Source organism: Aulonocara stuartgranti (assembly GCF_965226115.1).
Source record: "Aulonocara stuartgranti genome assembly, chromosome: 7".
In the NCBI taxonomy this organism is placed as follows: domain Eukaryota; kingdom Metazoa; phylum Chordata; class Actinopteri; order Cichliformes; family Cichlidae; genus Aulonocara; species Aulonocara stuartgranti.
In genome coordinates, this window is record NC_138945.1 from 12767501 (window position 1) to 12821721 (window position 54221).

The following is a 54221-nucleotide window of genomic DNA, read 5'->3' on the forward strand; positions in this document are numbered from 1 at the left end:
TCACCTGATCTGAACCCCATTGAGAACCTGTGGTCCATCATCAAATGTGAGATTTACAAGGAGGGAAAACAGAGTTGCCCCTGGTGAGAGGCGGCGGGCTGGGGTGGGTATCCTAATATCCCCTCGGCTTGCTGCTGGTACGTTGGGGTTTTTCCCGGTGGACGAGAGGGTTTGTTCCCTGCGCCTTAGGGTCGGGGAACGGGTCCTGACTGTCATCTGCGCTTATGCGCCGAGTGGCAGTTCAGAGTACCCAGCCTTCTTAGAGTCCCTGGGGGGGGTGCTGGAGGGTGCTCCACCTGGAGACTCTGTTGTCCTGCTGGGAGACTTCAATGCTCACGTGGGTAACGACAGCGAGACCTGGAGGGGCGTGATTGGGAGGAACGGCCTCCCTGATCTGAACCCGAGCGGTGCTCTGTTATTGGACTTCTGTGCTAACCACAGTTTGGCTATAACGAACACCCTGTTCGAACATAAGAGTGTCCATAAGTGCACGTGGCACCAGGACGCTCTAGGCCGTAGGTCGATGATCGATTTTGTAATCGTATCAGCAGACCTGCGACCATATGTTCTGGACACTCGGGTAAAGAGAGGGGCTGAGCTGTCAACTGATCACCACCTGGTGGTGAGTTGGATCAGGTGGCGGGGGAGGACGCTGGACAGACCTACGGGCAATACCTACAACCACGATTACCGACACTAACAAGCTGATCTACAATACGGCAGCAGTGATCAGTGAGATGCTTGGCTACAAGTTGAACAGCCACAAGGGGCAGTACCCTCCATGGAGAAGGAGGCTAGAGGGCAAGATCAAAGTAGCACGGAGGGAGGTTAGCCAACTAACGGAGTTGCAGAAAGGTGCGACAAATAAGGTGCCTAAGAAATACAGCAAGCTGTCCATACCTGAGGCCTTGGAAACTGCCAAGCAAAGACTCACAGCCTTGGCCAGCCGCTTGAGGAGGTACACCAGAGAGATAGAAGGCAGGAGAATAAACCAGCTGTTCTCCACAGAACCAGCAAAGGTGTACTCTCAGTGGCAAGGGAACAATAAGAGAACAGCACCACCAAGGCTGGAGACGGAGCAATACTGGAAGAGCATATGGGAGAAGGATGCAACCCATAACGGCAATGCTCAGTGGCTAGAGGATCTGAGGGCAGACCACAGCGACCTCCCTGAACAGGGTCCAGTAACCATCACAGTGGCAGATATCCAAGAAAGGGTCTCCAGTATGAAGAGTTGGACAGCACCAGGGCCCGACATGGTTCACGCCTACTGGCTGAAGAAGCTGACTGCACTCCACGAGCGTCTGGCAGCACAAATGAACCAGCTGCTAGTTAACGAGAGACACCCGGAATGGCTAACTGAAGGCCGGACGGTCCTGATCCCCAAGGACCCCAAGAAGGGACCGGTCCCCTCCAACTACCGACCAATAACCTGCCTCAGTACTACATGGAAGCTCCTGTCAGGCATCATATCAGCTAAGATGAACAGGCACATGGGTCAATACATGAGCGGGACACAGAAAGGAATTGGCAAGAATACCAGAGGTGCAAAACACCAGCTACTGGTAGACAGAACAATCAGCCGAGACTGCAAGACCAGACTGACCAACCTGTGCACTGCCTGGATTGATTACAAGAAGGCCTATGACTCAATGCCCCACAGCTGGATACTGGAATGCCTAGAATTGTACAAGATCAATGGGACCCTAAGAGCCTTCATCAGGAACTCAATGGGGATGTGGCGTACAACACTAGAGGCCAACTCCAAGCCCATAGCACAAGTTACCATCAAGTGCGGGATCTACCAAGGAGATGCTCTGTCCCCACTGCTGTTCTGCATAGGCCTGAACCCCCTCAGTGAGATCATTAACAAGACTGGCTACGGATACCGACTACGGAACGGAGCAGTTGTCAGCCACCTCCTGTACATGGATGACATCAAGCTGTATGCCAAGAGTGAACGAGACATCGATTCACTGATCCACACTACCAGGCTATACAGCAATGACATTGGAATGTCGTTTGGACTGGAGAAGTGTAGTCGGATGGTAACAAAGAGAGGGAAGGTAGTCAGAACTGAGGGGATTGAACTACCAGAAGGCAACATTGCAGACATAGAAGACAGTTACAAGTACTTGGGGATCCCGCAGGCAAATGGGAACCATGAAGAGGCCGCTAGAAAGGCTGCAACCACCAAGTACCTGCAGAGGGTCAGGCAAGTCCTGAGGAGTCAGCTGAATGGTAAGAACAAGATCCGGGCCATCAACACATACGCCCTGCCCGTGATCAGGTACCCTGCTGGGGTAATAAGCTGGCCAAAGGAGGAGATAGAAGCCACTGACATAAAGACAAGAAAGCTCCTTACCATGCATGGAGGGTTTCACCCCAAGTCCAGCACCCTGAGGCTGTACGCTAAGCGGAAGGAAGGGGGCCGGGGACTGGTGAGTGTCAGCACCACAGTCCAGGATGAGACAAGGAACATCCAAGAATACATTGGGAAGATGGCCCCAACTGACCGAGTGCTCAGTGAATACCTCAGGCAGCAGAAACCCAAGAAAGAGGATGGAGACGAGGAACCATCATGGAAGGACAGGCCCCTGCACGGTATGTACCACCGGCAGATAGAGGAGGTGGCTGATATCCAGAAATCCTACCAGTGGCTGGACAAAGCTGGACTGAAAGACAGCACAGAGGCACTAATCATGGCAGCACAAGAACAAGCTCTGAGCACAAGATCCATAGAGGCTGGGGTCTATCACACCAGGCAAGACCCCAGGTGCAGGCTGTGTAAAGATGCCCCAGAGACAATCCAGCACATAACAGCAGGGTGCAAGATGCTAGCAGGCAAGGCATACATGGAACGCCATAACCAAGTGGCCGGCATAGTGTACAGGAACATCTGTGCTGAGTACAACCTGGAAGTCCCGAGGTCAAAATGGGAGATGCCCCCAAGGGTGGTGGAGAATGACCGAGCTAAGATCCTGTGGGACTTCCAGATACAGACGGACAAAATGGTGGTGGCTAACCATAGTGGTGGTAGACAAACAGAAGAAGACGGCCGTAGTGATCGATGTAGCGGTTCCGAATGACAGCAATATCAGGAAGAAGGAACACGAGAAGCTGGAGAAATACCAAGGGCTCAGAGAAGAGCTCGAGAGGATGTGGAGGGTGAAGGTAACGGTGGTCCCCGTGGTAATCGGAGCACTAGGTGCGGTGACTCCCAAGCTAGGCGAGTGGCTCCAGCAGATCCCGGGAATAACATCGGAGATCTCTGTCCAGAAGAGCGCAGTCCTGGGAACAGCTAAGATACTGCGCAGGACCCTCAAGCTCCCAGGCCTCTGGTAGAGGACCCGAGCTTGAAGGATAAACCGCCCGCAGGGGCGTGCTGGGTGTTTTTTATATATATATATATATATATGCTAAATATATAAAAATTGGATAAGTATTAACAATAATAAGTAATAATAATATTTTACATTTTTCAGCCAGAAAGGAGTGTGATGATCAGAGGTCTTTGACCCAGCATTTTGAGGTTTTGTGCTCTCATGTCTTGCTTACTGAATAATATGTTTAATTCTTAGTTTTCTTTGTGTTTATCTTTTCAACTTAATATATTTCCTTTCACGAATTATGTTTCAGTTTAGTTTGTTCCCTCAGTTTCTTGGCCCTTTCTCATCTGTCAATTCCCCTTAAATTCTTGTCTCATTTCCTGTTTAGCTATTGCTTCTCGCTTCCTATTTTATTTTAGTAGATACCTGTCTCCAGTATCTTGCCTTCAGTTTTACTTGCCTCAATGTCTTTGATTCTTATCACCTGCATGCATCTCATTACACAGCTCCCTCCCTCCATTCGTCTTCTGCTTATCCAATTCTGCTTCCTTTAGCTGCCCTAACATATACTGGTGTCTGCATATATTTCTGACAGATTGATACACTTGTCTCTTGCTAAAATTCCGCTCATTACAACACAGATGCTGCCATCTTCTGTTTAACTACAGTAAAACACTGAGCTCTGGCCAAGATTCAGGTAGAGTACGGGATTCATCCAGAGAACACCGTCAGGCATGTTTAGGCTGGTGTTGACAACACCACACTAGAAACTGAAAATGTTGGGGGAATGTTGTGTTCAGGTTCCAAGTTGTTGTTTCAAGCAAACTGCTTTATTTGATCTTTATTCGCACTATGTCAGTATAAAAACCTCATGTCAGCGATCTCACGTCATGTCATATGCTGCGTATGAAAAGAAAAAGCAATCATAATTAACATGTTCAGAACAGGATTGACTTTATTTCTTAAGAAATTATTGAAAGTGTTAAATTCAATGGAGTCCCAATATACCCAATACTGGCAGCATTCCAGAAAAAACAAACCATCAAAAATAACTTTAGAAGTTCTATACAAATGTAACAGAGTGAGTGAGCGAGCGAGAGAGAGCGAGAACTATTTAATTCTCAATAACTCGTCTGGTAACAGTATTGTACCTGGAAACTAAGACTGATTACCTATAAAATATTTCCTAGATTTATACTCCAAGTAGTCATTTAGTAATACATCATTCTTAACATCAGCAAACTGCCCAAGTCGCACAAAATCAGGATTATCTTTTTACATTCAATCTTTTGATAGAAATCAACTTTTTTAGAACAAAAAATGAGCAAACTGCTGAAAAAAATATTTACTCACAATCCCATTATCAGGGAATCTGGGATTCTGCTGGAATATGGCAATACACTTGAATAATAACGCATACATGTGCACAGACTGAATCTAACATACATGGATCTGAAACACAAAGAAACACACTGTGTCACAGCTGACAGCGCCGACTCCTAAGCAACCCTGCACACCAATGTGGGAAATACACTAGGTTGATTATGTAATGATTAACATGGTGTGTTTCCTATTGAAATGGCTTAATGGGCCATGAATTCTCAGGTTAAGTTGGCACCCGTGCATCTGAAAAATTGAAAGGAGACATTTAAAATGAGTTAAATGTCTGTAATTTAAAACAGTTTCTAAAAATCGGTTATAGTCATCAACACAATGTAAAGAAACAACTTTGCTGACTTCTTGTGCAACTTCTCACACTGCCACCTCTACAATGGAGTTGACAAGGTAAAGTTAGCATGAGCCATTGAGCCAAATTACTGGGATGTAAGCTAGGTTGAAATTAACTAGAATTATCCTTTAAGGGTTAGATTTAGATTTTAAAATCTACCTTATACAATATAGCAGCCATTCCCAAACTAAAGATTGCTGGGCCTTTTTGGAACTCTTTCATCTCAACTGTGATTGTCATATAAACATAAGATGAACCTGTACCCGTTTGTGCTTTCACTGATTCATTTTGATTTTCTGACAATTCACCTCATAAGTTTGGCCATTGCCAATTCACTTTCCATCACCTCACAAAACTGTATTTGCTCCCTTTGAGTTAATTTCCTCTATGAATGAGATAATAGGTCCTACAATGAAGAATAAGATGTTGTTTTATATCCCACTGCTTTGTTTCATCTAGTTCCATTTATTTAATTATGCAGTGAAAGCTTTCCATTATAAGACTGACTCTTCCTGTCCTTCCTTGTTATCATTAATATTTTATCATCAACACAGGGATTATTTAGAAGCCACTTCTGACCTTTCTCACATGTTTACACACATGCAACAATGACTGACAGACATTTCAAATGTATTTTAGACTGTCAGCATACTGGATAATGAATACTACAGTGCAGACTGGATGTTTTTCATGGTCTACAGGTGACATACTGCGTTGAACTCATACGGACACACACACACACACACACACACACACACACACACACACACACACACACACACACACACACACACACACACAGGAATGCCATCATAATTCAAAGAGGTGGGAAATAAGGTTCTTAAAGGTGCTTCTGAAGCACAAACAAATGCTTGGGATTTGTTCAATCTAATCTTGTTTAACTACAGGGCAACTGCAGTTAAACAATATTAGAAACAACATTTCACCACATTCACCCTTTCAGTGCCAATCTGATTTCCAGTTGCAAGGATTAGACGACACACTGGGAACAGTGCAGGGAGCAGACCCTCTACTTAACCACAGTGCTCTGTGCTGTGCTGCTTACTGTATGCTCTTAAGTTTAAGTAGGTCTGCTTTTCATAAGTCTTAAGTTTACATGACTTATGAAAAGCAGACCTACTCGTAGAAGCATCACAGCATGTATATTAGAACTTACTTAAGGAACACTAGGAACAGCAACAATAGAAACATGTCCCATTTCTGTGTCACAGATCTGATTGCACAACTTTATATTAAATCTTGCTTTTCCTGATGACTTTATGGTCTCCTTTTATGGTTTCAAGTCCTATAAAAAGAAATTACGGTCTCCATTAGAGTCAAAATGTTAGAGTGATTGACAAGGTAGTAATGTGATCTGTCTCAATTCCATATCATCTATACGGTCTATTGTTCCAACTGGTGTTTCCACAGGTCCTTTTAGACATGATGGATGTTTTTGTTTATCTAAAGGCATTGTATGGTCACATAAGTTACACCAATCTTTAAAAAGAATTCAACAAAAATCTCTAGCTCTTTCAGTACTCAATGTTTCTGAATTAAGCCTGCAGAGATGCAAAAGATAACAACATAGTCTCACCTCCTTGGCCTGGTAATAGCAGCTAAGTAGGTGAGACTTAAAAAGCTGCAACCTAAAGTTTGGAGCAGAAGTACAAAGTATCAAAAGTCAAAGTACAAGTACAAACCACGAGTCTGGAGTTTTGTTTAGAGACTGAGTGGGGAAAAAATAACAACCTAAAAAAAACCCCTCAAAATTGTCTATATTTGGATATATATAATTTGTTCATATAAATGTCTATGCATCTCATTAGTATTTTTTTTTAGCTTTGATACTTTCTGGATTTCTTCCCCTTTATGGTAAAGTCTGTAGTGGCAGTCTTTCTGTAAAAGCCAATTCTTCGACCAATCAGAATTTGTCGGGAAAAAAGAACCCCTGTTAGGTGTGCTGTTGGCCTTTTGCTAGACGTCATGCAAGGACCTCTATATTGGTTGAATTTCTATAGTCCTTTTCTCTGAATTTATCACACATACTCAATCACACATGCCTGAAGGCATAATAACCAATCACAGCAGAAAGGCTATAGAAATCAGTGCACTCTAATCTTGATGTCGACAAAGGTCTCAAACATTATTAACACTAACAGGTGTTTAGTCTTGTGTTAAGGTCCCTTTAAACAGTAACACTGTGAGATGTCTAACTGTGGGGTGCCAAATAAAATTCCCTCTCTTAGACTATCAAATCTCCATTCCATCATGTCAGAGTCTTTATGGTGAATGTGTGATGTGAAGTAATAAAAGATATGTCAAATAACAGTTTATCAGCTTGTGACGTCAATTTGGAAATCCTTTTGCATCTTTTCATCCTCAGTTTCATATTGAATTATAGTTCTGTCCTTATATTCTTTTTTTTTTTTTGGAGAAACCACACTGTATTTTGTCTCACAGTAAGGCATGTTTCAATTTGACTTGCCAGTTTGGGGGGGAAAAAAAGAGAACAACGGGATAAACTAGCAGAAAGGTCAGTCACTTCTATGTATATAGTAACAATCAACAGCACCTGAGCTCTACAGGTCTACACTGTTAACCCCTATACTGAACAAAATGTTTCTAGAATTCTTTCAAAAGGCCGGTGCTGTTTTAGCCATGTTTTCTACCCTGACAAAACATTATATCCAGAATTTGTGAAAAATCAGTCAAGCTTCAAGAAATCTTTGCTACAGATCCAAGGTCTATGGTAGTAGAACCAGACCCTAGAAAACCATCCATGAGCGACTGAAAGATCAAAGACGCACGCACGTACGCGCACACACACACACACACACACACACACACACACACACAGTATGGCATCAATGTTAAATGAATTGAAAAAATTCGGACGTACCTCGCATCTCACCAAATAGTTTAACATCTTCCACAGTGCACAAATGTAAGGTGCAAATCTGCTTAGAACCCACTATCGAGTGTTTTTAATGTCTCAAAGGGACGCACGCACGCACGCACGCACACACACAAGTAAGGAATGGCAAAACAAGTTTAGTACAGAAGGCTCAATCTGGAAGTAAGGCACCACCAGATTAAAATGTATACTCAAGGGCAAGAAACAGCAATGGAACCCTTTGGAGATATTTGCATTTTGTATCAGCCCAGTTTTTAAAATAACAACAACAAAAAAAATGCAGGGAAAGAGTTTTCCATAATTCAGTGCAAGTTTGACCTGCAGCTACAGGAAGCTCTTCTTTCAGACACACAGTTTTGTATTGCTGATTGAAGCACATTGCGCTTCTGGCAAAGAAGATGATCAGATGACACTTTATAATGAATCCCAATAGAAACAAGGTCATTCCAAAGGATCCATATACTTTTTCCTGCTATACCACATTTTTATTTGTATATACATAAACATGCACACACATAGTCCAAAGTTATTAAAAATTGCATAAAATAATAATTCCAATAGTAAGCACATAAAGGAATGTGGGTGGAAATGAACAGTGTGAACAGTAGATGTACATAAAAGACAAAAAGCACTTCCACTCCAGTCTTGTCCAATAACTAGGTTCCAGCCATAGATGATTTATCAATAATTACAAACAATGATATAAAAAAACAAAACCAATCTCTACTTGGTTGGAGGAGGGCTTCCCCCCCAAACAACAGGCTGACAGAAACTGCACTACCCGTGAGCCTCATCTTCTGGGGAGCTCTTCTGGGCTCTGGTGCCACCTGTGGAATCTGACCAATGACAGGAGAGCTAGGATGAGTAAGGGGTCACATCATCACACTTATGTAAACCCACTCAGGGGGTTTAAGGTGGGGGTGGGTGGGGTGTTACAGTAATATGAAGAGGGGATTAAAAGATGATGGCAGGGGAATAAAAATAGGAAACAATAGTCTGCCTCAAGACATGAAAGATAGCACGATTGATGAAGAAAAGCCAGTGATTAGGAAAGAGTTGTTCTTTGTCTATAAATACACTCACGCTTTCCCTCTGTATTATATTTTACATAAAATAACTAACAATAGTTTGTATGCTGTATTCATTTTGGAGATATATCATGGGCCAAAATGATGACATTCAACTCAAAAATATTTTCAAGTACAGCTTTTCTCAGGAGCACAGACTTTGTCATCACTTTAGTGCCATCTTTTGTCTTTTTTAGTACACTTATGGTGATGTAACAAGTCCTCCAATAGGCATATGACGGGTCTCCGTTAAGTTTGAAATTAATTTTTGCTAATAATAGACTAACACATTTTCTCCCGTTGTTATGTTTTGCCTCCTTTCTAATAAAAACTTTAAATGACTGTGGTCACGGTTTCACGGATGACTCAGTCACACTGGAGCAAAAACAGGATGGAAACCAAAAACAAATGAAGCAATAAGCAAATCAGTGGTTACCAGGTAACTGCATTAAATGGCTGTCCTGCAGCAGCTGCATCCCTATTTGTGCAGAAGTTTTTGAACTTCAGTTTAAGATCTATGAGATTGTGACCAGTCTATAAATGTAATGAGTTAATTCTGTGTATGTATGATGGTAAAAGATTTGAAATTGTTGTCCAACAATCTGTTATCAAGTTTACAAGGTCGAGTTGTCGAGTCTCTGTTGTTGCTTTATCACCATTTTGGGGCACCAAAGTCGCTCTGAAGATGGTAACTGACTGCGAGTGGCTACACACCTGGTCCCCATTGTTAAAGCAACCATTTCAAAAGCAATGAAATTTCTAGTTAATTACACAAGGCTGCAAAAATAATTTTGGTCATGCTGTAGTCTCCAGCGACTGTGCGTTAGATACCAATTTTACAATAGCAATACCAATGATCAATAGCTGCTAATGATATTTGGGTTTTTTTCCCCAGGTGATTATTTTTCCATCCTTGTGCCAGGGGTACACAGACTTCTTAAGCCATCACAAAACTGATGTGATAATACATTAAATATATCAGCCAACGACATCAGTAATGCCAATCAACGTGGGCATGTCACCTCAGTTTCATTTACTGCCCATGTGTTTTGTTTTTACATGGCTGGCTCACAGAGAAGTCAGAACCATGACTGTTTAAAAGAAAAACACAGTACTCTGCAAAAGTTTTAGCCAGGTGTGAAAAAAAATGCTGTAAAGAATGCTTTCAGAAATATGAATAATGATTGTATTTTGTAAATTGATAAAAATAAACAAAGTGAGAGAACAAAATAAAAATCTAAATCAAATCAATATTTGGTATTACCACCTTTTGCCTTCAAACCATCAGCAATTATTATATGGAACAGCCAATCTCTGCTACCAAGGTGAGGTTGTGAAAGACCGTTTCATGTCATGGCAATATTGAGCAGAACCACAAGACCTTGCACCAGCAAGGTTTCTCCCAGACAAAGATTTCAAAGCAAACTGGGGTTTCAAGATGTGCTGTTCAAGCTCTTTTGAAGAAGCACAAAGAAACGGGCAACGTTGAGGATTGTAGACTCAGTAGTTGGCCAAGGAAACAGTGCAGCAGATAAAAGACACATCAAGCTTATTACTCTTCGAAATTGGAAGATGTTCAGCAGTGCCTTCAGCTCAGAACTGACATAAACCAGTGGGACCCAGGTACACCCACCCAGGTCCGGCCAGAAGTGGTCTTCATGGAAGAGTTGTTTCCAAGTTGGAGGTATGGCTTTTTGGCTGCAAGGCCAAGCGACTCAATTATGCACGGAAACATAGGAAATGGGGTGCAGAAAAATGGCAGCACATGCTCTAGACTTTTGACCTATGAGTCAAAATTTTAAATATTTGGCTGTAGCAGAAGGCAGCTTGTTCGTCAAAGGGCTGGAGAGTGGTACAATAATTATTGTCTGCACGCAACAGTGAAGCATAATGGATGTTGGTTGAAGGTTTAGGGCTGCATTTCTGCAAATGGAGTTAGAGATTTGGTAAGGATTAATGGTGTTCTTAGTGCTGAAAAACACAGTCAGATACTTATCCATCATGCAATACCATCAGGTAGGCATATAATTGGCCCCAAATTTATTCTGCAGCAGGACAACGACCCCAAACATACAGACAAAGTCATTAAGAACCATCTTCAGCATCTCAACATCATCAAGCGTGTTAGGATTACATGAAGAGACAGAAGGATCTGAGGAAACAGACATCCAGAGAAGATATGTGGTTAGTTCTCCAAGATGTTTGGAACAACCTACTAGCAGAGTTCCTTCAAAAACTGTGTGCAAGTGTACCTAGTGTACCTGCTGTTTTGAAGGTGCATTGAATTGCTATCCTGAAGCAGCTGCATCCCTATTTGTGTAGAATTTTCTAAATTCTCTGTTTACAGCATTTTTTCACACCTGCCTGAAATATTTGCACAGTACTGTTTCTGGACAGATCTACAAGTTCCTCTCATGTTGGACAGAGATCATATTGGAGGCTCCACAGAGTTTTTATTCCACACCAAGACACAAAGGAAACATCCAAATGCTAGCTGGCTAACATGCTCAATTAGGAGAGATATCTCTGAAACACAATATGGGATTGACATGAGGTTAGAGCTGTTAATTTATCACATAATATTGATCTTTTTAGTTCTTTTCTTTTTATTTTATTTTATGCAGTTTCAAATTTACAGTCTAACATATATTGTACCTTTTAACCTTTTTTTTGAAAATATAAGCCTTTTTGGGGGGAGGGGTTTAATATTATTCTCAAAGAATAATTTTGCTTTATTTAACTCTGATATATTCCCCATTTCTAGAGCTGTGATTTGAAACAGCAATCTGCAGCTGCAGGGTGCTTTTGATGTCAGTATAATCCGTTCTGAGCGATTCTTCTTTTTCTGGAATCTGTACAATGAAGATGGTTCACTGTGGCAGTCTGAGTTATATTTATCTCATCCAATTTGTTCATGTAAACAAGGTGTGTTCCTTCCACACATTAACCAGTCGTGGAGTTCCACATGGTACTGTGCTAGAACTCATGCCTTTCATGTTTAGCCAAATTAGAAAGCTCCACTTTAACACCTAGGCAGGATTGCTAACTGAGCAGTTGAATCAAGAAATCGCTTACATAGAACCTAACTGACCTGGAGAACCTGGTTCTCACATGTCTTTTCCTATTAAAAAGGATACTGTTCCTCCCCACCATGACTGAGTGCTTTGCTTATAGTGGACTGCTGAATTACTGAAGCTCTCTAACATCACAGTCATTACCTGACAGTACTCACGTACATCAGACGTTGTGAACTGAAAGTATAAAATAAAATTGAATTGAAGTTAATTGAACTGAGAGGACACAGTGGGCATTATCCATAAAGGCACATTATTGGGAAATATATCAGGTTAAAACAAACAGTTTTCACCTAAGTTCTCTATTGTAAAGTGTAGACCTACATTTTGGATGCCAGAGGACACAATTCATCACCATTTGTCGCCTATGTTTTTATATACACCCAGATTCCTGTCATTAGCTTTGTGAAGGGCATCAATTCAGTAGAACAGCCATGCAGATTCAAAGAGACTCAGCTAACTACAGTAAAACTGGGAGAAGTGAGATGGTTCCAGAAACCAGAAATGGACACAGTCAGTGACAGGCTGCATTTCATTTACCTCATGCAACAAAACAAAAGTGTTAACAGTAGTTCTCAATGGTATCAAAGAATGAAAAGTTTACAGGGAACTCTGGACAGGCCAGAGCAGAGAGGACACATGGAGGCGCGCAAGGAGGGAAAAGAAAGAGAAAGAGAAAAAATTAATTTAGTTCAGCTGAAGGCAAAAAGGAATGCACATTCCTATAAACGTTTACAAAAGGCGTCTGGAAAACAAAGCTTTGTAGTCGATGGGGCAGCACACCCGGCAAGTCAGACATCATTTTGAACAAAGCTACCTTGCGTGGTGTTTCTGTCATTGAGCAGCTTGGTCTGACTGTTCGGCAAAATCTTGATCTCAGGTGGATCTGGACTCTGGCCAGCGCGTGACGCCATGAGAGCGTTGAGATACTGTAGACGTGTCACCTGCAAAACACACGTACACACAAGTTAGTAATGTCGCTGCAGGGTTTTGGATAAAATGAAAGGTTTTTAGGGAGTTTTTAGGACAACCTCATAATCATGAATTACAGTAGTCAAGCATCAGTGATGGGAATAACGGCATTACAAGTAACCGATAATGGGATAATAGTAACCGAGTTACTAACGGCGTTACTTTTTTCCAGTAGCGAGTAATCTAACTAATTACCATTTCTATCGTTACAACGCGGTTACCGTTACTAACAAGAAAATGCGGTGCGGTCGCCTTACTATTTTTCAACAAACAGATGCTGTCTTCAGCTTACCACATCTTTTATCAGTTGCACGGAAGTAACTGTAAGTAATCTGGGCGCTACAGCTTTTAGCAGCTGCGCGGACGGCAATCACTTTCTGCCCAACGATCACTTTTTGGCACAACACCTGTAGCTAAGGGGGCAAAACAATCGCTTGAGTGCTGCTGTTTGACTGAGGAAGAATAAAGTAGTCGTGGTAAGCCAATCACATGACCACTTCAAGATGACAAACCAACAAGGTGATATATACCAGTTTTTAAATTGTGTTGATAGACCACGTAAAACCAGAGTCATGATAAACAATAAATTCGTGGCGTTTTTTCCTCAATAGTTTTGTCACGTTTAATGTCTAAGGACAGCGCTAGCAAGCACTCTCAGAAAAAGAGAGAGAGAGCGAGTTTTGAGATGTGAGAGATTTGTGACGTTCAGCATATTTGGAGTCTGTAGTTAATGTGTTGTCTTGTGTAGTTAGGTGTTGTGGATAGTATTGTGTTGTGTGTCAGAACAATGAGGTGACTGCTGTCTCCAGGTTCTACCTGGAGACAGTAGTCACCTTAGAAATAATTTTTTTGGAGTGGCACAAATAATTTGTGTGGCATCTTATTGAATGCAGAACAGCTGATTGTTCTGTAAATAGTTTGAAATGGTTATTTAAAAAAAGGGGGTAAAAGGTAAACGGCTGCAAATAACTTTGTTGTTTGCAAAACTTTTGCATATGATTTTAAAATTGACAATTTATAATTGCATTTAAAGTTATGAAATATGATTCAATAAACATGTTTGTGGTTGTTACAGTAAAACATAACTTTTTCTACTCGGATTTTATGTTTTGTCTGATTTTAGATCAATTGTGTTAATACAGTATATCAAAATAAAAACATAACTGTAAATTCAGACATGTGAGGTTGTGCTAAAAAGGATGATACTAAACAAGGCAAGTAAATAGTTTTTAGGTGAACTGTAGAGGGGAAATCAAAAGTAGTTAAAAATGGCCAATTATACCCTGGACCCCAGTGGGTTAAACTTTTTTTTTTAAAGTAACGCAATAGTTACTTTGCAAGTAATTAATTACTTTTATAATCTTGTAACTCAATTACTAACTCGGTTACTTTTTTGAAGTAGTAACTAGTAACTATAATTAATTACTTTTTCAAAGTAACTTGCCCAACGCTGTCGAGCATAGAAGTAATGAATGCATGATTTAGTTAGGGCTGGATTCCCACTGTCACCAAAAGCTTGCTCATCGGGATTATCTGATTGTTGGGGTTTTCTCTGTATTATTGTAGGCTCTGTCAAACTGTTATATTCTTTATATTTCTGTAACTGTATTATCAGTTTGTTGTCTATGATACGCTTTACTAACCAATACAGATTAAATTAAAACTTTTTAATGCTTACGAATAGTCTTTGTTATGGATGAATACTTTCCAAGAGAAAAGACACATATACAAACTCGTATGAGCTGGAGGTCCGTGAGAGCTCGGACGGTGTAGTCGGGGCAATAGCTGGACGGGCTTGTGGCTTCTGCTGACTCAAAAGGATCCCTGGGAGAGTGACGCTGAGTTGACACCGGAGACTGGTGCACTGAAATTGCACAATCATACATACAGCCTGCACATTATCTGGAGCATTGCAAATTTGAGCTCTTTTGTCTTCTTATTGTCACCAACTCATTGTTATGAAAACACACTGAAACACAGCATTATGATTTAGTAGAAATCATTACTTTTAGCTTATTGTATGCTTAACTGGTTTGAAGATAAAATTTTGAGGTGTGACTGAAGCGACTGACAAACCCTTGGAACAAGTATTATAATTATTATGAAGAATGTGTAAAAAATCAATTAACTAATATGTAAGTTTATATGATAAAGTTTAAATCTAATTTCTTCAAACCTTGCTATGGAGAGAATTATTAAGAGAAAACTGCTAACTTGAAACAGTAGCTTATGATTGGAAATTTACGTGGTTTAGTGACCATTAAATAATGTAATTTTAATGTACTTAAATCACAGTTAAGGTTTTAATCTTGGTATAAATAAAATGAGAGGTAAATAATAAAAAGGTAACAAAATTTGGTCCCACTTACAGCCAACTAGTTTAGCTTTAAACTGTAATTCACATAATTTTTGTTAGGTGCCTTTAAATTGCTATTTCTAATGTCTACAACTAGGATTTAACTAACATGCTACAGATACTGTAAATGTTACATATTGGCTCCATTAATGTTTTGAGTCACTCCTGCTCAAAATCTCTTCCCATATTTGGAAGGTCCTGATTCAACTGAAAGAACAATGTCACTGAGCATACAAGTCTATGGCTTAGTCAAGGACTAAGAATTTATCAGCCTTTATTTAAAATTAGGCAATTATTTTATTCATTTATCAAACAAAAATATAAATCATTTAAAATGAGCAATAAGGTCATTTACTAGATTAAAACAGAAACATTGTTATAATTATAATACTATGTGGTCAAACCTAAAGGGAATACCTAAAATGACCATTATATGCATGAAGTCTTTTATAACCTAGCTGATATGAAAATGAATGCTATGGGGTTAAATTCCAGGCATAAATATAAACTCCAAGAACTTCTTTAAAACTTCCATGCATGTAAAACAGGACATGTTGGCTGATTTTAATTTATCCTGCTCAATTTGTTTTCTTATTTTTTATGACTTAGCATATAAACCTAGCCCTAACGTGATTTATTAATATCTGTTGTCTACTATGTATGCAAAAACAACATTTAACTGCTCCAGCAGCTCAGTGTGATTTTATTTGCAGTATTTTCTGTAGGTTGTAAAATGTTTTAGGGGTCAGACAAAAATGTGACATGAAAGATGTCACTTCAGGCTTTTAAAATTGTGGAGATGATTTGTGGATTTTATTTACCAAGAAAAATAATGAAAATAATAAGACATATTCTTACTTACAGCTGGAAGTCTAGTGGTGAAATGAAACTCTTGAATACAATATCTCTAAATAATTATCAGGATTCTCAGTGCTTAATACACAATTTTCCAGGCCATTCGGAGTGACACGCGCGCTTTGAAATGCATTAATATAATGTAAAGTACATTACTGTATATGTAATAGTTTTAGTATTCTACAGGAATGCTGTGAAATTGCCCTGTTTATCTTACTTAAAACAATTTAATAAAATTTGTAAATAGTTTTATTTTTGAGTGTTAAAACTACACTGTAATCTTAACTTTTTAAATATGGCTTTTAATTTTAATTCATGAAGTATACACAATCTTAACAAACATGATGATGCATTTAAATGCCCAGAAATCTGTATGATCAGTCTTCGGGTGAATTGTCCCTGCATTGTGAAGCAATTCTGTGTTTTGTAAACTCACCTGAAGATGGCAGCGTCAAAGCAGACACGCCATAGTATGTAAATGCTCCATTTTCAAATTTCAGCCCCTCTTTGCCAATCTCCACTTCAACGCGGCCCTGACAAGGAGCAAACAAGAAACATGCACACAATGAATGTGTGTGTGAATGGGTGAATGACTGAATGTAGTGTGAAGCGCTTTGGGGTCCTTAGGGACTAGAAAAGCGCTATACAAATGCAGGCCATTTACCATTTACCATTGTTTTTGGAAACAAGAGAAAACATATACAATAAACTCACAAGAATGTCCTTAAAATTATTCACACATGGACTTCCGGTGTCATGGTGGCGAGAGTAGCAGCATAAACAGGAGCTCCTGCATCGATAGCTAAAATAATCCGCAATTCAAGAATATAATTCATTAAAAGCGATTTTCCCTTTAAGAATAATGAGCGGAAATAAAAATAAGAAGGGACGAGCCCCAGGCCGAAGCTTAGAAACGCGACTTGAGAGTAAGACATATGAAACACGCTCCGAGCAAGAGGGCGAGAAGATGGTGGCGGAGGCCGCAACATCAGCGCTAGGCCCTCTCAGACAAGTGGTGGGTGAAGTAGTGGCGGAGGGCATGCAAGACCTTAAGGCAGAGATGAAGAAGGAGCTATCGCTCGTGAGAACAAGTTTGAAAGAGGACATGAAAGCCCAAATACATCCAGCACCATCATTTTAAACACGGGGGCCCCGCAGGGATGTGTGCTGAGCCCCCTCCTCTTCACTCTGCTGACCCATGACTGCACTCCATCATATAGCTCCAACCTCTTCATCAAGTTTGCGGATGACACAACGGTGGTGGGTCTCATTAGCAACAGGGATGAGACCGACTACAGAAGTGAGGTGAGACGCCTGGCCACGTGGTGTGCTGACAACAATCTCTCTCTGAATGTGGAGAAGACGAAGGAGATTGTTGTGGACTTCAGGAGAATGCACACCCAACATGCTCCTCTGACCATTGACGGAGCGTCTGTGGAGAGAGTGAGCAGCACCAAGTTCTTGGGTGTGCACATCACAGAGGATCTCTCCTGGACGTACAACACCACAGCACTGGCCAAGAAATCACAGCAGCGTCTCTTCTTTCTCCGCAAACTAAGAAGAGCAGGAGCACCAGCCCCCATCATGTACACTTTCTACAGAGGCACCATCGAGAGCATCCTGTCGAGCTGCATCACTGTGTGGTTTGGAGCCTGCAATGCGTCCTGTCATAGAACCCTCCAACGCATAGTGAGAGCTGCAGAGAGGATCATTGGTGTCTCTCTCCCCTCCCTCCAGGACATTTACAGCACCCGTCTCACTAAAAAAGCCCTTTGCATAGCGGCTGATCCCACACACCCAATGCAAAGCTTCTTCAAGCTGCTGCCGTCGGGGAGGAGACTGCGGAGTCTCCAGGCCAGGACCAGCAGGCTGAAGGACAGCTTCATCCATCAGGCTGTCAGGAAGCTTAACTCCCTCCCGATTCTGCCCCCTCTCCCCTCTCTCCTCCACGGTCTCACTGAACTCTGTCACACACACACAAACACACACACTCTCTGACTCACTCACTGGCCTGCACCAGTTACCAGTCACTTTGTGGAGCATTGGACTGCCATTACCTCATAAGACTTTGTTGTTACACTTTCTCTTACCGTACACTACTAAATCTCCATTTGCACTATTTGCCTATTTGCACTACTCTGCCTGGTTTACACTCAATGTCACTTACCCATTATATTGTATATTATATAGCTTTCTTGTTATATGTAAAATTGTATTTATTTAAATTTTTACTTTTTAATTATTTTACTTGCATTTTTAATCACTTTTATATTTAAATATATTTAAATGTTCATTTGCTATTTATCTAGGGATTGAGAGTAACGCAATTTCTATTCTCCGTATGTCCTGTACATGTGGCAGAATCGACAAATAAAGTTGACTTTGACTTTGACTTTGAAAATGAGCGAGTTAACACACGAGATAAATCAACAGGTTACCGCCGCCACAAGCAGGATCGAGGAGGTGGGGAAACATCTGGAAGAAATGGAAAGAAACATGGTAGGGAAGGAGAAATGGGACATTGGAGTGAGGGATGCCATTGTTCAGCTGCTGCCAGAGGCAGCTCCAAGAGAAGGTTACGGATTTGGAGGGGCGCTCACGCCGTAATAACATACGGATATATGGCATCCCTGAGAACATAGAAGGCACCTCCATGCTAAGGTATGTGGAAAGCATGATGATATCGGAGTTGGGGGACGGTGTGGACTTGGGCAGCGAGAAGAACCTAGGGATAGAGAGAGCTCACCGGGCGCTGGGAGTGCGGCCGCCGCCGGGGGCGCCCCCTCGATCAACGGTGGTGCGCTTCTTAAAGTTCAATATTAAAGAACAAATCCTACGCGCTGCATGGAAGAAGCCTGTATATATAAAGGAGAAACGGATTTTCTTTGATCACGACTATGCCGAAAACATACAAATGAAGAGAAAAGAGTATGGCCCGGTTAAAAAAGTACTTAAAGAAAACGCCATCCGGTTCCAGACCCCGCTTGCTAAAATGCGGGTTCATTTTGACTCGGGAATGGTCCTATACAATAACGCGGAGGAAGCTGCGGCGGATCTAAGAAGACGCGGATACACGGTGGGACCGGTGGCCACAAGAAAGCCCAAAGGCATTACGGCGGAGATGATCAGCAGTATCCTACCGACGAGCGTGGTTGGGCCGCGACGCACCGGGAATACAGCTGATCTACGCGGGAGCGCACGGGAAAAGCTGAAGGTACGGAGGAGTAACACCTGCGCCCCGCCCGCCCCGTTTCGCTGTTAAGATGAACATAAGACCAACGGAAAAACAGGTGCGCCGGGCTGCTGATCAATACAGGGGGATATATGGTTGGATGGCCTCCTCCCCTGGCCGTGATGGAATATGGCACGTCGATACCCCTTTGATCATAGAGTGGTGAGGGTCCGATGCAGGTGACTCACATGTTTTTTTTGTTTTTGTTTTTTAGTTTCCCTTTTTCTTTTAAAATAGGAAACGAGAGGGGCCCCACACTGTGGCATTTCCCCCAGACTGAGAGGAGAGAAAAAACCTCTCTTATGGAAGACCTGGTTTATTTGGTTAAGACAAGTTCTGTCTTTGTTCATGTGTGTTTATTATGTGTTCTGAGGGCTGGGAGTATTGTTATGTTGGTGCAGGAAAATAAGTTGGAAATATATAGAACATATGCGGTATTATAAGGTATTGTCTTTGAATGTAAATGGTATAAAGAATCCCATTAAGAGGAGTAAGATAGTTTCAAAGCTAAAAAGGGAAAAAATTGATATTGCATTTCTACAAGAAACGCATCTCTCAAAGGAAGAACATGAGAAGTGGAAGAGAATGGGATTCAAAAATATCTATTATGCCTCACATAGATCTGGCAAAAAAAGAGGAGTGGCCATTCTGATACCGAACAAGGTTGGTTTTGAGTTTACTGGAGAACATAAAGATAAAGAGGGAAGATTTGTGTTGGTGAAAGGGAAAATGGAACAGGAAGACGTCACGCTGTGTAATATATATGCACCCCCTGGTAGTAGTACAGGGTTCTTTAAGGAGATATTCAGTCTTATTGCCGCAGAAAGTGTTGGTACATGTATATGTGCAGGAGATTTTAATTTACTTCTCCATCCAAAATGGGATACAACTAGCCGAGACCGGAGGGGAACTAAATTAGAGAAACAAGTAAAAACAATGTTGTCTGAGTTGGGGCTTATAGATATATGGAGATATTTACACAAACATGAACGCAAATTTACATTTTATTCAGCGAGACATGATATGTACTCGAGGATTGATTATTTCTTTACTTTTAGTAAAGATCTCCACAGAGTGAAGGATTGTATAATAGGACAAAGAGATTTATCTGATCATTCGGGACTAACTATGAAGATTGGGTTTAAAGCTAGCCCCAAAAACACCTTATGGAGGCTTAACACAGGTCTGTTAAATAATGACTTGTTTAAAAGAGAAATGGGACAGGAGTTAAAAACATATTTAGAACTCAATGACAATGGAACAGTTAATCCTACGATTTTATGGGATGCGGCTAAGGCATACCTTAGGGGTAAAATTATTGCAAAATGTGCAGTCCTAAAGAAGGTCAGAGCAAAAAAGCTGTCAGATTTGCAGGAAAATTTGGGAAAATTGGAACAATTGCACACCGTTACAAGGTGCCCCCAGGTATTGGAGCAGATGAGGCTGGTTAAACAGGAGATCCACAAAATTTTAAGTGAGGAAATTGAAAAAAAAATTAAAATATAATAGACAACGGTGGTCTGAGGCAGGACCCAAAGCTGCTAGGCTATTATCATGGAGACTCAGGAGGCAACAACAGGAGAACACTATTCATAAAGTTCGAAATTTAAAAACAAATAAGATAACTAATAAACTTGAAGAAATTCAGAGAGCATTTGAAGAATATTACACTGAGCTATACACACAACCGGACAAAGCAGATGAGCATAAGATTCAGAATTTCTTATCCAGCCTAGATCTACCATTTATAGGTAAGCAGCAGAATGAAAAACTCGTCAGAGAAATATCAGCAGAAGAGATTAACATTGGGATCTCAAAACTCAAGACTTTTAAAGCCCCAGGATGTGATGGATTTCCACCAGAGAGGTATAGGCAGATGAGGGAACCCTTAATCCCGCTACTAAAGGCCTCTTTTAATTACTCTCTGAGTGGGGGGGCGCTCCCACCATCGTGGCAGGAGGCGTATATCTCTGTCATACCAAAAGCAGGGAAGGATAAAACTGACCCCAGAGGTTATAGACCTATTAGCGTGTTAAATATAGACTATAAACTATTTGCCGCGATTTTGGCTAGGAGGTTGAGTACATTGATGCCCACGCTGATAGAGGAGGATCAAACAGGCTTCATTGGTAACAGACAAACACACGATAATATCAGAAGGGCCATTCATACTATTGACCGGATACTTAAAGGGAAAACTGGAACAGTTCTCATTGGGCTTGATGCGGAAAAGGCATACGATACAGTCGGGTGGGAATTTCTGTTTCATGTGTTGAAGAGATTTGGGCTATGTGACAGGTTTATTCAGTGTATAAGAATGATTTATATGTCTCCAACAGCGAGGATCAAAGTTAATGGAAGCCTCTCAAATCGGATAACGCTACAACGTGGCTGCAGGCAGGGCTGCCCGTTGAGCCCACTGCTCTTCAACCTTTTCATTGAGCCATTGGCTCAATGTATCAGGGAAGATACTCGATTGGAGGGGGTTACAACGGGGAATGTGGAAAATAAAATTTGCTTGTATGCAGACGATGTGCTGGTAGCGCTAGGAAACCCGGAAGAGGGAATTCCTCTGCTTATGGAAATACTGGAAGAATATGGCAGACTGTCTGGTTATAGACTGAACATTCAAAAAACTCAAATCTTGACATTCTTCTTTAACCCCTCAAGACAATTGGTAGCAAGATATAGATTCGGATGGCATCAATCTCAAATGGAGTATTTGGGGATCCTGCTGACAAAAGACCCTGCATTGTTATATGAAGTTAATTATAATCGGGTGAACAAGAAGATATATGAAGATCTGGAGAGGTGGAGTCTGCTCCCCCTCGATCTGGGCAGCAGAGTTAGAGCGATAAAGATAAATATCCTCCCAAAGCTGCTATATTTGTTTGCAGCACTTCCAGTTGAGGTCCCAGCAAAACAATTTAGGGAGTGGGATATGCATTGCTCAAGATTCATATGGGGAAATAAAAGGCCGAGAGTGAAATATGCAACAATGCAGCTGCCTGGTGAGTGGGGGGGCATGGCTCTACCGTGCTTTGAGGATTACTATCTGGCAGCCCAGATCAGACCTCTAGTGTGCTGGTGTAACTCTAAGTTTGAGGCAAAATGGAAGGACATTGAGCTTTCTTTGATGGATTTCCCAATACAGTCTGTTCTGGGGTCTCTTGAGAGTTTGCCACAGGCATATCAGATGCAAAATTTATGTGTAAGTTTTTCCCTGAAAAAATGGGCAGATGTGATTAAAATTTTTGGTCTTAATAGGGAAATAGGGTTGCTGGGATGGCCAGCGCATCTCCCACGCTTTCTTCCAGCATTGTTAGACCATAAATTCAGGGAGTGGTCCAGGCATGGAATCACTGCGATCTGTAAGATAGTTAAGCATGGGGAGCTGATCAAATTTGAGGACGTGTCAGATTTACGAGATCGGCAGGGAAGATTTTTATCGTTACCTGCAGGTTCGGAGCTTCTTCCGGAAGGAAATTAGAATGCTTGACGCAGATGCTAGTGGGGTGATCCAAATATTTATGGATGCTTATGGTGAGAACATTATAAGAGGTACTATAGGCAAAATATACAGAAGTTTTACAGCCATGAAAAAGACCTCAACAAGATATGTCAGTCATCGATGGGAAAAAGAAGCAGGTATAACTATCTCAGAGGAAGATTGGTTGCGGATGTGGAAGAATGTGTTGTCTACCACAAATTCTTTAACATGGCGAGATTTTGGATGGAAGAATTTAATTAGATTCTTCATCACACCAAAGCAGAAATCCAAAATAAGTGGTTCAGGCGCTTCATGCTGGAGGGAGTGCGGGGAGGTCACTGCAGGTTGCTTCCATGTCTTCTGGTCATGCCCTAAACTGAAGACCTTTTGGGAGGAGATTAAACAAATGGTGATGGATGTGCTGGAAGTAATACTGGACTTCTCCTTTAGTACCATGTACCTTGGGAATATCCCTGAGGATATAAATAACAGAGACTCATACTTACTGAAAATAATTATGGTTGCATGCAAAAAGGCAATTACTAAGTGTTGGTTACAGACAAGCCCCCCCACACGGAAGCTGGTCATAGACATTATTAACACAATTCATCATATGGAACTGATTACCCTCTCACTGCGGCTACAGAAGGAGAAAGGAGAGAGACTTTGGGAACGATGGGATCGTTATATGTCAAGAGACTAGAAACTGATACCTCTGTGATGCAGAGGGACAGCTGCGAATTTGTTTGAATGGGACATGCACCTGTGTAATATGTAATATGTGTAAGTAAAACAAGGCGTTGTGTATTTTGGAATATGCGAACATATGTGACTGTGTTGGTTTCCCTTGCCCTCTTTAGTTCTGTATGTAAAATAAGATGAAAATCAATAAAGAGAAAGTATTAAAAAAAATTATTCACACATGCAACTTCTACTGCTTTGCTTGTGTTACTTATATCCTTATTTCTGGATAATGTTTTCCACTGTCAGTGATTTTCAGGTTACGTCAGGCTAAAAGGCTGTATTTTACAGTCTTAAATTTGTACTTTTACTAATAAGTGCGGTTTTTTTTGTAATTGAAGTCTTTATTTGTTTTTAACATTTAACAACATGAAAACAAACAAAGTAACAAACGAAACAACAAGAGAAAAGAAACAATAAAGAAAAGAAAAGAGCTTCCAATCCCATGGTTAATTCACCTTTATATTTTGGGTCTATTTTCAATACCTACTAACTATCGGTACACCCGTAAAAAAAAAAAAAAAAAGGACAATAAAATCTAATTCTTAAGTCGTTCCATTACTGAGTGCCTACACAAACATACAATGCAGCAAGCATAAAATTTAACTAAAGATAATTGCCCTGACCAAATAAATTCCAGCCATCTCAGCCAAAAACATGTCCCCATGATTTGTCAAAACCCTCCCTATTATCATTAATCCTAGCAAAGAATTTTTCATACGACACCATTTTCAGCATATTTTCTTTCCACCTATTATATTCTGGAGGAGATGGTTCCTTCCATACACTGAGAATAACTCGAGCCGCTGCGATCACCCCCACCTTTATAACCACAAAGTCATATTTTGAAACCCCAGGTAACACCGACTGATCCCCTAATAAGCACAGTCTTGGTGACAGGGGTATCATCAAACCAATCCACCTTCCTATTTTATCCAATACTTTTTGCCAAAAGGGATAAACTTTCCCACATTCCCAAATAGCATGCATAAAGGTCCCTGGATCTGAACTACATTTCCAGCATACATTACTGGGACTGATTCCCATTCTATAAAGTTTGGACGGAGTGAAGTACCATCTGTGTATTAATTTATACTGAGTAAATTTACCCCTGACCTCTCTTATATATTTATCAGAGAATGACAAAATTCTGCGCCAGTCTTCTTTAGAAATTGCACAACCCAGATCTCTCTGCCATATAATCCTTAAGTTTTCACACATCTCTTTTTTTGGATTGTTAAACAGTTTGTAGAAAACAGCTGCCCTATGTGCCGTACTGGACAATTCTAAAAACTCCACCACCATATTTGAGCTTTGAGTAAATTTCCCTTTGGTAATACAATCCCTTATTTGTAAATATTTCCAAAAATTATTTTCTCTTATCAAACCATATTTTTGGGTTATTTCAACGAATGACATAAACACTCCCCCTGAGTAAAGATCACTTATCCTGTGTTTGCCTTTGACAAGCCATTCCTTCCAAAGCACAGTTTTTCGCCCAATCTGTACAGCAGTGTTGTTCCATAGCGAGGTATAAGGTTGTCTTAAATGAGATGCTCCACACATCTTGTGCACCTCTACCCAGACAGCTTTGGAATACCCGAGCACTGGGTTATTATGAAAGTCTTGTCCATTAGTTGCCGAGCCCTGTGAGAGAACATCCAAGGGTGTAAAAGGGCTCACTAGTTCCTGTTCGATCTTCATCCAGCTCAGCTCAGAGTCCGATCCTGTCCAGTGTTTGGCCAGTCTTGACATTTCAAAAGCTAAATTATACAACTTCACATTTGGGAGGGCCATTCCCCCAATGTCTTTAGAGGCCCACATTTTCTTTATATTCACTCTCGGCTTCTTGTTATTCCACAAAAAATCTTTAATTAACTTCTCAAATTGACTAAATATGTGTAAAGGAATTCGTACAGGTAACATCATGGAAACATAATTGAACTGTGGGGCCACCATCATTTTAATCACATAAATTTTACCCCATAGTGTAAGATTCAATTTACCCCATTTATCCAGATTTGTTTTTATCTTTAGGAGGAGAGGTTCCATATTTGAAAGCATAATATCCTCCAGTTTGGGTTTTAATACTATTCCTAAATACTTCATACCTGAAGGTAAGTACTTAGAATTGAATGGAGTAACGCATCTAGAATGACATGATGCTGATAATGGCATGCCTTCCGATTTGTCCCAGTTTATCTTATAACCTGACAACCCTGAAAATGACTCAACACATGTGAGTAGCGCTGGTAGAGACTGCATGGGATCCGTTAATACTGCTAAGATGTCATCAGCATATAGAAATAACTTGTGCTCCATACCCCCTGCATGAACACCTCTGACATCCCTGTTAGCTCGAATAGCCAAGGCCAGCGGTTCCAGAAATATTGTAAAAAGCAGCGGGGACAAAGAGCACCCCTGCCGGGTCCCGGACCTATTTTTAATAAAGCCAACCTGATCACCATTGATGATATCTGGTAATATTTGATCCAGGCGGGAGGCCAAAACCTTTGTCAAAATTTTGCAATCGACGCCCAAAAGGCTTACTGGCCGGTAATTTGCTGGGTCCGATAGATCCCTATCCTTTTTAGGAATAAGGGAGATCAGTGCTTCATTAAACGTACTTGGCAAGGAACCTATTACTAATGCCTCAAGGTAAACTTTATGTAGGACTGGAGCTAAAATATCAATATATTTCTTATAATACTCAATCGGGAAGCCATCCAAGCCTGGCGATTTCCCATTCTTCATTGATGAGATCGCAGCTCTGACCTCTTCTTCAGTTATAGGCTCATCCAGTCTTTTTTTCTGTTCCCCAGAAAGAGTAGGTAATTGTAGACCTGAAAAAAATGTCTTCACCTCCCCCTCATTAAGTGCACCAGCAGACGTATACAAATCTTGATAAAATGATTGGAAAATTGAATTTATTTCTTTCGATGAGGTTACCACTTGGCCGTCTTTCTTAATCATAGATATATTATTTAAATTATCTTGCTGCTTCAGTTGCCTTGCCAATAGTCTTCCATTCCTTTCGCCACCTTCATAAAATTTTGTTTTAAGCCTAAATAAGGCATATTATGCCTTTTTGTTATAAATGTCATTCAGCTGGTATTTTAATTTACATATAGTCTGGTATTTATAATTTGAGTATTGTCTCGCTAAATCCTTCTACAATTCTCGTATTTCTTTATCTAAGGTTTTTTCCCCGTTCTAGATCACTTTTCCTAACTTTTGTTGCGTATGCAATTATCTTTCCTCTTATATATGCTTTAGATGCTTCCAAACTGTGGCTACTTTATCTGTGGAACCCATATTGATTTCGAAGAAAATTTTAAGATCCTTTGTTAACTCCTCACTAAAACATTTGTTCTGCAACAACATCATGTTAAGCCTCCAGCGACCCCTCTTCGTTCTATCTGTGTTTAAATCAATTTGCAACTCTACTGTGGCATGATCACTAATGACAATGGCACCAATCTCACAGTCGACGACTGAATCGACCAGAGACTTTGATATTAAGGCGAAATCTATCCTCGAATATGTTTTATGACAATTGGAGTAAAATGTATATTCCCTTGAACTGGGATTAACTAACCTCCAAATGTCCACTAGGCAAAGATCCTCTGTCAGTAAATGAACAGCCTCTCTGTCCCTGGGTGTAGACGTACCCCTGGGTTTGCTCTTATCAATTATCCCATCCATCACCTGGTTGAAATCCCCAGCCAATATTACCTGCCCCTCATGATCCCCTATTATCTTGTTAATTTAGTGAAAAAAAAAAAAAAAAAAAAAAAATCTGGCTCTGCTTTATTAGGTGCATAAATATTACACAAAACTGTTCAAACCCCATTAATTAAGGCCTCCAAGCAGATAATGCGCCCTTCTTTATCATTATATTTCTTCAGCAACACGAAGCTTAATTTTTTATTAATAAGGATCAAAACACCATTTCGTTTACTCGAATATGAACTATGAAAAACGGAGCCCACCCAGTCTCGTTTAAACTTTTTTGCCTCTTCTTCCCCAGCAATGTGGGATTCCTGAATAAACGCTATATCTGTATTTTTAGATTTTAAGTATGCTAGAACCTTCTTCCTCTTAATTGGGTCCCCACATCCGTTTATGTTCCACGATATTATTTTAGTATACCTGTTCATCGCTTTCTAATAGAAATGGGTTAAGGCACACCTTGTGCGCTTTACAACACAACACAAATATATAGGCATAGGCACTCAATATTACAAAACCCAAACAAACCAAAACAACGTTGCTAAGCGCCCCCTCCCTCCCCTCCTACCCAAGCCTAACTAACTTTAGCTTGAGACACCAAACTGTCCGTGGTCCGTGAGACACGCTAATCGTCCGATAGCAGCACCGCCGCCGCGGCCCCGTTGTGCCCATTTTTTTATTTGTTACCTTATTTTAAAATTCACATACACTTCTCCGATCTGTTACATCATGTCCCGCACTCCTCTAAGTCGACTCCTGCAGAAATTTCTCGGCCTCCTTTCAGTCTTTGAATGCTTTCTTTTGTCCGTTCCACGTAAAAATGAGTGTTGCAGGATACATCAGCCTATGCTTCACTTGTAGCTCTCGGAGACGCTTCTTGACCGGGTTGAATGCCTTCCTCTTCTCCGCCAGCTCCCTTGTAACATCTTCAAAGAAGGAAAGCTTGGCGCCTTGCCAATCGACTCCACGCTTCTCTCTGGCCACCCGTAGTACTTTCTCCCCAGCAGATGAACGTAGAAAGCGGACATGTATCACCCTGGGAGGCTCGTTAGATTCCGGCATTGGTACAGGGGAACAATGGGCACGTTCAATTTCAAATTCACTTCCAGAAAGCTTAAGTGCTTTGGCCAGAATCTCCGTCACATATTTGTCCACGTTCCCGGGTGTCTCCACACCTTCTTTAAGTCCAATAATCCGTACATTGTTCCTCCTGCTACGGTTTTCAAGGTCCTCCACTTTTGTCCACTTTTGCCTCGGTAAGCACGCTGGCATCTTTCATGTCTGAGGTACGTTGTTCCGCCTCTCCTAACCTCACTTTTATATCTTCCACCGAATCTTTCAGTTCTTTAGTGGCTTCTTTAATAGTGGTGACATCTTTTGCTACGACCTGAAGAGTAGCGTTCATTTTCTTAATTTCCTCAAAAACATCCTTTTTGCTCTCGCTCCCTATACCTTCCTCAACTACTGCTGGAGAGGCGGCCTCAGATGCAGGTGTATTTTCGGGCGGTTCCGGAGCGAGGCTAATGCTAGCTTGCTTCTTCCTCGTGGTAGCTCCCTTAAAAAAAAAGTTTGCTTTGTTATTACCTGCCATTTTCCAAAGACGGTAATTCTTGAAAAACTTCAAAGTCAACAAAGGGTGTCCAATTTATGACTACAGCTGGAGTGTATGTTTCCAGGTTCAGAACATTAATCAACAGGCTTTAGGAGCGCCTCTAGTGTGCGGCCATCTTCCTACTTTTTTTAGTGCAATGCCTGGCACAGTCAATATAAGTTGTACCTGTAATACATAATAGAAACTATACATAGTCACATATACACACACACGTGTGCGTATGCGTGTGTGTATATGGGGGTGATCGTGGCTCAAGAGTTGGGAAGGTTGCCGGTTCGAGAGATTGATTCTCTCTCTCTCACACACACACACACACACACACACACGGGGTGCAACAATACACAAAATTCACGGTTCGATATTTTTTCGATACAAAAAAAAAATGTTCATGCCTTTTTCATTTGTCATTTATTAAAATTATAAATATATATTTTAACTCAAAAGTACAGTTTTTAAATGTAATGTTGCTGAAACAAAGGGATAAAATAATAAATCTATCTGATCGAGAAATCACTCATCTTTGGAAAAGAGTTTATTACAGAGAAATGGCTCTTTCCAAAATAAAAGCTATACTATATGCTTCTTCTGGGCTATATTCTCAGCAGCATATTAAACATATCAGGTCCCCATAAGGAGAATCATGTGCTAACGGCTGTCTAAATGACTCGGGTAAAGTTTGTAGCATGCGTGCTTGTTGTTTTTGTCTACTTCCACTTGTCTTTGCACTAGGATGCTGTCGGAGTAAATGTGCAGTCATATTCGTTGTGTTCCCACTAGTGCTGTCAGCGTTAATCTCGTTGAAATGACGTTAACGCCACAACACGGCAAATCTCCGTTAACGAGCTACCGCTGATCGCCCCATGCGTGGGGCTGGACGGCGTCAACACATTAACGAGCTAACTGCGTTAACACACTAGTTCCCACCCATGTAATTGAGCATTGCGTGGCACATCCAACATACTGTTTTACATTAGTCCATGACGCGCTTACCTTCAGGGTCATACGTCACATGAAAACCAAAATAGTTCCAAACGCCACATCTGAATGAGGGTGGGGGAGGTTCAATTTGCCATGTTGCAACCAGAGCTTAACTTCTGTCTCGCTAGCTTGCCCTGCACTCAGTGAATCTGCGTTCGACTACTCCGCCTAGGCTGCACCTTCGAGCGCAGATCCACTGAGCGCTCAACACAGACAGCATCGTCAGAAGGAAAGTTGATAAAATAAATTAAAAATTTTGTATTGTTCGATACATATGCGTACCGAACCGAAAGCACTGTATCGAACGGTTCAAGAGCTCGAGAACATGTGGAGGGTGAAGGTCATGGTGGTCCCAGTGGTAATCGGAGCACTAGGTGCAGTGACTCCCAAGCTAGGTGAGTGGCTCCAGCAGATCCCGGGAACAATAGCGGAGATCTCTGTCCAGAAGAGCGCAGTCCTAGGAACAGCTAAGATACTGCACAGGACCCTCAAGCTCCCAGGCCTCTGGTAGAGGACCCGAGCTTGAAGGATTGACTATATCTATATATATCTATACATACATATATATCTATACACACACACACACACACACACACACACACATAAATAAATAAATGACAAACATGGTCTAAAATGTTCTAAAAGGTAATAATAATTATATCCAAAGGAAACAAGAAAAATATGCATGATATTATAAGAAGTATTTTGGTAAAATGTGGAAACGATCTCTTGGTTCCCCAGTTTTAAACTGTTATACTGAATCCTCACATTTAGTACAGGGCAATAGATGTACATGTGTAAAACTGGTGTCAATCTTCTCTCTACTTCAAGCAAGAAAGCAAAAAAATAAAGATATTAAGCTATTCTTTGAATTCACTTTACAGACTGACTTAAGCTACCAGTTTAACTTTGAAGTTGAATCTTCTGTGGTATAAACGTTCAAGCATATATTTGTTCCTGTCAGACAAAATTTGGTTTTGCTAAAAGTTTTTAAAAGTGTGGGTATATGAGCAAATACCTGCAGCAGAAGGATGAAATAGTCCACTGGGTGGTTGCGGGTGTAAAGATAGTGTGCTGGGCTCAGACGGTTGTTAGGGTCAAAGTGCACTTCCTGGTTGACACTGGGGTGACGGAGCAGGTGGAACAGGACCTTCTCAGATACACGTGCTGGGCTGAAGTGTTCCACTTCTACAGAGGCCAAAGGTCAAATAGGACAAGTGAACTCATTGTCTGGACAATAAATGCATTTACACAAGTTTAAGGCACTTGACGATTTCCGTTTTCCTTCTACCTTTACCATTTTGCAGTTTACAGTTTTTTCTGTTTTACCAAATCAAGCAGTACATTAGCTCAAGCATGCCACAAAGTCAAGCTAGGACAAATCACTTGATTTTAAAGTCATGCCTCACCATCTATGGATTTAGATGGTAAACCTAATGACAGGTATTGCTTTAAAGTTATCCTGCAGCTTTAGGCAGGCTATCTGCAAACTTTGCAACCCATATCCACCTCAGCTCCTCTCTGTCATACTGGACTGACTCAAAATGTGTCATATTTGTTGTTGATTATGAATCGGTCCTATGATGAGGCAGCATTTACGAGGAAGTGTGTGATTTCTTCCTTGTGCCTTCCACGTAATGTTTATTAATAGATGGAAATATCGTTTTAACCATGTCATATTTTGGGTTAACAATAGATTCTATTCTTTCACATCATGGGACCTACAGTGACTGCAACCGCACCTCCCATAGAAAGTCAATGGATAATTTGAAATGACCTGTCAGGTGGACACTTACCTAAAGGGGCCCCAGAGCTTTTACCCCAAGTACTTTTTTCTGTATGGTGTTTGTACTTTTACTTAAGTATAGGATCTGAACACTTTTCTCTACCACTGGACGCAATGAAATTTGTTGAATATTGGCTGTAAATGGACTGGTTCTTATATAGCGCTTTTCTACTCTGAGCACTCAAAGTGCTTTACACAACAATAAAGTGGTGTTACTAGCTGTGACCAGTCGAGGCTCAATTCTTTGAATGCTTCAGTAGCTTTTGCCAAAGACATCAATACTGGACCTTAGGTCCAGAGTTGAGTCATGATATACAAGCCTGTTTTCAGACAGAGGAAAGATAAAGGTGAGAACTAATTAATCTACTATTAGTTGTTAGGGTCACTCTAATCATTTTTGCTGTGCTTACCAAGGCAATAATAATATGAGGAAGGGTTATGACTTAAACGTAGTCATGACTCATATGCAGCGTAGCTTCATGTTTAAAGGGAGTTCTTCCTTCCCATCAACTCAAGGAGCCGCTTACAGGGAATAGTCTATGATTGTTGGTGTTTGCTCAATAATACTGTAGTCTTGACCTTACAATCTAAAGTGGTTTGAAATGACTGGTTGTGAACTGACACTATTTGAATAACTGAAATAAGTAGTCTGGAAGGTTTCCTCTAGCATCTTTAAGTACACTGGCTGAACATTTTATTAGGTACACCTGTTCAGCTACTTAAACACAAATGTCTAGTCAGCTTTTTACATTACACCAACTCAACACATTTAAGCATGTTCACATGATCAAGATGACTTGTACAGTAAAAACAGAGCATCCGAATCGAGAAGAAAACTAAATTAAGTGACTTTGAATAGTTGTTGGTGCCAAATAGGCTGGGCTGGATATTTCAGAAACTGCAGCTATACTGTGTTTTTCCTCTCACAATCACCTCTAAGGTTCACAGAGAATTGTTCGAAAACAAGAGATGTCCAGATGGAAGCGTTATTTTGGGTGATAAGACCATGTTGATGACAGAGCAAAATGGTCAGACTACCTCAAGTTAATAATAAAACAACAGTAACTCAAATAAGCACTCACTGGAACAAAGGTATGCAGAAGAGCATGTCTGAATGCACAACACATCAAACTTTCAAGCAGACGGGCTGCACCAGGAAAAGAGCACAGCGGGTGCCATGACGATAAGTTGGCCATACTCAAATAGCTGCCACAATTACCAGATCTTTTGAGGATCACAGATGTGCAGTGGACAAATCAAATGGTAACATGTCAACATTAATCAAAACCTCTTAAAAAAATGTTTACAAACCTTGGTGAATCTGCCATGAAGACTGAGGATTTGAAGCTGTTATAGCTGCAAAGGCTGAGCCCACATCATTTTAAACCCTCTGGCTTAGAATGGGATGTCACTAGGGCTGCCACGATTAGTCGACTAGTCACGATTATGTCGACTATTAAAATCGTCGACGACTAATTTAATAGTCGACGCATCGTTTGAAGCTTTGTAAGATCACAAAGGACGCAGGAATGAGTAGTAGGATTTAAGAGTGTAATAACGGACTGAAACAGAAGATGGCAGCACTGCATGTACAAGGATGCCAGCTGCCGTTAAACCCCGAAGAAGAAGAAGCTGTGTCCCAGAATTCATAGCGCAGCCCAGCGCAGTTGTCAACAATGGCGGCAGCTAGTTAGTTTTAACTTTACTCTTATTATTCTTTCTGGGTCACAAAATAAACGTTTAACATATTTTCAGGCGAGAATGTAGCTGTGTAAACCTCAAATATCTGCTCAGTTTATCAAGACACCACATATTTTCAAAAGCTCTCCGACGTTTTCGGAGACGTCTGTTACCCACTAGCTCGTTAGCTAGGCGGGGGCAAGGCTAACTAGAGCCGTGAGAACACCGGACTCCCGGCAAATCGTTTTCAAACCCACCGCCGTCTTTTGCTAGTCAGGTTAAACATATATATAAGTCACTTAGATAACTTAAAAATGTTATTGTTTGGCTTTCTTTAGTATTTTATTTGTTCCTGAGTAAATCGGTTTGGCTGAGATTAAAGTTATAGTTTTTGCACAGCTAAAACTGTCAAGCATACAGCTGATTATCAGAAGTGTGAGACGCTGGAGAATATACTCCGGTGTCCTGTTATATTTTAGAAAGCAAGGAGTTTATTAAACTTCACCGAAACAATCTGCAAATTTCATTAAAAATTAATAAACTACCATCTTGTCTTTATTTTTAGTTAGCACAAACACTTCAAGCTGTAAGCTAATGATAGTTATACAAGACCAGATGCTGCTGGTGCAATAAGCTGTACGTCCAATGGATGATGATCTGATTAGTCGACTAATCACAAAAATAATCGGTGACTAGTCGACTATCAAAATAATCGTTTGTGGCAGCCCTAGATGTCACACAGTTGATAATGGTGTGAAGGCAGACGAGTGAATGCTTTTGTCAATACAGTGTATATTGGTGGGGTCACTGCATTAAACTTTCTAAAATTAGTTAGACATTACTTGACTATGCACCACTTTCTAGACAGCTGTGATACTGCACGTATTGCTAAATAATAGAGTCGGAGCCCCAAAGCTTCTTAAAGTTGTTGTTTTTTGTAATGTCAAAAAGCTAGTGTAGTGTAACTATGGTGTAACCTAACCTCTGCGTTAATACAATCTGAGAAGCAAAATCCTTTAAAGGGTGAACATGTTTTGGGAAAATGGGAAAAATGGGCAACCCCCATCATCAACTGATACCTACAAGTATTTGGGTAAATAAAGAGCAGAGGCCCATTTAAAATTTAAATATGAATAAGTGGCAATGTGAACCATGGTTTTTGTCTTACAAAATTGAGAAAACAGTCAAATGTAAAACTATTACATTTTATTCTCCATAGTACAGTATGAGAGAAATATGGCAACAAGCAAATTAGCTTCATTGAGTCAATAAGCATGATAAATGATCCAGGGTTAACTCTCTGGAAAAAGGAAACTAGTTTGCAGAAAGCGAAATCTGGGTCAACAAATTTGGACAAAGACACATTAAACCTGCTGTTGAGAACATACACTTTGTGCCTTTTACAGACAAAAAGATATTTCAGATTTATACAGTGGAATATTTCGTAATAGGACAGCCTATCCAAATGAATCCTACACTCCACTCACGCTATGCGGTTTATCTGGACATCACGCACATTTATCCACACACAGACTCCAGCAATTCCTAACACAAGATTTTACACAACCTACACAATGTGGTCATTTGGTTATTAGATCATACTCCAACCTTATGGTACAATGCTGGTTATTATTAAAATGAACTGCTGTAGCCAAGTCAGTAAGGATATCATTAGCAAGCCTTTCACTGTCATGTGCATATTTTTGTAATTGCGGAATTTGTCCCTGTTAGTAAATCTGGTGTTGTTGATGTTGATTCATGCTGAAGACATTGTGCAGAAAATTATTGTTGCTGTTTTCCTTTTCTTTGAGATGTTTGACCTAAAACTTTACTTTGTTGTTCTGACATTTAAATACAAACACATCTTTACACATTATACATTTACACATTTCCTGTAAGGGAAAATGTCAAAGTCAGAGACTGGTCTCAACTCCCCTTTAACCAGTTACTGCTTGGTTGACCAGGTCCGTGGCATAATCATTACATGTGCTGTGTTAAACTGTGACTATTTTATTCATGTGCTAGCTTCGGTCAGTAGAGATTTACAGATAAACACACATAATCACATACCTCTGGACAGGAAGCGGTGTGTGGCTAGCAGGAGTTGTGGTGAAGTTCGGATCTTGGGTTCTCCTTCAGGAGGCTTGAAAAGAGAAAACTCCTCATGGGTGCTGCGAGGCTCCAGAGGAATCTCCAGTGGAGTGAGGGGACGCTTTACTTTCCTGTCTACTGCAAGGGGAGTCAATAATAACAATAAATAACAATAAAAGAAGCAAAGAAGCCAATATTCCAAAAGACACTCACAGTAGCCATCAGATTCATCCAGGATCTCTGACTTGATGATCTCCTCTATGACATCTTCTAAAGTGACCAAACCCAGCACCTCATAGAAAGGATCTCCCTCTCCCTCATTGTTCACCTTCTGGACGATGGCCATGTGAGAGTTGCCTGATTAAAGGATAAAGGTTAATGGCAAATTATAGTGAGGAAAAAGGTACTTGGAGTAAAAAGAGTAACTCTGAATTATAAAGGAGACATAACAGGAAGGAGGGCTACAAAGTCATAACTCACACAAGTGATTTTCTTTAGATTCAGTGTGATAAACTTACTGTTTAAGTCGTTTCCAGTACAAACTTCTTAGAAATCACAGAAATAAGCATCTATTAAATTCACAACATGCCAGTGATATTCTGTGTGGACTACATTAGTCAGGACAGGCCTGCACTAATTTAGAGTTGGCAGTATAGCAGTTCTGGCACCTCTTTACCTTCTATAGAAAAATCAAATTAAAGTTCAGGGCAGGCGTCAATGATGATAAATATTTAATTAATGAAGTCAGATACAGTACAAAAAGCAGGATCTTGGGTTGAGATGGGTTGTAAGGCAGTTTACAGATGCATAACAGACACACTGAAGCCACTCAAATAGTGCCCTATATGAGATTTACTAATAAAATGTGTAAAACGGAATCAGTTGAATCATCATCATCATCATCATCAGCTAATCTGAAGTGGGATTAGCTGGCATTCTCTGCTATTCTCAAGATTGTCTGTACAAGCATATTCTTTTGCAATAAGAGCTACCAACAGCTAATTAATTGTACTTTAGTATACATTTGTTAAAGGTCAATAAAAATATAAAATATATAGGCTACTCTGGCTTTATTTATATACTTTATTTATATCACTTCTCAAAAGGATGACATTATATACTTATCTATCCAGGCTTATTAGCTTCAGGATCACAGCAGTCAGCCTGGTTCTGCCTCTGTCTCTTGTTGTTGAAAGGGGGCCAACTCATAAGGGACTGTCTAACTGTTTCGAGTTTCTCTCTCTAATACTTTAAAGATTTGATCAAAGCATGTATCAGGCGTCATGAGACTTGAGACTTTTAATAATTCAGGATATGAGCAAAATGAAAGCTCCAAAATAAAAATAAATGTAAATAAAAAAGGTGAAAAGCTTGCAGCATGGCAACTCTATAATTTTCTATGATTCCAACCATTCCCACAAATCAAACAGCAGCCAACCTTTTTTGAATTCCTCCAACATGGCATCTAGTTTGGTATCATTGAACACAAAGTGCAGAGGGTGATTGTAGAACTTGGTGATAGTCGTCATTGGGGTGCAGTCTTCTGGATCAACCAGAGCCAAGTCTTTCACATAAAGGATTTCCACAATGTTAGACCTGAAGGAAATCAAACAAAGGCTTATGATTGGTATGAATATGTGAATAACTCCCAAAGACCTTTCCATTGCACTCTTATGGCTACCATTATATTCATTCTTTGGTAAAAATGTTGAAGTTATAAAAGGCCTGGACACACATACTCTGGTTATTATTAAGAATATTTTGCATGTGCTAGATTATAAGAAAATATACACTTGTGCTGTTGTCTTTTTTGTCATGGTGGTTTCAAGGAATAGACATTTTTAAATGAGTGAATCCAAGGATTTACATTTATTCAACGTTATACCAAGAAGCCTAATTCAAAGCTGCCAATTCTACAGATACTCTGTTCAGATGAGGCGAATGCTGCCATGTCAAGTTTTTAAGCCATGTTTTTGTTAAGCTATTAAGTGAGTGTTGTGTTGCTGATCCCACCTCTCTTCCTCATAAATGGGCACACGGGTGTAACCACTCTGCATGATCTCAGACATAGTGGAGAAGTCTAGGACAGCCGAGCTAGGCAGCATGAAGCAGTCTTTCAGAGGTGTCAAGATGTCCTCCACGGTCTTAATGCGCAATGTCCCACGACTGAACTCCTCCTTTACAAACTCACTACAAACATAATGAAGAAAACTGAGTCAACAATCAAGTCAATTATCAAATCTTCTAGGCCAATCTTTAAGAACCAACTTCAAGTCAGGTCTCAAATCCTACAAATTTAATGCAGATTAGTCCTAAAAAGTCTATTGAACCAAGTTCAAGTCGAGTCTTAAATCTTTTGAAAATGAGTCTGAGTCCAGTCTCAATACTTAATCTGTCTAAGGTGTTAATACAGTTAGACCAATACACACATGGTAAACTGAGTCTTGAGACTTAATCTGGTTCAAGCATCAAATTTTTACAGTGTTAGGCCAGGTCATGTTTCAAATCATTACAAGGCTACTATGGGGTCAAATGTGAAGTCTGTTTAAAAAAAAACAAAAAAAAAACAAATCTAAATTTCAAAATACTCTCAAGACTTTCAGATCACGTGTGAGTCAAGTTTCAGGTCTTTCATGGGCAAGTGTTAAGAAGAATATAACAATTGTGAAGTCTTTAAAAAGAAGTCCACCCTCAGAATAATCTCAAATTTTTTTGGACTAATCCAACTAGAATATCAAGTGTTTGGAGATCTAAACAAAGACAACTCCTAAAAGTCAAGTCTTTCGGGTTCAAGTTACATTTCAAGTTTCTACGAATGATGTTCCTGTTAGTCATTGGTTATGCAAACAGTACAAGAAAGCACTGGCCAAAATCACACCAAATGCTTCTGTTAAAGTAAACTGGGATGTCTGGCATTAATCATGAATCAAAGCATCTTAATGTGTCAGACATTTTAATCAAATATTAAACTCAAACTTAGCAAAGAGTCTGTGTCTGGAACACTAAATTGTTCCTGTATGTCAGTGAATCTAACATAATGTACCATAAGAATTATGCACTGTAGAGTATGACAGAACACACTTTTTGTTGGTTATGTCCTATAGTATCTTTTTTTCTAGTTCTGTTTACTCTGTATGTTCAGAAGCATCATGTGTTTTTTTCTTTCTTAAAAAACAAACAAACAAACAAACAAACAAACAAACAAACAGATCAGGGTTTTTTTTTTAAACCAAGTGTCAATACTCATCGCACCTCTATGTCAGATCTCTGTGATACTCTCCCAAGTCCACTATATTTACCTGTAAGGATCATTCACGTTTGCCCGTACCATCTCCATGGCCCTCTCCCTTATCCCACAGGTACTGATGTCTCTCCTCAGCCCCAGATCCAGAATCAGGCCCAGAGGGCAAGACAGGGGGCAGGTAAGCACCATGCAAACCTGGGCCAGCCAGGTCAGACCAGGCGCCAGCTGGAAGCCGTAACCTGAGCACAAGATGTGAGGAGCCAGCTCAGCTAGGAAGAAGATAAGGAAGCCGCTGTTGAACACAGCAGAGACGATGGAGCCCAGTGCCCGGTACAGGAGCACACCGAGGACAGAATGCCCCAGAGCACACAGGAACAACAAAGAACATGCCTGCGGTGGAAAAGACATGCGTTTAGAAAACACTACTTCATTTGCACCTTTCTTTCCCTGTGGCTTCCCCACGTGCTTTTAGAAACTCACCATGAAGTTCCCCCTTCTCCTGATCGGCTCCAGCCGTTTGGCGGCTCGTTTCTCCTCCTCGGATCCACAGCTGTGTAGGACATAAAGCTCGACTGGGTCCAGCCACAAAAGGCTCAAGTTCACCGTCCTCAGCAATCCGCAGATCATAAGCACAAGCACTATCAGTACGGCCAGACCCCACGGCGGGATGTAGTCTGCTGGCAGATCCGTGTCAGTGTTTATTCGCAGTCTGTCCAGGCCCGCAGATGTCCATGTCTCTCCACTCCGCACACACAGGTGGTAGTAGGTCTGCTCGTTGCCAGCTTCCCCCTCAGAGGTGCTAACCTCCACAGTTAGAAGCACGCTGTGCGCATCGTCGAGTTCTAAATTGGTCACCTTTAACTTGGAGTCCTGGCGGTTGAACTGCTCCTCGCAAGGGTCCGGTGTATCACCGACAGCCCCAGCCGCTCCGCCAGCTGCTCCTGCGAACGCGACCCATGGCAAGCTTCCATTCAGATTAAACCCGAAGACACGGAGCTTAAACGTGGCTCCTTTTGGTGCTGAAATGATACGACCCTTCATGCACAGCGGATCCACTGGTTCTTCCAGCCGCAGCCCCAAAACCTGCGGAGCTTTCTGGCTGCAGGCGCCGTACCTGATTCCGCAGAACAACACTACCATCAACAGGAACCGTAGACCTGCTAGGCTGGCCACCATATTGGAATTGGTCAGTTTGGCTTTGCCTAGATCACGTGACTTTAGCCCCGCAGCGGCCCCGCCCCCCGGAGGGTTGAGCCAATGAAGCAAAACAAACAGCGCAACTGAGCTGCACGGCGGCCATTACGGTTCCACACGCGCGCGCACAGGCCTCATCCGCGAGTGTGGATCTGTCGTACATGTTGCGGTTTTTTATTGCGTCACATCCCTTTCAAGAAGAGCCGAGTGCATCCGGTAGTGAATTTAAAACCGCGACAGACTCTGGCTCCCATTTTCTGTCACAATTCAAAACGTATCACTTTAGGCCTCTTTACTTGCTGTTAAACTAATACAGCTGTCAGTACTGGGAGAAAATGTCACAGGCTGTTTGGACTTTTTTTTAGGCGGGCGGACGACCATGATGAGACCAAATTGAAGCAAAACTGAAAACATTAACATAGGACCAGTGTTGGTCAAGTTACTTGAAAAAAGTAATCAGTAACTAATTACCGATTACTTCCCCCAAAAAAGTAATCCCGTTACTTTACTGATTACTTATTTCCAAAAGTAATTAGTTGCTTAGTTACTTTTAAAAAACACGATTTACAACCTGAACAGGTGATAAAGCAATAGATCTTTCAGCCCAATTCTACTTTTTCTGCATAATCCATCATACAAAATGTAATCAAATGGAAAAGTCTCTTTTTAAAACTTGTTTTATTAGTTTTAACCTTTTAACTTTATGCATCAAGCAAAAACATAATTATATGCAACATTCTCCGACTGGAAGAAATTTGTTTAACATTTAAACTTATTTTCTGCACATTCCAGCACATAAAATATATATATATTTTTTTGTGTTTACACTCACTCTTTCAAATATGCAAAATTATTTGAAAGAGTTATTATTTATTTTCTGCTGTGCAAAACACAGCAGAAAATAAATAAAATCAAAGACTAGCAGTCCTTTTGCTCTATTTTCACCTGTAAAGCAGGAGTGGCGTAGGCGGAGGTTTGCCCTGGTGCAGGTGTGCCGCAGCGGTCAGTTGAAGAATCTGCGAGTTTCTCTGTGAGTTTCCCATTACGTGGTAGCGCACTCCTGGTGCTTGCTTGGAAGTTTAGGGGGTTTTTTCGCTGTAAAAAGTTTTCTTCCGATGCACAATGAACGCTAATGTTTTTGTCACTTTTTATGTAATCAAACTCAGTAAGTAAGGCCAGTACTTCCACGCTTTAGACGCTGCACGCTCATACTCTCTCCCGCACTCGATCCATTGTTGATCTGCACACAGCTGTTGTCAAGAATGTCGCACTCGCTTATGTCACTGTCATGAGACATTCTCGCAAAAAAATCATGGTTTTAGTAACGCAGTAACTCAGCATTCCTACGGGAAAGTAACAGTAATATAATTACCGTTTTTGCAATAGTAATCCCTTACTTTACTCGTTACCTGAAAAAAGTAATCAGATTACAGTAATGCGTTACAAGTAACGCAGTAACGTTACTGGGCAGTAACGTTACTGGGCAGTAACGCGCATAGGACAAGAACTACCAAAGTAAATCAGGAAACATGAGACAGTTCTCAAAGACGCAGACTAGGGAGGGAACACGAAGCACAAAAACAAATGTAACTGGACGTGGAACATAGTTTTTGTCCTTATGTCATCAAATGACACCTGGAGAAGAGAGACACGTATGTGAGAATGCTGTTTGTAGATTACAGCTCAGCATTCAATACCATCGTTCCCTCGAAGCTGGACAGGAAACTGCAGGATCTAGGACTGAGCAGCTCCTTCTGCAGCTGGATCCTTAGCTTCCTGTCTGACAGACGCCAAGTGGTCAGACTGGGCAGCATCACCTCATCCCCCATCACACTGAACACTGGTGCTCCACAGGGGTGTGTACTGAGCCCTCTCCTATACTCACTCTACACCTACAACTGCACAGCCACTAACAACTCCAACATCATTGTGAAGTTTGCGGACGACACTACAGTGGTGGGTCTTATCACCAATGGTGATGAGACGGCTTACAGGGAGGAGGTCAGCGCCCTGACCCACTGGTGTCAAGTCAACCATCTCACCCTCAACGTCGCAAGACAAAGGAGTTGATAGTGGACTTCCGGAGGTGCAGAGAAGTACACACCCCCATCACCATCAACGGCGCTGCTGTGGAGAGAGTGAGCAGCTTCCGGTTCCTTGGTGTACATCTGACTGAGGATCTTACGTGGTCAGTACACACAAACAAAACAGTGAAGAAGGCGCAGCAGCGCCTCTTCTTTCTCAGGAGACTGAAAAGATTTGGCATGAGCCCCCGCATCCTCAGGACCTTCTATCACTGTGCCATTGAGAGCATCCTCACTGGATGCATCACCACCTGGTATGGCAACAGCACCGCCTACAACTGCAAAGCTCTCCAGCGAGTAGTGCGGTGCTCTGAACGGATAATTGGAGGTGAGCTTCCCTCCCTCCAAGACATCTACAGGAAGCGCTGCCTGAGGAAAGCGGGGTGGATCATCAAGGACTCCAGTCACCCCAGCCATAAACTGTTCAGACTACTTCCATCAGGAAGGAGGTTCTGCAGCATCCGGTCCCGTACCAGCAAACTGAGAGACAGCTTTTTCCATCAGGCCATCAGACTGCTGAACACCTCATAGACACCTCAGCTTCACTACTGGAACTTCAACATTATGCACTCCATACTGTACAGTAATGCCACTGTTTTGCACATGTCTCAACTCTGTATATTTTTATATATTTTATTTATTGTTTACTCTATTTAACTTGTAAAATATGTGTGTACACACACACACACACACACACACACACACGTAGAAAAATATTTAGTATACACATCCAGGAATGCATATACTATTATATATTGTACATATATTTATTAGTTTCAGATGTAGCCATTCTTGTATTTTGCTTGTTTATGTTATTGTATTTGCACAACTCTGTTGCTTGTGAAGCTCGCACACAAGAATTTCACTCACATGTACTGTACCAATGTACCTGCACATGTGATGTGACAATAAAAGTGATTTGATTTGATTTGATTAGAGATTACCAGGTATAAAATCACCACTTACTAACCAATCAGGTCTCCAGAAAGTGGTGTGACCACTGGAAGATTCCTTGGACTTCTCCCGGAAAAGCAAAGCGATCAGTAGTGTCTGAAGTCTTTGTATTTCCTCGATGGTACTATGCAGAGAGCATCAGGTGCAGCTTTACTGCTTGATTTTTTTCTGTAGAAAGCAGTTTTTCAACAGTATTGTTATTCTATAGACGCCAATATATTCTAACATAGGACAGAATCCTTGCTGAACTTATAAAATCAAACAAATCAAAATCATACATAGATTAAGCTTATGTTATTAAATGTAATCGTCTTTTTAATTCAACAGCATTAACTCCGCAACTGGAAGAATAAAAATAAAACGTTTGGGACTACATTATGTTATGTCTGGAAGTGCCATGTTTTACTGATCGTAGCAACTAGCAACGTGCTAGTGCTTTATAGAATATTAGTACATACAGTGCTACACACAGCCCATTGGTTTATTTTCATTACCGACACTGGATTGCCCAATCAAATCTCTCAGGGCAACTGGTCTCTCCCGTACCTTCGCTGTGCCCTTACGCATCTTGTAAAACTGAGTTTAGTGTGGAAGAAGTGGCGAAAATGTGGAGCTAAAACGCTGAAAGAGAAATAGAAACTAAAAATAAATGCAGGAAAACGTGTCAAATTAACCGACATGTAGAATATCTGCTGCATCGTGAACTATATTACCAGTAACAACTAGAAACCAGGCCTCACAGAGCGACAGAGGAAGGTGTAATCAACGTGGTAACCAAATTGATAGAGGGACTCAAGGATTCAGGTAAAATGCATGGATGCTTTGATCATGAGCCACACCTAATAGTTAAAGTGTAGCTTTTTAGTGTCATATGCTGCAGGGCAGTGAAACTAAGAGCCAACCAACAACTGGACCAATTACAAAGAAAGTCTCTCAATATCAATGAATTATGTACATAATCAACATAGATTTATTTTTGATGCATTTTTGTGAGTGATCATGATTGGTCGCCTGGACCAAAAATGCCAGGCCCGATTTATTTGTGCCAGACCAGTCCTGCGCTGAGGAGATAGATTTTATGTGTGTAGGTTTGCCGTACCTGAAACCACTGAAGTGCAAACTCTGCATTGCAGTGCTACGGTAATGTCTGCATTTTAATTTGATCATTTAGAAAATGTCATTATGCTCGATTCCAATCTCCTGCTGCTGGGACTGTATCTACTAGAATACAGGATTCCCACCAAGAATACCTATTAAATCAATCAAATTAATTCCACTTTGATCTACAACAAACTAAAGCTATTTCCATGTCTCCTTTATTAGACAATAAGTTCAGGGTTGCAAGCATAGCTGGACTGGCCATCAGGCATACTTGCCTGGTGGGCCGATGGTGATTTTTCGTTTTTATGGGCCTATGATTTTTTTTTGTTGTAACGGCATAAACAATGAAAGGTGGTGGATTGGCCAGATGCTGGCCGATGTGTAAAAATAACTCAGTTGTTTGGTGGTGGCTATGGCGGAGCTTCCACAGATTCAGTAACATTAGCAAGTGGTGGAGGCCAGCAGGTGGATGATGGAAAGGTGAGGCAGGAGGAGGAGAGACCCGAGGCGGTCCGAGTGTCAGGTGAACTGAACTTCAGGTAAGAAGTTATGACCTGCAGTGTATCTGAGTCAGATATAAACCAAGTTTAGGTGTAATTTATTTCCGTTATGCTGACTTTTTACCATCAGTTACAATAACTCGTACTGCGTGCTAGCTAGCATGACGGAGTTTCTATACAGCTGGGTGGGTGCACTCAGAAAAATAAAGGTGCCAACTGGAACCAAAAGTGGTTCTTTAAACTGATGCCATAGAAGAACCTTTTTGGTGCCACAAAGAACCTTTCAAACAATGGTTCTTTGAAGAACCATCAAGAAATGGTTCTTTGGAGCACCTTTAATGGTTTTTCTGGCATGGCTGGCGGAGTGAGCCGTGTGGTGTGGAGGAAAAGGAGGACCCAAAATGCAGGCAGCCGACTGATGATATGAGTAAGAGTTTATTTACAGGTGACAGTGGCAGGAACAGACAACGAATCATGAGACATACTAACGGAAACCTAAACTGGGAAAACTAAAGAGCAACTAGAAATCCTCAGGGCACGGGGTGAAAGGCAGAGAGACGCAGACTGACGGAGGATACCAAAAACGCAGAGATACACAGATAAACGCAGACGAGCCGACAATGAACACAGACGGACACCCACTAAATATACACACACAAGGTAATCGGGTAATCACACACAGGAGGGAAGAACAGCTGAACCCAATACACATGAGGACCGGAGGAGACAAGCTGAACACAATGACAACAGACACAGACTTTCAGAACAAAACAGGAAATCTAGAACCCAAACCGGACACAAGGGGGGAGGACACAGAATAACTAGAACAGAGGGACATAATCATAAAACACAAAACGCTGGGCCAGCACCATGACATTTTCAAAGAATCTTTTTAAAAATGGTTCTTTAAAAATGATTAAAAATGTTTTTTTAAAGAACCTTTTTGAAATGGTTCTTTAATGAACCATTTTAAACCATTTTAAATCTTTCAAAATAAAATCTAACATAAATTGAATTTGAGCAGGGTAAAATAAATACGAGCACAGCATAGACATATATTAATGGTTTATTGCCATTTCGTAGTATACCAAAAGACAAAAAGGCATTTTAACCCTCAGCACAACATCACAACTAATACATGTCACATATTAGTCATTTAAACAGTAATAATCTATAGATAACACAACAATACATGTATTGTTTAATTAATAAAACATCAGAAAGTGATACAAAACACATTAGAAATAGCAATAGCTTCATAACAGACCAATAAAATCAACACATTTTCATCAGCAGATGTTTGCATGTTCAGTAAAAATATTTCAACAACAAGTTTTTGATTAAAATGATCAATGAACTTCAGCGTTATGTAAGGCAAGTTTCATGTTGGACTCATGGTCCTTTGTTAGTCCAGTTTAGGACAATGTCTCTGATATATGTATCATATCAAATATATGTTATATCAAAACAACCCCACACCTGCAGTTGTTTCAGTTTTTCACAGGTGTTTCCTGTCAGTGGTCAACCTCACTCAGGGGGACATCCATATCAGCTAACCAAATGACAAGCTCCTCCCTTTGTGCTTCGAATCCCTCCCACTCTGAGACAAGGAGCTGAGAGAGAGAAAACAAGGGTCAATTATAAAGAAGAGAGAAAACTGAAACCCTCCTCAGAAGGTCTGACTCGCATACCTACAGTCGACCTGTGATGGACTCCTGTTTGGCGGTCACGTCATCCCAGCGGCGGCCGCACTCCCTCGCGAAGGCCAGCAGCTGAGTCTGCAGGGTGCCCTGGAAGAGCTGAGTTAATGTTCGACTCCTCCTGGTCAGGCTCTCCAGCTGGATGAGCCGAGGTCTCCCCTTTCGCCGCCGCCTCTAAACACACAATCAGAAATTGCATGTAAAGCAGGAGGTGCAGATTTTTTTTGCTATTCTTTTCTAAATCCAGGCTTAATCACGTGGAGGTATTTGGAAAACTTTTTTGGCCAGCGGACAACTGCTGTCTCGCAGGAAGTCAAATCAAATGTATGCGATACACAATCAATTCACAAGAACACATTAAAAAAGAAAGTCCCGTTCTTGCTTGATTTCAACTGAATTCTGCATCAAAACAGGGTGACAGAATTAAACGAATGTTTGCAGCAAATGTGAGCACAAGGCCTCACTTTTTACAAGCCTACTATTAAAGTTCTCTTCTATGCAGACAGCGTTCCTGTTTTCAAGGCACAACTTGGATCTGCTGTACAAATCTTATAGATACACACTAAATGAAACAATAGTGTGCACGACTCCAGATTCTGATCCCTCATCCTAATATGGTCCCAAAAGGCTCACAAAAACCAACATAGCAATAAAGCAAATGTTGAGGCTTCAAAATACAAAGTCCATAAACCAATGGCTGACATGGGTTTTATCATAAGGGTGATAAATATACAACATATGTTCTTAAGACTAAAAGTATAATACAGATTTTAGCCTGAGAAATTTGATGTTCATTTACCTGCAGATTAGAGCAGGGCGATATGACCAGAAATATTTATCACGATATACATTTGAAAATTTGCGATAACGATATAACTGACGATATAAATGACACTAGACAAAATACTTTACAACTCCACAACTTTATTAGTGCAAAAAACCCCATCAATGTATTTTCACTTAAACAAGCAGCTGTTTTTTATGTGCATTAGAGTTATATAAAAATGTAACAGTGCAAATTCCTTGCTGACAGTTTAACCAAAAGGCATTTCCAGTGGAAATTGGCCGACATATCCTCAGCATAACCATGTATAATATCCACAAAACTTAAAAAGAGGTTATACACACACAATACGGTAATATTATGTTGAAGCGCAGTACGTATCACTCTGCGAGGCTCCTGCCTACGATAGCCGTAATGCTCTGACAATCCATCAAGCGGTGCGGGTTCGTAGCTTAGCAAAGTCGTACTGAAACATTTGACAGATTTTCGCCGCGTACCACATAAAATCATTTCGAGGTCAGTAAACACAACCAGAATTCATACATAAGGCACACGGGATTATAAGGGGCACTGTCGATTTTCAGAAAAATCAAAGGATTGATTTTAAGTGTGCCGTATTTTCCAAACAACACGGTAATAACGACGGCCCGCTAGCATGCTCTACCAAAAATAGTGTTTTGTTGTGTATCTGACGGACAAAAGCCAAACCAGTTCCACACCACTGAAGTTGCAGCATTTTTACAAACCAATTCTGGTTCATCCGTTTCATTTAACGATCCACTTTCGCTCTTCTCATTCTGTGTCGCCGCCATGTGCGTATGTAAACATAGGCACTGCGCATGCGCGTTTTACCCATATTCTATCACTATATTTCATTTTCCTATCGTTGCCCAAAATTACACCGGTATTATCGTGAATGGTATGATATAGCCCAGCCCTACTGCAGATGCCCTATACCTGCCTGCTCTGTGGTTTTCCACAATATTTTGCACATCACTATTTAATACAGGAAGTAGGTGAACTAAAACAAGTCATATTTCTTTGTGAGAGGACCATATTAATGAAACCAACCTCAATGACATCATAGAGATCCCTAAAGATGCTCCTGCTGCTTTTCTTCCTCCTCATCCTAAGCTTCCTTCTCCTTGTCCTCGACTTCCATCCAATTGTAACTCAATCTAATTGTGTTCCTCCCCCCCTCTTCATCATTCTGTTGTTGTGAACAGAATTAGTGTGAATCTGAATTAATTTGTGCAAACGAGAAAAATCTGCTTTTCGATCAGAGGTAGAGCTGGTCGATAGAACGATAATGATATGTATTGCGAAATAACTTTTTCTCGATGGAAAAGTTAAACTATTGCGATAGGCCTCATCTCTCTTGTCCTCTTAAAAAAAAAAAAAGAAGAACAGCCAATCCAAATCAAGTAGCGCAGAGCCAAACCAATCACAGCCGCAGCGTCACGTCACGTGACTTGTTACGTACAGCACAAGTGCCAAGCCGCACATGTGTATTTGTTTGGCAAGCAGCCAGCCGCCATGCCGCCTGGGTAATGGAGGAAATGAGTGTGCTGACTAGAGAAAAATCTACCGAGAGGAAATGAGTGTGCCGAGAGCGTGACCGAAGGTTACCGAAGAGAAAACAGATGATGGTTCCAATGCCGGAGAGATTGTCGAACGGAAGAGCCATAGAAGTTCCGTAGTGTGAAGGTATTTCGGCTATTTCAAGTCTGACAAAAAACAGAGTAGCGCACACGGTAAATTGTGCCAAAAGCAAGTCTGGAAATACAATAAACCGGTGCATGCTCAATCACTGACTGGAAGCGCTAATTCGCCATTCGGCTTTTGTCAGACTAAAGTAACTGTTAAAACAGTTTGAAAAGCTAAGCTATACAACAAGGAGAGATTGAGAATTTCCTTTTAGTTCTCAGTTTATTTGATATTGACAAAAGTTAGTCAATTTTGTCTGTTCTTCTGTAAAACAAACTAAGATTTATTTTTAGAATTAATATTTTGTTTCTAAGTGGAATTGACAATTTAGTAGTCTGTTTCATTTGTTCTATTTTGAAACTTAAACGCTTTAGCGGCTGCCTATTGTGTAGTTTGCAGTGATGTTGTGGCAGTGATGTACACTGTTCTGATGGTATATATGTATCAATCTATCAATTGTTTGTTGTAAGACTCAGATAAAAAAATTTTTTTAAAGCGAGACATTTTAAATGAGAATAAGAAAGAAAAGTATTTCCTTGTGCCCCCCTTTCCCCGTTAATGCCCTACATGGACCCCTGGCAACACTTTGCTAGACCCGCCCCTGCACAGTTAGCAGCTGTCAGCTACTTAGAAAAGGATCCTGGTGTTATTTGTCTCTCAGAAACAGTTCACGACTTCCCTTCAACTCATTCCTGTCACCTAAAAGGTAAACCTGTTTCTCCATCACCTGTTCAGCTCTGATGATCCAGTAAGGACATCTCCTAGTTTCATCTTCATGTTTCCCTCTCACCACATATACAAACCGACATCATGACAAGCAGCTTTACAGCTGTGGCTCCAGCAAACATCAGCTGAAGGCCTTTCTTCAGGCCAAAACCTTTCAACCTTTGCTATCATACTCTCAACATGCCCAAACAAATCCTGTTCCAAACAAGCCAAGGTATGAAAACCTCTCTCATTTATGAAAAACATTTGGCTTAAAAAGAGCAGCGTTAGTAACGAAACTCATTATAATGACATTTGGAACTGATGAACCATGGAACAAACCAGATAGATAGATATAGATATATATACACTTTGTGACTGTATGTCTACACATTATCCATTCAACAATAAAAACTATAGCAATTTTATTTTAACACTGACTGTAGGTCTAGTTTTGTCTTGAGCAACTGCACTGAGAGTGTTTCATGCATCTCTACATGTAGCAAAGAACAAAGCAGCCTCAACTTCAGTATCAGTATTATCCACTAATAACTACACCATTAACTAGCCCTAAAGAGAGACAGGATTGATGAGGGCAAAAGTCAGGCGTGATAACGGTCTAATCTTGTGATAGAGAATGTGAACACTCTCACATCCCTGTTAGGCTGTACTGCTGTTTTTTTACTTACCATGAGCAGACTTATCAGAAAATTATGAATAAGGACCACAACACCACACATGTTAAAGCATTTTAAGATATTTGGGGGGGGGAAAGGCTTCTTGCAGATCCCTGCAATGGCTATGGCATGAAAACACAACAGAAACTTATAGGGTAGAGAATGTTTGATGTGTGGTCCTGACCCTGAACTTCAGATAACCCTATTTCTAATCAGCTTTGTCAACAGCATTTATAGGTTCGTAATTATTAATGAACTTTTTGAATTCAACATAGTGCGAGACTTCAGACTTGATAACCCCTACCACATAAGTCCGTACAAATGTCTAATCATCTAAAATAATATTTTAGCATCTTCTATTTTTCAGGCAGCGCCCCTGGTGACATGATTTTGTGTCTCAGTAAAGCTTTTAATAATTTTATTTATTTCAAGTCACTGATTTTTCACTAATTTCTCATGCTGTTTAATATAAAGGAATAAAAGCCTCCCTGCAATGTGTGCTCCCTTTTCTCCTTTTCTTTTATATTTGTGCAGTAAATCAAACAAAGAAGTATTTCAGGTAGGCCACAAAATCAACCTCAGGTGCAATCCCAGTTAATTCTGCTGCTCTCAATGCCAGCAAACAAACAGCTGAGGTGTGGGGAGCCATAGCCCTGCCCCCCAGGACCTGGAGGAGATCCAGGCCCCAGACATCTAGAGGCCCCCCAGAGCACAAGAGCCCAAGAAGGAATCACCAGAGTGTGGTGGGGGGAGATAGGTCCCTACATATGGGGGGGCCTGAAATGTTCTCAGAGAGGTAGAGTCTAAGACCCAACCTGACACATAAACATAGACAAACAGTCATACGCAGACACAAACATGCAATCCCACCCTTATGCACACATATGCAAATACTCAACACTTGCCCAACATGGAGACACACTAACACACTCAGAAAGGGACAGAGGAGGAATGTCTCCCCTTCAACTCAGTGACACACCTGTACCTCAAGACCCTGCATCTGTGGTGGTGTGAGGGAGCCAGCTGGGGACAGTAATAGCTGATTACTTCGGTTATGACCTTCTACACAACTAATAAATCACCCATCCAGTAAATCTCAGATAGGACGTGCTACTTAGGCTGCTTTAGCCTCAGTGTGCACACAGTTGCTATACATTTGCAATCCACTTTGCAGCCCACCTCAGATCTTCATTTTGTACTACCTCACACTTAATATCATATCTGTTGTCACTGAGGCCTGTTCTGTTCTGTGCTGGGGCCTTGGCACTGGAAGATGGAAATAATCTTCTTTTGCTTCATGTGTGCAACCACTGTTTGGACTGGACTTTGCCTCGGGACTTTCTCAGATGTCTTCTAACAATTCTCACAACAGTTAATGTGAAATAAGCTCATTTTCCTGCAGACACAGAGTCAGACAGATTTTCTGTAGAGAAATATATCTCAGCTTTATTAACCTCAGATTTCGTTTTGCTTTTTATGCCTTACAGTAGTTAGAAAATAATATATACACATTGCTTTAATTACACAATCCTTATTTGGAAGTGCTCCATCTCTGCTCAACCCTTGCAATAAAAGAAAAATGTATCGTTACACTTAAACCTGCTAAACAGGTATTCTGGGCACAGAAGGAAAGGGAAAGCAGACTTTTTTGCCTTCAGGGCCTGGAGTTTTGTATTTGTCAGTTTGTCACTGACTTTTCTTACATTTGGTCTGCAACTCAGAAAAACTAATCAAACAGCAAACATGCAGTTGGAATTTGCTAAATGTATTTCACCCTCAATGCATGAAACCTCAAACAATTTCAAGTGATACACAGTGCAGGAAACCTCACTGTGCTTCATAAAACGTTTAAGCTTTGTGTAGGTTTAATCCCAGCACCAATGCAGTGTTAAAACCAACACAGCAGGTGTTGTTGATAAGCCAGTAGCCAAAGGAATTTCAATAGCTTTATCCAGCAGGAGATGAACAGAAATAAGACAGGCTGGAAAAAAAAAACATGAGGAAAAGTGACAAGGAAGTGTAGGAGGAGAGTAGAAAATAAAAGAAAGATTTTGGCAGAGAAAATTAGCTTTGGTTTTCATGCCATTTATGAAGAATACTATAGAAGACAGTAGAAGTAAATTATTATTTGAGGCCAACTTTGTGCATTGTTTATTGCTATGCAATGCCCTCCTAGTAAAACAAGGGGAAAAATCATGTTTCATCTTCCATTACAAGTAAAGCTCTTTTTTCCATGTGTCCCCAGCACCTCTTCATGTACAGAATATTTACAGTAATATAACACAAGCAACAATAAGAAGAAATGAACACAGTGTTTCTGGGCAAAGTAACCCAATAAAAGCTGCGTGTTACAGCCGGAAGCCCATTTTGACAGATACCTTGTGCACATAAAAACAAACAAATTATAAATAGAACGTTTACAATAAATACAACGTTACTTAGTAAGTTTTCACATTTCCCAGTACACAAACTGGTAGTCAAACAGCCAACCAGTGGCTTTACTGGAAACCAGTAAAACTAATTGCTACATGACATGTATTAACCAGAAGTGGACATTTTCTTGAAACAGAACATAAGGCTAGTTTGACTATACATATATATGCTTTAAACAGACAGGTTTTTTGCCCTGGTCAGAAAGATCCTGCTAAATAAACTCTATATTTTCACATAGTGCAGCTATTTTCCATGGCTAGTTTTTACTTATATTTGTCCCCTGGGCAAAAATTAGCTGCCCGGACCTCCCCTAGTGTCTGGTATGCTGATAATGGAATACTACAAGGCTACAGTTTTGCTCTATGCTCAAAAATCAGTTTTGCAATATGCATCATTGAGGTACAAAACTGAAATGATGACAATATGGGTGTAAGGGTATAAAAAGTTCATTTCATGATAAGACTTCCTTGGTTTTGGAAATCGTGTGAGTTAAACACTTATTAGTTTTAAGTATAAATTAAACAAAGTATTCGTTTGCACTTATGACCAACAGTGAGTTTTGTGTACCCTTACAGCCCTAAGAAGATGGTCTAAACTACAATGGAATCCACTTCAAAACAAGATCGCAGGATAAAAAAATTAATTCACACCCAAAACAACTGACTCACAGTAAATCTGTGGCCTTTTGGTTCCTGGAGAGGAACCCAGTTTTTAGCCCTCTGGGGGGGAAAAAACCAATGTTTTGGAATTTTTACTTTTAGAGTTTTATGCTATGTAACTCATATGCATTTTTGTAAAACTAGCTTATACGTCGGTATTTTTTCAAATAAATATCTTTCACTAGATCTTCAAAAAAATAGTCTCTCTTATGTTATCGTTAAAGTCAGTTCAATTGTCTTTTAGACAGATGGAAAAAAAGATAGATTACATACTAGCAGCTTTAACATTGTCATTCTTCTTAACATGGGCTGAACAGTACTATTTACAAATACACTTTAAAATGTAGTTCACATTGTATCAAGGATATGAATGTATCTCTGGTCTAGAATACTGAACAAGGACAGAGAGGATTTTTAAGGGAAAGGTTAAAACTACTGGTGTGAATCACCGTGAAGACATGCAGTGTTTGTTGTCCATTAAATTCAAACAAGCTACATTCTAAGATCAAGTCATAAGCCGACTTTTGCCCATCGCTTATTAACCTTGTGCTTACTGGCAACTCAACAATTTTCTAGAGCAGCGAAGTGGGGGCAGCACTAGTTTGAGACTGTGTTTCAACACCTCGAGATTACAACCGATCTACACCGTGTCTGACTGTACAACTGTACTTTGTACTACGTCTCAAATGTACTTGATTACAGTGCAGTGTGTAGTCGGGTGAAAATAAGACTTACATTTGAAAACATTACCAAAAAATCACAATGGAAATCTGCCTTTTTGTGTTTTTATAAGACCTAAATGCTAAAGGTGCTAAAAACTAAACAATGTTAACCAACC

At 40.7% G+C, this 54221-nt stretch overlaps 2 protein-coding genes across 5 annotated transcripts; both read right to left on the reverse strand.

Annotated features, from left to right (window-relative positions):
• Positions 1 to 4266: 4266 nt before the first annotated feature.
• cnnm3 (cyclin and CBS domain divalent metal cation transport mediator 3) lies at positions 4267 to 40098 on the reverse strand. Of its 3 annotated transcripts, none has more exons than XM_082541511.1 (11): positions 39366 to 40098; positions 38941 to 39275; positions 37655 to 37831; positions 37080 to 37237; positions 35855 to 35998; positions 35621 to 35779; positions 31103 to 31272; positions 16736 to 16832; positions 14822 to 14952; positions 12934 to 13060; positions 4267 to 8811 (listed from the first exon to the last, which is right to left on the reverse strand). In XM_082541511.1, the coding sequence occupies exons 1-11, from the start codon at positions 40059 to 40061 to the stop codon at positions 8753 to 8755; spliced, it is 2253 nt and encodes a 750-aa protein (XP_082397637.1). In that variant the 5' UTR covers positions 40062 to 40098; the 3' UTR covers positions 4267 to 8752. The 3 variants fall into 3 exon arrangements, with proteins under 3 accessions (XP_082397637.1, XP_082397635.1, XP_082397636.1); XM_082541509.1 differs by lacking the exon at positions 4267 to 8811 and adding an exon at positions 8825 to 12728 and having other exon boundaries at positions 39366 to 40090; XM_082541510.1 differs by lacking the exons at positions 4267 to 8811; positions 12934 to 13060; positions 14822 to 14952; positions 16736 to 16832 and adding an exon at positions 29467 to 30652 and having other exon boundaries at positions 39366 to 40089.
• Positions 40099 to 45799: 5701 nt separating this feature from the next.
• Positions 45800 to 48391, reverse strand: LOC309711288 (uncharacterized protein). 2 transcript variants are annotated; one of them, XM_082541513.1, is made up of 3 exons: positions 48274 to 48391; positions 46414 to 46592; positions 45800 to 46331 (listed from the first exon to the last, which is right to left on the reverse strand). In XM_082541513.1, exons 1-3 carry the CDS (start codon positions 48328 to 48330, stop codon positions 46271 to 46273), a joined length of 297 nt encoding a protein of 98 aa, XP_082397639.1. In that variant the 5' UTR covers positions 48331 to 48391; the 3' UTR covers positions 45800 to 46270. The 2 variants fall into 2 exon arrangements, with proteins under 2 accessions (XP_082397639.1, XP_082397638.1); XM_082541512.1 differs by lacking the exon at positions 48274 to 48391 and adding an exon at positions 47949 to 48048.
• Positions 48392 to 54221: the final 5830 nt, after the last annotated feature.

Bases quoted from the DNA above. Each gene is read 5' to 3' on its own strand.
- cnnm3 (XM_082541511.1), bottom strand. From the start codon at position 40,061: ATGGTGGCCAGCCTAGCAGGTCTACGGTTCCTGTTGATGGTAGTGTTG. The intron at 35,999-37,079 runs GTTGGCTGCTGT...TCCTTTAATCAG, and splicing joins GTTGGAGGAATTCAAAAAAG to GCAACTCTCACATGGCCATC. The intron at 8,812-12,933 runs GTAGCTTTGTTC...GTCATTGGTCAG, and splicing joins TGACAGAAACACCACGCAAG to ATTCCACAGGTGGCACCAGA.
- LOC309711288 (XM_082541512.1), bottom strand. From the start codon at position 48,014: ATGGCGGCGACACAGAATGAGAAGAGCGAAAGTGGATCGTTAAATGAA. The intron at 46,593-47,948 runs GTTTGTAAAAAT...TTGTGTGTTTAG, and splicing joins AAACGGATGAACCAGAATTG to AGGCGGCGGCGAAAGGGGAG. The intron at 46,332-46,413 runs GTAGGTATGCGA...TCTCTCTCTCAG, and splicing joins GAGTCCATCACAGGTCGACT to CTCCTTGTCTCAGAGTGGGA.